Genomic DNA, 72089 nt, shown 5'->3' with positions numbered 1-72089 from the left:
TTATAGCTCAAAATAATTAGTAAATGCATGAAAAATAACAAATGAAGTCAGAAAGGATTGAAAAATGATGATGTGGCTTTGAATGGTGCATTTTGAACACACAAAAAGTCAGGAGTTCAAATAAGTTTTAAAAAATGAAATCCCTTTGTAACAGACGAGTTTCCGTATGAAATCCTGATACTTTGAAAGAGATTGTCCGTTTTGTACACGAAGTGCATCCAGTTTTTGCCGTAACCCTCTCAACTTTCTTGCACATGCTATGTGGATGAAATGATGATACCATGCCAACTTTCAACCTTTTCAGAGTTCATTTGAAATGCTTTTCAATTTTAGGGTCTTATAGCTCAAAATAATTAGTAAATGCATGAAAAATAACAAATGAAGTCAGAAAGGATTGAAAAATGATGATGTGGCTTTGAATGGTGCATTTTGAACACACAAAAAGACAGGAGTTCAAATAAGTTTTAAAAAATGAAATCCCTTTGTAACAGACGAGTTTCCGGATGAAATCTTGATACTTTGAAAGAGATTGTCCGTTTTGTACACGAAGTGCATCCAGTTTTTGCCGTAACCCTCTCAACTTTCTTGCACATGCTATGTGGATGAAATGATGATACCATGCCAACTTTCAACCTTTTCAGAGTTCATTTGAAATGCTTTTCAATTTTAGGGTCTTATAGCTCAAAATAATTAGTAAATGCATGAAAAATAACAAATGAAGTCAGAAAGGATTGAAAAATGATGATGTGGCTTTGAATGGTGCATTTTGAACACACAAAAAGTCAGGAGTTCAAATAAGTTTTAAAAAATGAAATCCCTTTGTAACAGACGAGTTTCCGTATGAAATCCTGATACTTTGAAAGAGATTGTCCGTTTTGTACACGAAGTGCATCCAGTTTTTGCCGTAACCCTCTCAACTTTCTTGCACATGCTATGTGGATGAAATGATGATACCATGCCAACTTTCAACCTTTTCAGAGTTCATTTGAAATGCTTTTCAATTTTAGGGTCTTATAGCTCAAAATAATTAGTAAATGCATGAAAAATAACAAATGAAGTCAGAAAGGATTGAAAAATGATGATGTGGCTTTGAATGGTGCATTTTGAACACACAAAAAGTCAGGAGTTCAAATAAGTTTAAAAAATGAAATCCCTTTGTAACAGACGAGTTTCCGGATGAAATCCTGATACTTTGAAAGAGATTGTCCGTTTTGTACACGAAGTGCATCCAGTTTTTGCCGTAACCCTCTCAACTTTCTTGCACATGCTATGTGGATGAAATGATGATACCATGCCAACTTTCAACCTTTTCAGAGTTCATTTGAAATGCTTTTCAATTTTAGGGTCTTATAGCTCAAAATAATTAGTAATGCATGAAAAATAACAAATGAAGTCAGAAAGGATTGAAAAATGATGATGTGGCTTTGAATGGTGCATTTTGAACACACAAAAAGTCAGGAGTTCAAATAAGTTTTAAAAAATGAAATCCCTTTGTAACAGACGAGTTTCCGGATGAAATCCTGATACTTTGAAAGAGATTGTCCGTTTTGTACACGAAGTGCATCCAGTTTTTGCCGTAACCCTCTCAACTTTCTTGCACATGCTATGTGGATGAAATGATGATACCATGCCAACTTTCAACCTTTTCAGAGTTCATTTGAAATGCTTTTCAATTTTAGGGTCTTATAGCTCAAAATAATTAGTAAATGCATGAAAAATAACAAATGAAGTCAGAAAGGATTGAAAAATGATGATGTGGCTTTGAATGGTGCATTTTGAACACACAAAAAGTCAGGAGTTCAAATAAGTTTTAAAAAATGAAATCCCTTTGTAACAGACGAGTTTCCGTATGAAATCCTGATACTTTGAAAGAGATTGTCCGTTTTGTACACGAAGTGCATCCAGTTTTTGCCGTAACCCTCTCAACTTTCTTGCACATGCTATGTGGATGAAATGATGATACCATGCCAACTTTCAACCTTTTCAGAGTTCATTTGAAATGCTTTTCAATTTTAGGGTCTTATAGCTCAAAATAATTAGTAAATGCATGAAAAATAACAAATGAAGTCAGAAAGGATTGAAAAATGATGATGTGGCTTTGAATGGTGCATTTTGAACACACAAAAAGTCAGGAGTTCAAATAAGTTTTAAAAAATGAAATCCCTTTGTAACAGACGAGTTTCCGGATGAAATCCTGATACTTTGAAAGAGATTGTCCGTTTTGTACACGAAGTGCATCCAGTTTTTGCCGTAACCCTCTCAACTTTCTTGCACATGCTATGTGGATGAAATGATGATACCATGCCAACTTTCAACCTTTTCAGAGTTCATTTGAAATGCTTTTCAATTTTAGGGTCTTATAGCTCAAAATAATTAGTAAATGCATGAAAAATAACAAATGAAGTCAGAAAGGATTGAAAAATGATGATGTGGCTTTGAATGGTGCATTTTGAACACACAAAAAGTCAGGAGTTCAAATAAGTTTTAAAAAATGAAATCCCTTTGTAACAGACGAGTTTCCGTATGAAATCCTGATACTTTGAAAGAGATTGTCCGTTTTGTACACGAAGTGCATCCAGTTTTTGCCGTAACCCTCTCAACTTTCTTGCACATGCTATGTGGATGAAATGATGATACCATGCCAACTTTCAACCTTTTCAGAGTTCATTTGAAATGCTTTTCAATTTTAGGGTCTTATAGCTCAAAATAATTAGTAAATGCATGAAAAATAACAAATGAAGTCAGAAAGGATTGAAAAATGATGATGTGGCTTTGAATGGTGCATTTTGAACACACAAAAAGTCAGGAGTTCAAATAAGTTTTAAAAAATGAAATCCCTTTGTAACAGACGAGTTTCCGGATGAAATCCTGATACTTTGAAAGAGATTGTCCGTTTTGTACACGAAGTGCATCCAGTTTTTGCCGTAACCCTCTCAACTTTCTTGCACATGCTATGTGGATGAAATGATGATACCATGCCAACTTTCAACCTTTTCAGAGTTCATTTGAAATGCTTTTCAATTTTAGGGTCTTATAGCTCAAAATAATTAGTAAATGCATGAAAAATAACAAATGAAGTCAGAAAGGATTGAAAAATGATGATGTGGCTTTGAATGGTGCATTTTGAACACACAAAAAGTCAGGAGTTCAAATAAGTTTTAAAAAATGAAATCCCTTTGTAACAGACGAGTTTCCGGATGAAATCCTGATACTTTGAAAGAGATTGTCCGTTTTGTACACGAAGTGCATCCAGTTTTTGCCGTAACCCTCTCAACTTTCTTGCACATGCTATGTGGATGAAATGATGATACCATGCCAACTTTCAACCTTTTCAGAGTTCATTTGAAATGCTTTTCAATTTTAGGGTCTTATAGCTCAAAATAATTAGTAAATGCATGAAAAATAACAAATGAAGTCAGAAAGGATTGAAAAATGATGATGTGGCTTTGAATGGTGCATTTTGAACACACAAAAAGTCAGGAGTTCAAATAAGTTTTAAAAAATGAAATCCCTTTGTAACAGACGAGTTTCCGGATGAAATCCTGATACTTTGAAAGAGATTGTCCGTTTTGTACACGAAGTGCATCCAGTTTTTGCCGTAACCCTCTCAACTTTCTTGCACATGCTATGTGGATGAAATGATGATACCATGCCAACTTTCAACCTTTTCAGAGTTCATTTGAAATGCTTTTCAATTTTAGGGTCTTATAGCTCAAAATAATTAGTAAATGCATGAAAAATAACAAATGAAGTCAGAAAGGATTGAAAAATGATGATGTGGCTTTGAATGGTGCATTTGAACACACAAAAAGTCAGGAGTTCAAATAAGTTTTAAAAAATGAAATCCCTTTGTAACAGACGAGTTTCCGGATGAAATCCTGATACTTTGAAAGAGATTGTCCGTTTTGTACACGAAGTGCATCCAGTTTTTGCGGTAACCCTCTCAACTTTCTTGCACATGCTATGTGGATGAAATGACGATACCATGCCAACTTTCAACCTTTTCAGAGTTCATTTGAAATGCTTTTCAATTTTAGGGTCTTATAGCTCAAAATAATTAGTAAATGCATGAAAAATAACAAATGAAGTCAGAAAGGATTGAAAAATGATGATGTGGCTTTGAATGGTGCATTTTGAAACACACAAAAAGTCAGGAGTTCAAATAAGTTTTAAAAAATGAAATCCCTTTGTAACAGACGAGTTTCCGTATGAAATCCTGATACTTTGAAAGAGATTGTCCGTTTTGTACACGAAGTGCATCCAGTTTTTGCCGTAACCCTCTCAACTTTCTTGCACATGCTATGTGGATGAAATGATGATACCATGCCAACTTTCAACCTTTTCAGAGTTCATTTGAAATGCTTTTCAATTTTAGGGTCTTATAGCTCAAAATAATTAGTAAATGCATGAAAAATAACAAATGAAGTCAGAAAGGATTGAAAAATGATGATGTGGCTTTGAATGGTGCATTTTGAACACACAAAAAGTCAGGAGTTCAAATAAGTTTAAAAAATGAAATCCCTTTGTAACAGACGAGTTTCCGGATGAAATCCTGATACTTTGAAAGAGATTGTCCGTTTTGTACACGAAGTGCATCCAGTTTTTGCCGTAACCCTCTCAACTTTCTTGCACATGCTATGTGGATGAAATGATGATACCATGCCAACTTTCAACCTTTTCAGAGTTCATTTGAAATGCTTTTCAATTTTAGGGTCTTATAGCTCAAAATAATTAGTAAATGCATGAAAAATAACAAATGAAGTCAGAAAGGATTGAAAAATGATGATGTGGCTTTGAATGGTGCATTTTGAACACACAAAAAGTCAGGAGTTCAAATAAGTTTAAAAAATGAAATCCCTTTGTAACAGACGAGTTTCCGGATGAAATCCTGATACTTTGAAAGAGATTGTCCGTTTTGTACACGAAGTGCATCCAGTTTTTGCCGTAACCCTCTCAACTTTCTTGCACATGCTATGTGGATGAAATGATGATACCATGCCAACTTTCAACCTTTTCAGAGTTCATTTGAAATGCTTTTCAATTTTAGGGTCTTATAGCTCAAAATAATTAGTAAATGCATGAAAAATAACAAATGAAGTCAGAAAGGATTGAAAAATGATGATGTGGCTTTGAATGGTGCATTTTGAACACACAAAAAGTCAGGAGTTCAAATAAGTTTTAAAAAATGAAATCCCTTTGTAACAGACGAGTTTCCGTATGAAATCCTGATACTTTGAAAGAGATTGTCCGTTTTGTACACGAAGTGCATCCAGTTTTTGCCGTAACCCTCTCAACTTTCTTGCACATGCTATGTGGATGAAATGATGATACCATGCCAACTTTCAACCTTTTCAGAGTTCATTTGAAATGCTTTTCAATTTTAGGGTCTTATAGCTCAAAATAATTAGTAAATGCATGAAAAATAACAAATGAAGTCAGAAAGGATTGAAAAATGATGATGTGGCTTTGAATGGTGCATTTTGAACACACAAAAAGTCAGGAGTTCAAATAAGTTTTAAAAAATGAAATCCCTTTGTAACAGACGAGTTTCCGTATGAAATCCTGATACTTTGAAAGAGATTGTCCGTTTTGTACACGAAGTGCATCCAGTTTTTGCCGTAACCCTCTCAACTTTCTTGCACATGCTATGTGGATGAAATGATGATACCATGCCAACTTTCAACCTTTTCAGAGTTCATTTGAAATGCTTTTCAATTTTAGGGTCTTATAGCTCAAAATAATTAGTAAATGCATGAAAAATAACAAATGAAGTCAGAAAGGATTGAAAAATGATGATGTGGCTTTGAATGGTGCATTTTGAACACACAAAAAGTCAGGAGTTCAAATAAGTTTTAAAAAATGAAATCCCTTTGTAACAGACGAGTTTCCGTATGAAATCCTGATACTTTGAAAGAGATTGTCCGTTTTGTACACGAAGTGCATCCAGTTTTTGCCGTAACCCTCTCAACTTTCTTGCACATGCTATGTGGATGAAATGATGATACCATGCCAACTTTCAACCTTTTCAGAGTTCATTTGAAATGCTTTTCAATTTTAGGGTCTTATAGCTCAAAATAATTAGTAAATGCATGAAAAATAACAAATGAAGTCAGAAAGGATTGAAAAATGATGATGTGGCTTTGAATGGTGCATTTTGAACACACAAAAAGTCAGGAGTTCAAATAAGTTTTAAAAAATGAAATCCCTTTGTAACAGACGAGTTTCCGTATGAAATCCTGATACTTTGAAAGAGATTGTCCGTTTTGTACACGAAGTGCATCCAGTTTTTGCCGTAACCCTCTCAACTTTCTTGCACATGCTATGTGGATGAAATGATGATACCATGCCAACTTTCAACCTTTTCAGAGTTCATTTGAAATGCTTTTCAATTTTAGGGTCTTATAGCTCAAAATAATTAGTAAATGCATGAAAAATAACAAATGAAGTCAGAAAGGATTGAAAAATGATGATGTGGCTTTGAATGGTGCATTTTGAACACACAAAAAGTCAGGAGTTCAAATAAGTTTTAAAAATGAAATCCCTTTGTAACAGACGAGTTTCCGGATGAAATCCTGATACTTTGAAAGAGATTGTCCGTTTTGTACACGAAGTGCATCCAGTTTTTGCCGTAACCCTCTCAACTTTCTTGCACATGCTATGTGGATGAAATGATGATACCATGCCAACTTTCAACCTTTTCAGAGTTCATTTGAAATGCTTTTCAATTTTAGGGTCTTATAGCTCAAAATAATTAGTAAATGCATGAAAAATAACAAATGAAGTCAGAAAGGATTGAAAAATGATGATGTGGCTTTGAATGGTGCATTTTGAACACACAAAAAGTCAGGAGTTCAAATAAGTTTTAAAAAATGAGATCTCTTTGTAACAGACGAGTTTCCGTATGAAATCCTGATACTTTGAAAGAGATTGTACGTTTTGTACACGAAGTGTATCCAGTTTTTGCCGTAACCCTCTCAACTTTCTTGAACATGCTATGTGGATGAAATGATGATACCATGCCAACTTTCAACCTTTTCAGAGTTCATTTGAAATGCTTTTATAAACTCTAATAGCAAAACGAATCAACTAAAAAGCTTTTATAAACCTCTAGTATTTTTGTAAAGAATTAAAATTTAAACTATTCAAATTTGGAAACTAATGGAGTAACAGAAAGTTTATAATTATTCTGAGCTAAAAGCAAAAAGAATAAAAAAATAAAGCAAAAACAAAAGAAAATAAATAATTCAAAAAACAAAAAAATACTGGAAAAAATAAAAAATGCCGCCTAATGGGCCACACGGCCTGCATACGACTAGAAACCCATCTGCACATGGGCCAGGATGCAGGCCCGCAGGCCCAATAGGCCCAACATGGCAGTGACAAGGGTAGGCATGTAATGCCTGCATATTAGAGAGGAGCTCAGCACCTGAGCTGCAACGCAGCTTATAAACAGGTGCTGAGCTCTCTCAGCTAGCGAGGTGGGACTAAACTTCCCACCGCACCGCGCCAGCACATTAGTCCCGGTTGGTGGCTCCAACCGGAACCAATGCTCCCCTTTGGTCCCGGTTGGTGGCACCAACCGGAACCAATGCCCACCCTTTAGTCCCGGTTGGTGCCACCAACCGGGACCAAAGCCCTCTGCTTCCCGCCCTTTGGGCTGGTGAAAAGAGGCCTTTGGTCCCGGTTGGTGCCACCAACCGGGACTAAAGGTGGCATTGGTTCCGATTTGTGCGTTGAACCGGGACCAAAGCCTTTGCTATATAAGCCAGCACTTAGGAAATTTTCAGATTTCCATCGCCAGTTTCCCCCCGCCCGACGACGCCGCGAGCTCGATCTACGCCGCCAGGCTGCCCCGCCGCCGTCGCCGTCGCCCGTGCCCCCGAGCCACGCCATCGCCCGTCGCCGTCGTCCTCCGCCCCCCGCCGCCGTCGCCGTCGGCCTCCGCCGCGCGCCCCCGAGCCGTCGCCCGTACTTCACCGTCGCCCTCCGCCCCCGGCCCGCCGCGGTCGCCGTCGCCCTCCGCCACCCACGCCGTCGCCCTCCGTCGCCCGATGTGAGCCGCCGCCACGCCACGGCTCTGTTTATTTTTTTCATATAATTTGTATTATTTTTTTGTTCATTGCATTTTTCATATATATAATTATATATATATGTATGTGGTAGCTATATGATGAATGGATGTGGCTATGTATGTATGAATATAATGTTCATACAATTTTTTTGTTTATATACGTTTTTTCATATATGTATTAATTTTTTATTGAGGTTAATTATTAGTACATATCGATTTTAGGTTAGTGCTTAGTAGTTGAACTAGTTGATTTAATAAAACTATTTTATTAAATTTTACTATATATAGAAGTAGTTTATTTTTAGTAAGAACTACTTTATTTTATATATTTATAGTAAGTGCTTAGTAGTTGAACTAGTTGATTAATTAATAGAACTATTTTATTAAATTTTACTATATATAGAAGTAGTTTATTTTTAGTAAGAACTACTTTATTTTATTTATTTATAGTAAGTGCTTAGTAGTTGAACTAGTTGATTAATTAATAAAACTACTTTATTTTATTTATAGTAAGTGCTTAATTAGTAGTTGAACTAGTTGATTTAACAAAACTAGTTTATTTTACTATAGAAGTAGTTTATTTTTAGCAAGGAAATTAATAGAACTAGTTTGTTTTTTTAGTTAAAGCAATTATTCCCGCATCGACGTCGACGATGCCTATCCCGCATCCTCGTCGTCGACTCGGCGGAGGAGGCCGGCTTGATCAGAGGGGCCATGTCCGGGACTGGGCTCCGCCGGGCTGGTTTTGGGAGGTGCTACCTTCCGGTGGGCGTAGGTTGGTGAGGAACCAGCCCGTCGTTGACCCGATCCTTGTTTGGTGGCGCTCGCGTGGGCCAGTGACGGTGCCGAGGCTTCCGGACACCGCGGAGGTGGTACGTCACCGTGTCAGCGAGGAGGACCAGCACGTCCGTCGCTACATGGTTGCGTTGGAGGGCAGGTTCGACAATACCTGGCAGGTTCTTCAGGGATCTCACTGGAGCTATGATCCTGTGATGGTTCCGTCCCTTTGGGTGTCCACCGCCCGCGCCGATACCCGTCGGGCGCTACTGTTCTAGCTGTACTAGCGATGCTATATGTATGATAGTATTCGAGGTGTATTAGTGATAATATTCGACGATGTACGGACGCATGGAGATGATGTAGTTTTGCTTATAATTGAATGCATCCTAATTTGAATACTACTTTATTTTGTGATTTGATTTTGCTTATTGAATGCTCAAAGTGGAAAACTACTCCGATCCTACTTTGAATGCTAAAATTGGAGAGCACTATGATTAGTTGATAGCTTATAGGGTTTTTGTTTTCGCAGAAATCTAGGAGCCCCCGGCCCCTCCATCATCCCCGCCGTCGTCCCCGTCACCGCCCCCTCCGACATCGAGGTGAGACCAGCCAAATCCTCTTTTAGAAAGATAATTAAACGATATTTCGGGTTGACTGTAAGTCTGTCGAGTCTCCACCATATATGAGAGGACGAAGAATCCCGACTGTTGTCGTGGGGGTAGCTTCTCCTTCGTTCCCGTGTGCTAGACAATTTGGTGTAATGCACTCGAGAACGAAAGGAGGAGCTACCATCACCGACGGTCGCAAATGTCAGAGAGGAATCAGTGAGGGAGAGTTCCACCATATATATATGAGAGGACGAAGAATCCCGACTGTTGTCGTGGGGGTCGCTTCTCCTTTGTTCCCGTGTGCTAGACATTTTGGTGTAATGCACACGGGGACAAATGGAGGAGCGACCATCACCAACGGTCGAATGTATACACCACGTGAGCTGAGAGTTTTCAAGAAAAGACTCGACAAACCGATAGTCAACCCGTGATGAATAATAATGATCTAACTTAGGTTTTTTAGTACATATATTTAATTGTAGATGTTTAATATTTGAATTATGAACATAGGAAATGTCGTACTCGGACGACGAAAGTCTCCCGGGGGAGTGCGACTGGTGCCACGACGACCGAGGTCAGTGCGACAGGCCTCACCTGGACGAAGATCGGCGCTTCAGTATTAAGCTGGAGGAGACCTTCGATGTTGAAACGGTACGCAACGACGACAAGTGTTATTTTTTCGTAATTAAGCACGACTTCAACTATTTCAACGTGTACTTTTCATCTTTTACAATTCGGCTAGCTTATCCCATGCCATGCAAGACGCTACGTCTTGGAGAGGATGGGTTTTGAAGACCATGAAAGTATGGAAACAAAGAAAATTCACCTAAGGACCCATCATGATATAGATTTTGAAGTAAAGCTGTATAATTCTGAGAGCGTAACCCATTTTGGTTGCAAAAATTGGGAAGCATTTTGCAAGATGTATGGTTTTGATGAGGGTATGCTTGTCACCATGGATCTTGGTGATCCTGACATCGAGCAAGACAATATGGACATTTGGGTCCTTGTTGATACGCCTCCAATTCTACCGCTATGTGAGTTTCTCAAACATAGTTATTAGCTAATTTATATTGTTCATTTCAAAATAGTTGACAGCTTATTTTCATTGACAGCTTATTTTGATTGTTCAAACAATGTGCGGAACATGGTAGACAGAACCTACTACACCGATGGCTCTGAGTTAACTTATAAGGAGAAAACTCATCTGGTCGGATTTTGTACTGATCTTGAGAATTACAATATCTAATTGTAAAACTCCTCCGCATTATGGTCAATACGTGCCACTAGTGCACGTGTTGAACTACGGTAACTACTATGGAGATACCCTGGTAAGATTTCTTACTATTACGACATCCGTGCATATTTTGCATAGTTCTAAAACTAGTACATCATTGCTAACTATGAAGTTATTACTATGTTTTTCAACAGATAATCCCAGAGGATTGTGTGCCTCATTTGATGTATCAGAATGGTAGGCTTGATGTTTTGAATATACAACCAGGTCATCCTACGAATCTCAACTGTCCATACCGGATTTCTAAAAGAAGTGGAGACATGCAAATCAAAGAATGGAAAAAATGTATGGACAGTCGCAAGGAGGTTCTTGGAAGCAAAAGGAAGCGAAGCGCAAGAATTGGAGACAGGATGATCTCCATTCTCCATAATGGAGAGTCAGGGTCTATATTGTTTTATGCTATTTTACCTTAAAGAGGGTATTTCGGTCCTACCTAATACTGATGATCATGTGCTAAGAACAATTAAGTAGGGTTGGTTCGATGACTGTGAGGATGATGATCGTATGACTTGTTATTAATAACGAGTAGAAGTTGTATGATGATGATTAGTAGGACTTGTTATTATATATGATGATGCATGATGCGCGCATGAAGAGTTATTATATATCAGCGGGTGAAATGAACATGGATTGGATTGAAGTGAAGGCAACATGCATGTGGTGCGTGTCGAAAGTAGTACAATCCAAACTTGATCAAGTTAGGATTAGTATTACTTTCGACATGCACCACATGTTGCCTTCACTTCAATCTAAGCCATGTTTACGCATAGCAGTACGTAGCGTTGGTAAACCAAGCACGGAGATATAAGAGAGGACACTTCTCTCTAATAGCTACCTAATAACAACCTAAATTAACCCCCAAAACCCCTAAATCAGCCCCTTCAAAAAAATAGAAAAACCTCAGCTCCAGCCAGATGCTGACGCGTGGATGCCTATTGGTCCCGGTTGGTGTCACCAACCGGGACCAAAGACCCTCCGTCCTGGACTGGCCGCAGCGGCCACGTGGAGGACCTTCTGTCCCGGTTCGTGTAAGAACCGGAACTAAACGCCAAGGGCATTAGTAACGACCTTTTAGTCCCAGTTCACAAATCGGGACAGAAGGCCCTTACGAACCAGGACAATAGGCCCTTTTTCTACTAGTGTGGTACCCCACATGTCTCATATACTACCCGGTGGTAGTTACCCCACATGTCTCATATACTACCATATTATACTATATATACTATTTTATTATTTTAAATATGTTCGTATACTATATCTAAGATATTTCAAAGCAAGTTACATGAAAAATTTGCATATGAGCCCATAGTTTTTATTATATTTGTGAAATACGTACATATTTGTACTAAAAAAGAGCATACTCAAAAAATGGTACATACTACCTAAAAATTAATATATATACTACATAATCATTGTTATATACTACATACTACACATACATACTCTCGGTTTCGACTGATACTACATACAGCATACAAAACGCAAGTGGTGGTAACTACCACTGCTTGTAGGTTTCGACTGATACTACATACAGCATACAAAACACAAGTGGTGGTAACTACCACTGCTTGTAGCAAACATTTGTCATATATATATACAAGCAATGGTAGTTACCACCACTTGCGTTTTGTATGCTGTATGTAGTATCAGTCGAAACCGAGAGTATGTATGTGTAGTATGTAGTATATAACAATGATTATGTAGTATATATATAACAATGAGTATGTAGTATACAAAACACAAGTGGTAGTATGTAGTATATATATATATATATATATATATATATATATATATATATATATATATATATATATATACCTAGGTGCCTGGGCACCTTGCCTCTCCATCGTTGGATCGTGTTTAGCGATTGATTTGGAAACCAATAAAAATGCATCAATTGCTAGTTAATTTGGCAGGTTTTAATTCGTGGACCGTCCCATGCATGCATGGCGCGTGATAAAAAGGCAAGGTATTAATATGAGAATGCATATAATTTTGGTTATAGGTATTGCATACCCGTATTAGATAGTTAAAAATAAAATAAAACGTAAATAGTTCTAAAAATAAATTATTTGGAATATGCGTACCCGCATGTGTACATAATTACATGAGTAGGTATTAGATACCTGTATTTGTACATAATATCGTTAATAGGTTTTTTTGTGGTATCGTTAGTAGGTATTAAATACCCATATATTTACATAAATTATTGGGTATATATGTACCTGATATGTACATAATTTCGTTAATAGGTATTAGATACTCATATTAAATAGTTAATAAAATAGAACGTAATAGTTCAGAGAATAATTTACTGGTTATATATACCCGCGTATGCAGATAATTTTATTAGTAAGTATTAGATACCCGTATTAGATAGTTAAGAAACAAAAATACGCGTATTAGATACCCATAGTAGTTCAGAAGAAAATAAAATATTACTATGATTTATTGTATGGCAAGTCTTGCATGCCTAATAGTTAAAAACAAAAATAAAATGTAAACATGGAAAGTCTTGCACGAAGAATAATTAGGAAACAAATCAAACATTCATTATGCGCGGTACATACCTAAAACAATCAAAGTGCCTGGGCACCTATATATATTTATATATATACATAACGTATACAATATGTATCGTAAAATACCAGCAAACAAGAAAGAATTAAATGGAAAACATAAAATTAAAAAATCATGAATCCAAAACCCCCAAACATTTTAGTACCGGTTGGTGTTACCAACCGGTACTAAAGTACTCCCCACCCCGGCGCTGGCTCGTGCCACGTGGTGGCCCTTTAGTGGCGGTTCGTGCAGAACCGGTACTAAAGGGGGATCTTTAGTCTCCACTCTTTAGTGCCGGTTCTGCACTAAAGGCCCTTACGAACCGGTACTACAGCCCAGTTTTACACTAGTGGAAACGGCCATGGTGACTGGTTGCAGCGTATCCGGCAAGGAGGACCCTTCCACGGTTCCACCATGCGGATCGGTAGTAAGGAGATGGATTCCTTTGTGGCCGTCGCGGCGATTACCCGGGCAGACCCATTCCATCATGGTGAATGTTCTGGCATATGCATGCCGCCGTGGCCGCCGTCGGGATATAGGTTGCAGGCTTGATTTCAGATTGCAAGGAAAACGATTGGAGAGTGGCGACCTGAGAGCATCTCCAGCCGGCCCCCCAGGATGCCCCCCACGAGCACTTTTTGGACGCCGGCGCCTAATTTTTCTCCCAGTCGGGATCCCAAGACCTGAAATAGCGCCGGATTTGGCCGAAATTACGCCCGGCGGTACCAACCCAAACCCAAAAAGCCCGGGCGCAGCTGGGGACGCCGGCGCTCTTTTTTGCATGCAAAGCCCCCACATGTCAGCCTCTCTCCTCGCTCTCTCTCTCCTCTTTTTCCTGCTAGGCCCACCCGTGCATGTGGGAATCTTTCCCTCGCCCAGCCCCGCCTTCTCCGTCCCGCCCCGCCGAGCTCGCCGCCCCGCCTGCTCCGCCCGCGCGCTCGCCTCCGCCCCCGCCGCCTCCCCCGCCGGCTCTCGCTCGCGCCCTCCTCTGCTCGCCGGAGCTGGGGCACGGGCGAGGGCGGGCGTCCACGGCGAGCGGGCGCCAGTCATGGCGGGCGAGCGCGGGCTGTCACGGTGGCCGCGTGAGCTTGCGGGGAGCTCGTCCATGGCGTTCTGCGGGGAGCTCGTCCACGGTGGGGAGCTCGTCCATGGCGGGGAGCTCATCCGTTGGCCTCGTCCACCGCCCGCTCGAGCGCGCGCCGCAGGCCGTCGTTGTCGTTGTCGACCGCGAGGTGCATCTCGGCGAGCTCGACGGCGTCCTCCTCGGCCGCGCGCCCGTGTGCGAGCAGCGCATCTCCCTGGCGCGCCAAGCGGCCGCGGCCATGAGAGCTGTGAGGACGCCTGGAAGGGCGCCGAGGAGGGATCCCTGCCCGTGGCTGCCCACGCTCGTCCGTGCTCCCCACCTCGCGCGTTGCCCTGACCAGCGGCTGCGCGTCCCCTCGCCGGCCGCTCCTCACGCTCGTGCCCGGCCCTGCCAGCCTCGACCCGGCCACGCGCCGCGCCCGCGAGCGCCGCCTCTCCTGCGCCGGGACTCGGCCCGGGCGGCCGCTTGCCGCGACTGGAACACCGGGCACACGGGACACGAGGACGGGGCCTCGGTGGTCGAGCTCGGAGACCGCGGCGATGGACAGCACGGAGATTCGCAGCAGCGCCGAGGCCGCGGACGGCGTGGCTGTATTGGCTGGCGATCCCGGCAGCGAGGGGGGCTTGGTCGGGGACGTTGGTGACTCCGCGGTCTGCCTGGGCTGGGAGGGCAACGGCTGGAAGAAATCTGAGCCCCGGAGTAAAATTCTCGCCGGCAGCCCCCAGGCGGCGAAAAAAATGCCTCCTGGGGAGGCCAACGGCTGGAGATGCTCTGAGAAAGCTGCCCTCGCTGTTTTTTTTTTTTTTTTTTTTTTTTTTGCAAATTTTACATCGCAAACTTGCCTGGTGTGTTTGTGCAAAAAGAGGGCCAACGAACAGCATGCACAAGATCTTGATCGAACGACCAACAATTAGGGGATTCAGGGATGCATGAGGGTAAGTGAGGTCTGCTCCCAAAAGGTTTTCAGTCCGACTACGAGTCTCAGAGGAAGATGGCCGCCTGACTGCTGGCCGGGCGGAATCTATATTAACCCACACCAATCAGTCCAGGCACCGTCAAACCCCTAGGCCGGCCTTGCTCTTAGAGAAAGGAAAGTCGAGGGCAGAGCAGATCACCGAGGTTGAGATGGCAGGTCTCATCGCTGACGAGGCTCCGGCGGAGACGAGCCAAGTCAAGAAACGCGGATTGAAGGAACTGGGCGCCGACGTGACCTGCCAGCAAGAAGAGAAGAAGATGAAGACGACGAGGAGAAGGTACCCGCAGGAGTACGTCGACTTCATACTCTCCTGGAACACGGACTGGAAGATCCCGGATGCGCCCAAGGACGACGAAGAGATGTCTGAGGAGATCCGCAGCATGTGCCTCCATGCCAACTCGTACTTCACGGACCTCCGTGCCAGGAAGCGCGCGCTGCAGGAGTTCGTCAAGGCCCAGGTCGCCGTCCGTGGCTATGCCGAGATGCCTGAGGAGGCCACCGAACCTCGAAAGATATACGACGACGAGGACGGGGAGGAATTGGTTTATCTGGGGTTCGGTATCTATGATGGATAGCTTAGTTCTGTTTGGCGGTTTGGAGCCGTGGTTAGTTGATACTCCAGTGAATGAAATCAGATGTCTCTGGTCAATTTTTTCAGTCATATCTTGTACTATGATGATTGCAATTCTGTCTGTTGTGTTTGACGGCAACCATGCAATATAATTTGTTGTTGAGAAATTCGTGGAGGGGGACGAGAAAGTAGACACTTTCAAGTGCACATCTATGAATGAGTACTAGACTAATTGTAAGCAGGCAACTGAAACCTGCCAGTGATGTTGTGAAGAGTGTAAAGTGATCTTGTAAGGCTGTTAGCAGAACCAGATACCACAACCTGGAACATGCTGATGAATTCAATGACCAGCTAGCACCAACCAAGACACCCTCGTGCAGATGAGGTTGCCACTAACAACTAAGACACGGCGGTAGCATGCCAACAGCAAAGCATGAAGAGAGTTCATCATGCACATGATCATGCACATCATCTAACACATACAAGAAACCGATCCTCGTGTGTGAGTTGCCTGGGATATTAAGACACTTTCGACAGGCCCATATACTCATTCATAGATGAACGAAACGATAAGATGACAGCAGAGCAACATAAACTTGCCTTGAAGATGACAAAATTCCAATAAATGATAGCTTGAGCATGCAACTATGTGAACATCCACCACCAAACTGTACCATTCTTAATTAGTCCTTGCTGCCAATAAGTCGAACATGATAATGTGATGGTTCATCTCAATGACAGCAGACACAATAAAAAAATGTACTAAACATGAGATGACATTAGTGTTGGGATCTCTATACGGCTGCCAGATCTCAAGGAACATATGCTGGAGCAGATGGATCTGTTTTGTCTGTATTGGCAATATTTGTTGCAGAGGCCAGCAAGAACCGAGTGGGGTGCTGACTCCCTCTTGTGCAATGCCGACTTATCCATCCCTTGATGTTATCAAGCATGACACCGGGAACATTCAAAGCCCTCTTCCACACACTGGACTGCCACTGGATGTTTGATCCCAATTTGTCTGATTATGTTGCGCCTATGTTCTTGTTTACATTTCAATCTTTGTTGTATCTGTTAAGAGCTAGTGTACCTTTTTGTTTACATCTAATAAAGGGTGGATTTTATTCACTTAAATGAAGCATCAAGTGGATACAAACACAATGAACACACACCCGGCCTCTGCATAGGTAGGATGCATACATCCAACACAAACACACACACACAGAAACACGCCGACAAATAGCAAAGTCATACAAGACCAAAGCTATGCCTTTTTTGTTTACATAAACTGCACTTTGTCGTATTCTGGGTGTGCGATGGTGCCCCCTGTTTGTTATGTTTTGGTTTGAACCATGTACTACAACACTAGACCTGCTGTATCAACATTCTTTCTTGGTAATGGAGCCGGATAGCTTTCTGCCTGTTGATATGAAAAAAATGTGAATAAGGATATCCTTTCGAGCTGAATTCTTGCAAAACTCCTATAAAAACTATTGCCACATGTTAGGGCAATTTCTACTTGGGAAAGTAATAGGAGATGTTCCCTTAGCCTTTGGAACATGCATAGCATATGGAACTAGCAGATGAGAGTACCAACTCTGTAAGTTTATTTAACCGCCATTTTGCTTGTCGCTACAGGTCAAATTAATGCGTTTTAGTACCACAGGCATTCAACACAGCACCTGCGGGAAGCATGGCTGCCGGAAATTCCTGTTAGGATAAAACCACTATATGTACTTGTACGTTCCAACGTGATGGTGTGTGCTAGCTCCCAATCAACAAGGTTCCCTTCGTGCTGGCTAGTAAGCCTGCGAGAGAAAGATAATCAGGCCAGGTTCAGATAGCTTGCAGTGACTTTGCAAATGAAGGGAGTGGCGCCAAGCTTTCCAATATGCACTTCATGGGAAAGTACTCAAATGGGTTGGGCTTGATCCCTGTATGCCTCTACCGGCGCTCGGCCTCAACATGACAGTTCACCCGTGAGGACTCGCTTCAGATAGAAAGGGAAATCTTGATGCTATTCGAGGTGCTACTATAGAAGGATTCAGGGAACCAAGTGCCCGGACGTGCTTGATGGAACCAAGACTATGATTTTAGTAGCGTGAGCTTGGGTAGATGGTGCCCAAGATGTTCCCAATGCCTTCCATTTCTATGAGTAGTTTTTATCAGACCCATACTTATAAATACAGTGTGTGGCATTCTCTGTTAGGATGGTAAGATGAAATTCTAGGTTAGGGGCATGTGAGAAGGGGAAGATATATATGAGAACTATTGATACAGACATCTTTCATTATGATGAGGTAGAACAATAAATGTAGGTGGGTGCGTAATCTATCTCAAACGATGTATGCTCGCATTCCAAAATTTTATTAATTTGCAGAATATACCAAATTAATTATTGTTTGTTAGAACTATTATTGTGTGTGTGTATGTCAGAGATGGAACAAATGATTCCATAAATCATAATGGCGGAGCAAACTCGTTGGTCCACTGAATGCTTACATCTGCAGGCAGGTCCTCAAACCACAAGTTTAGGTTTACCATGCACCATTTCAGCTTCCTTTTTCCTTGGTCCTGAGCCATAGCCGCTGGTCTTTCGCACGTCATCCGCCACTCCTCGCTGCTGCCATCGCCAGCAAGTGCGGCGGCGGCGGGGCCTGTTATCTAAGTCGCGGCCGTGGGGGCGTGTTCTCATGTGCGTCCTGACCACAACAAGCGATATTAGTGGCGCTCGTCACAAGCGGGTTGTCCGTGACACGACTCTTTGTTCCTCGCGAGTTTTGCTGCCATGGCTAGCTCAAATATGGAGGGAGCCATAGATCCCTCCGAAGCGGCGGCTCCTTGTCTGCATTGGATCCAGGGTGTGGCGACCTACTTCTTGCGGTGGCATTTGTTGGTTGTTGTTCGGCGCTGCTCCACGGCGGCCTTCGGGCACGACAAATCACTACATGGCGGCAGCCCCATGGCTGCGTGGTGTAGCTCACGAATCGAGGGCATGGCAAATTTAGTGCGCCAGGTAGGCCCACCAAAGATTCTTCGTGGCGGTATCCTCTCTCCTTATTCGGTGGGTGTTGTCAGCGACTCTCACTCTGGCCAGTTTGCCTTCGGCGATGAAATGCAATCTCTATGAGACGCAGAGGGTATGGTTGCGCAGCGGTGGTAATGGGATTGCTAGTCTGACGTATGTAGCTGCTGGGATAGCGGAAAAGTGATGGTAACAAAACATGACATTGATTTGGTGGTGCTTCTCGAGTAACGAGTCTCAAGCTCCCAGGTGAAAATCCTATGTTTGTGCCAAGTTGGTACTGTCAGGCAATGATGACGTTTTTGCGTTGCTACTATGTTGAAGGCGTTGGTTGGATATGCTCGAACTTGTTCTTTTGGGTGAAATCTTAAATTCTGGCCTCTGGCAGTTGGATCCGGTGAAGGTAGCGCTTGAGTGCCATTTCCTTCAGGAAGGCGTTGCTATTCAAAAACCTCGTTGTCCTTGTGGTATCAAGGTAATATTTGAATAGTTGCCGGGTTTTTTTATGTGAATAGATGCCGGGTGTGTGCTCATTTTATTTTGTACCCACTTGGTGCTTCATTTTGAGTTAATAAAATCCATCCTTTATCAAAAGAAGACATGTTGTTCATGTTGGTTTGCATGCTCTACAAGGTAATGTTTGAATGTGTCTGCCAAATTTTGGCATGCATTCTGAGAAATGCAAAGACAGAGAACTATTGAATGTAAAGAAACCTCTAGTGCTAGCAATTGCAGGTCAGATTGCACTTGAATACCAGTGTCATTCAACTCGGCACCTGTGGGAAGCATGGCTGTGGGAAATGCCCGTTAAGAGTTAAACAACCATATCTACTTGTACTGTTGTACGTTACAGCGTGCTGGTGTGTGCTAAACCACCATATCGACCTGGTTTGCTCCATGCTAGCAACTAAGCCGGCGAGAGAAGGAGGTTCAGCTAGCTTGCAGTGACTTGGATTCTAGATTCTTGGGGGAGTGGAGCCAGCTTTCCTATATACACTTCGCAGGAAAGTACTCAGACTGCTTGTGCCTGAACCCTGGACGCCGCCGCTGGCACATGGTGGTAACTTGGTAGATCGCCGGTGACAACTTCCTTCAGCTGGAAACAAAACTCTTGAGGCTAGTCGAGGTGCCATAGTGGAAAGAGTAACCGAACCAGTGGTCGTGATGTGCTTGATGAAAAACCGATAGCATGATTTTCATAGCGTGAGCGTGTCTGGATGTTGTCCAAGAAGTTCCCAATGTTGGAATTGATCTCGGCTAACAACCGAGAGAAAAGTTGGGGTATGGCCCACCATACCTCTCTCACGCACGCACTGTGATCGGGGGTGCAAACAACCTATTGGTTTCGGTCCCTGTTCCCTAGCCCCACGTATAAAAGAGAGGTACTTCCTCTCCTGTATGGGTGATCCATCACATACAGATAAGTTTTACCATGACCTCAACTACCGATCCTAAAAAGGGGGAGCTAAGGGGATCAGAAGGCCGTTTCCACCTCTGGCCGCCGCAAGGCTGTGCCGGCGGCTTCCTGCTGCCACCGGCGAAGCTCCTGGATGAGCTGCTGCCTCTCCACGACTACATCACCGCGGTGCCACTGCTGTTGCTCATCCTCGCCACTGGAGTTCATGGGCTATGTTGTGCCTGCAACGAGAAAGCCTGTAAGATCTCACGAACCTCTCTGTTAATCATATGTGGGTGATCTAATGCTAGGCAAATGATCCTATTACAATAATCTTAAAGTATTATTTATAACATTGGTATCATGAGCAAGCTAATGCCTAGATTAGATCCCTAATCAAGTTCAATGAGAATCTGTTTAAGGTGATAATTATAATTAAGTCCTAATGATCTCGGGTTATGGTTAATGGTTATTGTCTATAGATTAATGCCCTCTGTTGAGTAAATGATTTGTGTTTAGGGCTAATTGCTTTTGATTAAGGCTGGATTCGCTGGTTACTGCTGATTGAATAATGATGTTGCTTAATCTTCTCTGTTAAGAGTGATTATACCACGCTTCCGCATTATGTTGATGTGTAACCACCACTGTTAACCCTTGTTTAGCAATAAGCAGGGGAATTGCATGATTAAAGAAACCCCTTTTTCCCCAAATTCAGGCAAAATCCCTAACCCTAGAAAACTTCGAAATTTTGAAACCCTATAAGTGATATTTTCCCCAAATCGGAGCCCAAATGTTGAAAATGGCGAAAAGAAGAATCCGGGCTCACCTAAGAAGCCACGCGGTGCTATCCTTTTCTGGATCCCGACGCCGCCGTCTCTCGGGACGACGCGCGGGAAGATTGTGGCCGCAGCTGCTGTGCTCATGGACACGCGCGTCGGCCGGCCTCTGTGCCTTGCACGTTGACGCCACCGTCGCTGCGGAATGCTTGCGTTGGCAGCCGCCGACGAGATGCCTCCCGCATCCCAGGCGCTGAAGGACTCCGGGTCTCGCCATGAGCTCGACATGGCTGGCGCCGTTCGGCGGAGGAGCGCACAGCCTTGAGCCAGACACGCTGCTCCGACGAACGGAGCTGCCACACCGCCATGGCCGGAGTACCTCGGATCGCAGTTTTGGTCGCCTCTGTGTCGCTGCTCCGTGAAAATCGGGGGAGATGAGGGGAGATGCCGCTAGGGTTTTGACCTCTTGCTCTGGCCCGGGAGGATCGGGGCCGTCGGCTTGATCCAACGGCTGAGGCCGTTGCGCAGCTCCGAACGGGCCTTCGGGCGCTTAAAACGCCGCTTCTGCAGCTGGGTTGCGGCCCAGCTTGTCTTATCCTGGCAGGAAACGTTTTTCCCCCTAATGTTATTGTCTTTTGAGCTGGGCCGAATGAATTAAGGGTAGCCGTGGGCTGTATTGGGCCAACAAATTTATGTTCTGCGCATATTTTCTTTTATTCAGTGCAATTCTGTAATTAAGATTATTCTAAGAAAGTCTGTTGCATTGTTATAGATAGAAAATTGCCAGAAAAATTAAGTTCTAAATTGTGTTTTAGTTTTCTTAGTACAATGGAACCAACGAGAAGTTTTGCTTAGAAAACTAATGCACAAATAATGTTTATGTAATTTCATGGCAATCCTTTAATGATGACTAAGATTTATTAATAAAAGTCCATGGATGGTTATAGGTCAAATTATGTTCTTTAGGCATTTTGTGCAGTTTTAGTGCATTCATTAAGTTTCAAATAACGTTTTTGCACTGATGAGTTTTAAAGTGCCTATAATTATGTTTAAATCTTCTAAATAAAATGGAACCAACGGGAAATTTTATTCTAGAAAATTTAATATAGCGTGAATGTTGATGTCATTTAAAGGCACATTTTATGGTCATCACTCTTCAAGTATTATTTCAATGATGAAATCTTAATGTTAAAATATTGAGCATTTTTTTCAGTCACTCATTTAAGTTTCTAAACATTAATATTTTATTTGGAAACTTTATTTGAGTGTGAAGTTTGTGGTGATGCCATCCTAATGTCATTTCTTAATGATGTGATCATTTCGAATGGGTTGAGGCCACCTCAAGGAGAATGTGATGGTCACATGGTTCAATTTTCCGCATCATAATAATATTGCGGCGATACACCTATTGGGCAAAACTGAAATTTTTATTTGGTGCATTTCATGTCATTTTATTATGATATGCATTATTGGAATATGCATAAAGACTCAAAAATAATGTTCATGGGGTTATGATCAATCCCCTAAAGAAAGGGATTTTGTTTAGGGGTTTTTGTTTTGCAAAGTACATGTTGCTACCAAATATTGTTATTTTGTGAATCCTTATGAAAATTTGTGTCCAAATTTATTACCTAGAAAATGTTATGATATCCTGACGATAATATTAATGTCTTTTTTTTGGACTGACTGTAACTTTGAAGTCTACTCTCTCGCAATGACATTTATATTTATATGTTAATTCTAATGTCACATTCATTGTATGTCGTTCAGAATTTTAATGATAATTTTGACACTTATGTTTAATGTTATTTTCAATGTTCATTAAGTGTCAAAATTTAACTTCAAGATGACTACAACACGTTATGAATCCTTGTGTCCTATGACACAATGGATTACACTTTAATGTTGCTTTATGTTAATGATGGTTATTAATTTAGTTAATATTCTTGTTGGTCTTTATGTGATTTTATGTTTCTCTAATCAAAATGGAACCAACGAGAAGTTTTTATTAGAGATTTAGTGAGCCAAATTCATAATGGCGATTGATGATATTCTGACCAATGTTGATTACTTTCATGTGTCATTATTGAATGAATAAGATTTTTTCCCCATTATCTGCCCAATGATAATACAGATTAGAATAAATTAATCATGTTTTCATTCATCTCATTGCATGGTTAATTCATGCTTGATGTTTTGCTGTGATGTTCATAACGATGTCTTCTGTTCTCATAGCAATGAACATTAATAATGATGCCAACTTCCATTTTGGCATAGACAAACCTTATGTAAATAACTTTTCCGTGTGGAGAGTGGAGATCATTTTCTCATGTAAGGAATCTCGCAATGTTTCTCTGCCACTAAGGTTTACAGATTTAATCATGATGTTAAGGCAGACATTGGGAGAGGTCTCAAAATACATGTGCTATCATGCACATTACTAATGCAATGGAGTTTAAAGTGAAAACTATTGGATTTATTCCACTAGGATTTGGAGATACTTAATTCTTCATCTAATTGATGATGTTTGTTCTTGCTCCCAGTTACTGGAGAAACTTATTTCTAGTTTCTCGAACAAATGACATGATTTTGCATGTTATTACGTCAACTTCAATTATGTAACATTAGTTTCGCCCCAGTGTGAGACAAGTTATGTTTTTCGTCTGAATGGATCATTTGTAAAGATAGTTGGGAATCGTAGCATAATTTAAAATTTTCCTACGCTCACCAAGATGCATCTATGGAGTCTACTAGCAACGAGGGGAAAGGAGTGGATCTACATACCCTTGTAGATCGCGAGCGGAAGCGTTCCAATGAACGTGGATGACGGAGTCGTACTCGCCGTGATCCAAATCACCGATGACCGAGTGCCGAACGGACGGCACCTCCGCGTTCAACACACGTACGGTGCAGCGACGTCTCCTCCTTTCTTGATCCAGCAAGGGGGGAGGAGAGGTTGATGGAGATCCAACAGCACGACGGCGTGGTGGTGGATGTAGCGGCTCTCCGGCAGGCCTTCGCCGAGCTTCTGCGCGCGAGAGAGGTGTTGCAGGGGAGGAGGGAGGCGCCAAAGGCTGTAGTGTGCTGCCCTCCCTCCCCCCCCCCTTTATATAGGCCCCCAAGGGGGGTGCGCAGCCCTTGGAGATGGGATCTCCAAGGGGGGGGCGGCGGCCAAGGGGGAAGGGGTTGCCTTGCCCCCCAAGGCAAGGGGAAACTCCCCCCCCCCCTAGGGTTCCCAACCCTAGGCGCATTGGGGGGAGGCCCGAAGTGGCGCCCCAGCCCATTAGGGGCTGGTTCCCCTCCACTTTCAGCCCACGGGGCCCTCCGGGACAGGTGGCCCCACCCGGTGGACCCCCGGGACCCTTCCGGTGGTCCCGGTACAATACCGATAACCCCCGAAACTTTCCCGGTGGCCAAAACTGGACTTCCTATATATAATTCTTCACCTCCGGACCATTCCGGAACCTCTCGTGACGTCCGGGATCTCATCCGGGACTCCGAACAACTTTCGGGTTTCCGCATACATATATCTCTACAACCCTAGCGTCACCGGACCTTAAGTGTGTAGACCCTACGGGTTCGGGAGACATGCAGACATGACCGAGACGCCTCTCCGGTCAATAACCAACAGCGGGATCTGGATACCCATGTTGGCTCCCACATGTTCCACGATGATATCATCGGGTGAACCACGGTGTCGAGGATTCAATCAATCCGTATGCAATTCCCTTTGTCAATCGGTATGTTACTTGCCCGAGATTCGATCGTCGGTATCCCAATACCTTGTTCAATCTCGTTACCGGCAAGTCTCTTTACTCGTACCGCAATGCATGATCCCGTGACTAACGCCTTAGTCACATTGAGCTCATTATGATGATGCATTACCGAGTGGGCCCAGAGATACCTCTCCGTTTACACGGAGTGACAAATCCCAGTCTCGATCCGTGCCAACCCAACAGACACTTTCGGAGATACCCGTAATGCACCTTTATAGTCACCCAGTTACGTTGTGACGTTTGGCACACCCAAAGCACTCCTACGGTATCCGGGAGTTGCACGATCTCATGGTCTAAGGAAAAGATACTTGACATTGGAAAAGCTCTAGCAAACGAAACTACACGATCTTTTATGCTATGCTTAAGTTGGGTCTTGTCCATCACATCATTCTCCTAATGATGTGATCCCGTTATCAATGACATCCTATGTCCATAGTCAGGAAACCATGACTATCTGTTGATCAACGAGCTAGTCAACTAGAGGCTTACTAGGGACAGGTTGTGGTCTATGTATTCACACATGTATTACGATTTCCGGACAATACAATTATAGCATGAATAAAAGACTATTATCATGAACACAGAAATATAATAATAACCATTTATTATTGCCTCTAGGGCATATTTCCAACAGTCTCCCACTTGCACTAGAGTCAATAATCTAGTTACATTGTGATGAATCGAACACCCATTGCGTCCTGGTGTTGATCATGTTTTGCCCTAGGGAGAGGTTTAGTCAACGGATCTGCTACATTCAGGTCCGTGTGTACTTTACAAATATCTATGTCTCCATTTTGAACACTTTCACGAATGGAGTTGAAGCGACGCTTGATATGCCTGGTCTTCCTGTGAAACCTGGGCTCCTTCGCAAGGGCAATAGCTCCAGTGTTGTCACATAAGAGAGTCATTGGGCCCGACGCATTGGGAATCACCCCTAGGTCGGTAATGAACTCCTTCATCCAGACTGCTTCCTGTGCTGCCTCCGAGGCTGCCATGTATTCCGCTTCACATGTAGATCCCGCCACGACGCTTTGCTTGCAACTGCACCAGCTTACTGCTCCTCTATTCAAAATATACACGTATCCGGTCTGTGACTTCGAGTCATCCGGATCTGTGTCGAAGCTAGCGTCGACGTAACCCTTTACGACGAGCTCTTCGTCACCTCCATAGACGAGAAACATATCCTTAGTCCTCTTCAGGTACTTCAGGATATTCTTGACCGCTGTCCAGTGTTCCTTGCCGGGATTACTTTGGTACCTTCCTACCAAACTTACGGCAAGGTTTACATCAGGTCTGGTACACAGCATGGCATACATAATAGACCCTATGGCCGAGGCATAGGGGATGACACTCATCTCTTCTATATCTTCTGCCGTGGTCGGGCATTGAGCCGTGCTCAATTGCACACCTTGCAATACAGGCAAGAACCCCTTCTTGGACTGATCCATACTGAACTTCTTCAATATCTTGTCAAGGTATGTACTCTGTGAAAGACCAATGAGGCGTCTTGATCTATCTCTATAGATCTTGATGCCTAATATATAAGCAGCTTCTCCAAGGTCCTTCATTGAAAAACACTTATTCAAATAGGCCTTTATACTTTCCAAGAATTCTATATCATTTCCCATCAATAATATGTCATCCACATATAATATGAGAAATGCTACAGAGCTCCCACTCACTTTCTTGTAAACACAGGCTTCTCCATAAGTCTGTGTAAACCCAAACGCTTTGATCATCTCATCAAAGCGAATGTTCCAACTCCGAGATGCTTGCACCAGCCCATAGATTGAGCGCTGGAGCTTGCATACTTTGTTAGCATTCTTAGGATCGACAAAACCTTCCGGCTGCATCATATACAACTCTTCCTTAAGGAAGCCGTTAAGGAATGCCGTTTTGACGTCCATCTGCCATATCTCATAATCATAGTATGCGGCAATTGCTAACATGATTCGGACGGACTTCAGCTTCGCTACGGGTGAGAAAGTCTCATCGTAGTCAACCCCTTGAACTTGTCGATAACCCTTAGCGACAAGTCGAGCTTTGTAGATGGTCACATTACCATCTGCGTCCGTCTTCTTCTTAAAGATCCATTTGTTTTCTATGGCTCGCCGCTCATCGGGCAAGTCAGTCAAAGTCCATACTTTGTTTTCATACATGGATTCTATCTCGGATTTCATGGCTTCTAGCCATTTGTCGGAATCCGGGCCCGCCATCGCTTCTTCATAGTTCGAAGGTTCACCGTTGTCTAACAACATGATTTCCAGGACAGGGTTGCCGTACCACTCTGGTGCGGAACGTGTCCTTGTGGACCTACGAAGTTCAGTGGCAACTTGATCCGAAGCTTCATGATCATCATCATTAACTTCCTCCCCCGTCGGTGTAGGCACCACAGGAACATTTTCCCGCGCTGCGCTATTTTCCGACTCGGAAGGGGTGACTATCACCTCATCAAGTTCCACTTTCCTCCCACTCAATTCTTTCGAGAGAAACTCCTTCTCTAGAAAGGACCCGTTCTTGGCAACGAAGATCTTGCCTTCGGATCTGAGGTAGAAGGTGTACCCAATAGTTTCCTTAGGGTATCCTATGAAGACGCATTTTTCCGATTTGGGTTCGAGCTTTTCAGGTTGAAGTTTCTTGACATAAGCATCGCATCCCCAAACTTTTAGAAACGACAGCTTAGGTTTCTTCCCAAACCATAATTCATACGGTGTCGTCTCAACGGATTTAGACGGTGCCCTATTTAAAGTGAATGCGGCAGTCTCTAAAGCATAACCCCAAAATGAGAGCGGTAAATCGGTAAGAGACATCATAGATCGCACCATATCCAATAGAGTGCGATTACGACGTTCGGACACACCATTTCTCTGAGGTGTTCCAGGCGGCGTGAGTTGTGAAACTATTCCACATTTCCTTAAGTGTGTACCAAATTCGTGACTTAAATATTCTCCACCACGATCTGATCGTAAGAATTTTATTTTCCTGTCACGTTGATTCTCAACCTCACTCTGAAATTCCTTGAACTTTTCAAAGGTTTCAGACTTGTGTTTCATTAGGTAGACATACCCATATCTACTTAAATCATCAGTGAGAGTGAGAACATAACGATATCCTCCGCGAGCCTCAACACTCATTGGACCGCACACATCGGTATGTATGATTTCCAATAAGTTGGTTGCTCGCTCCATTGTTCCGGAGAACGGAGTCTTGGTCATCTTACCCATGAGGCATGGTTCGCACGTGTCAAATGATTCGTAATCAAGAGACTCCAAAAGTCCATCTGCATGGAGCTTCTTCATGCGCTTGACACCAATGTGACCAAGGCGGCAGTGCCACAAGTATGTGGGACTATCGTTATCAACTTTACATCTTTTGGTATTCACACTATGAACATGTGTAGCATCACGTTCGAGATTCATCAAGAATAAACCATTGACCAGCGGGGCATGACCATAAAACATATCTCTCAAATAAATAGAACAACCATTATTCTCAGATTTAAATGAGTAGCCATCTCGAATTAAACGAGATCCAGATACAATGTTCATGCTCAAAGCTGGCACTAAATAACAATTATTGAGGTTTATAACTAATCCCGTGGGTAGATGCAGAGGTAGCGTGCCGACGGCGATCACATCGACCTTGGAACCATTCCCGACGCGCATCGTCACCTCGTCTTTTGCCAGTCTCCGTTTATTCCGTAGTTCCTGATTTGAGTTACAAATATGAGCAACCGCACCGGTATCAAATACCCAGGAGCTACTACGAGTACTGGTAAGGTACACATCAATTACTTGTATATCACATATACCTTGGGTGTTGCCGGCCTTCTTCTTGTCCGCTAAATATTTGGGGCAGTTCCGCTTCCAGTGACCACTTCCCTTGCAATAAAAGCACTCAGTCTCGGGCTTGGGTCCATTCTTTGACTTCTTCCCGGTAACTGGCTTACCGGGCGCGGCAACTCCCTTGCCGTCCTTCTTGAAGTTCTTCTTACCCTTGCCCTTCTTGAACTTAGTGGTTTTATTCACCATCAACACTTGATGTTCTTTTCTGATCTCTACCTCAGCTGATTTCAGCATTGAATACACCTCGGGAATGGTCTTTTCCATCCCCTGCATATTGTAGTTCATCACAAAGCTCTTGTAGCTTGGTGGAAGCGACTGGAGGATTCTGTCAATGACCGCGTCATCCGGGAGATTAACTCCCAGCTGAGACAAGCGGTTGTGCAACCCAGACATTCTGAGTATGTGCTCACTAACAGAACTGTTCTCCTCCATTTTACAGCTGAAGAACTTGTCGGAGACATCATATCTCTCGACCCGGGCATGAGCTTGAAAAACCAGTTTCAGCTCCTCGAACATCTCATATGCTCCATGTTTCTCAAAACGCTTTTGGAGACCCGGTTCTAAGCTGTAAAGCATGCCGCACTGAACGAGGGAGTAATCATCAGCACGCTGCTGCCAAGCGTTCATAACGTCTTGGTTCTCAGGGATTGGTGCTTCACCTAGCGGTGCTTCTAAGACATAATCTTTCTTGGCTGCTATGAGGATGATCCTCAGGTTCCGGACCCAGTCCGTATAGTTGCTGCCATCATCTTTCAGCTTGGTTTTCTCTAGGAACGCGTTGAAATTGAGGACAACGTGGGCCATTTGATCTACAATACATAGTGTAAAGATTTTTAGACTAAGTTCATGATAATTAAGTTCATATAATCAAATTATTTAATGAACTCCCACTCAGATAGACATCCCTCTAGTTATCTAAGTGAAACATGATCCGAACTCAACTAGGCCGTGTCCGATCATCACGTGAGACGGACTAGTCAAGATCGGTGAACATCTCCATGTTGATCGTATCTTCTATACGACTCATGCTCGACCTTTCGGTCCTCCGTGTTCCGAGGCCATGTCTGTACATGCTAGGCTCGTCAAGTCAACCTAAGTGTATTGCGTGTGTTCCGAGGCCATGTCTGTACATGCTAGGCTCGTCAACACCCGTTGTATGCGAACGTAAGAATCTATCACACCCGATCATCACGTGGTGCTTCGAAACGACGAACCTTCGCAACGGTGCACAGTTAGGGTGAACACTTTCTTGAAATTATTATAAGGGATCATCCTACTTGCTACCGTCGTTCTAAGCAAATAAGATGCAAAAACATGATAAACATCACATGCAATCAAATAGTGACATGATATGGCCAATATCATCATGCTCCTTTGATCTCCATCTTCGGGGCACCATGATCATCTTCGTCACCGGCATGACACCATGATCTCCATCATCATGATCTCCATCATTGTGTCTTCATGAAGTTGTCACGCCAACGATTACTTCTACTTCTATGGCTAACCGTTTAGCAACAAAGTAAAGTAAATTACATGGCGTTATTCAATGACACGCAGGTCATGCAAAATAATAAAGACAACTCCTATGGCTCCTGCCGGTTGTCATACTCATCGACATGCAAGTCGTGATTCCTATTACAAGAATATGATCAATCTCATACATCACATATATCATTCATCACATCTTCTGGCCATATCATATCACATATATCACTTGCTGCAAAAACAAGTTAGACGTCCTCTAATTGTTGTTGCAAGTTTTTACGTGGTTTGTAGGTTTCTAGCAAGAACGATTTCTTACCTACGTATGACCACAACGTGATTTGCCAATTTCTATTTACCCTTCATAAGGACCCTTTTCATCGAATCCGTTCCGACTAAAGTAGGAGAGACAGACACCCGCTAGCCACCTTATGCAACTAGTGCATGTCAGTCGGTGGAACCTGTCTCACGTAAGCGTACGTGTAAGGTCGGTCCGGGCCGCTTCATCCTACAATGCCGCCGAAACAAGAAACGACTAGTAGCGGCAAGAAGAATTGGCAACATCAACGCCCACAACTTCTTTGTGTTCTACTCGTGCATAGTAACTACGCATAGGCCTGGCTCATGATGCCACTGTTGGGAATCGTAGCATAATTTAAAATTTTCCTACGCTCACCAAGATGCATCTATGGAGTCTACTAGCAACGAGGGGAAAGGAGTGGATCTACATACCCTTGTAGATCGCGAGCGGAAGCGTTCCAATGAACGTGGATGACGGAGTCGTACTCGCCGTGATCCAAATCACCGATGACCGAGTGCCGAACGGACGGCACCTCCGCGTTCAACACACGTACGGTGCAGCGACGTCTCCTCCTTTCTTGATCCAGCAAGGGGGGAGGAGAGGTTGATGGAGATCCAACAGCACGACGGCGTGGTGGTGGATGTAGCGGCTCTCCGGCAGGCCTTCGCCGAGCTTCTGCGCGCGAGAGAGAGGTGTTGCAGGGGAGGAGGGAGGCGCCAAAGGCTGTAGTGTGCTGCCCTCCCTCCCCCCCCTTTATATAGGCCCCCAAGGGGGGTGCGCAGCCCTTGGAGATGGGATCTCCAAGGGGGGGGCGGCGGCCAAGGGGGAAGGGGTTGCCTTGCCCCCCAAGGCAAGGGGAAACTCCCCCCCCCTAGGGTTCCCAACCCTAGGCGCATGGGGGGGAGGCCCAAAGTGGCGCCCCAGCCCATTAGGGGCTGGTTCCCCTCCACTTTCAGCCCACGGGGCCCTCCGGGACAGGTGGCCCCACCCGGTGGACCCCCGGGACCCTTCCGGTGGTCCCGGTACAATACCGATAACCCCCGAAACTTTCCCGGTGGCCAAAACTGGACTTCCTATATATAATTCTTCACCTCCGGACCATTCCGGAACCTCTCGTGACGTCCGGGATCTCATCCGGGACTCCGAACAACTTTCGGGTTTCCGCATACATATATCTCTACAACCCTAGCGTCACCGGACCTTAAGTGTGTAGACCCTACGGGTTCGGGAGACATGCAGACATGACCGAGACGCCTCTCCGGTCAATAACCAACAGCGGGATCTGGATACCCATGTTGGCTCCCACATGTTCCACGATGATATCATCGGGTGAACCACGGTGTCGAGGATTCAATCAATCCGTATGCAATTCCCTTTGTCAATCGGTATGTTACTTGCCCGAGATTCGATCGTCGGTATCCCAATACCTTGTTCAATCTCGTTACCGGCAAGTCTCTTTACTCGTACCGCAATGCATGATCCCGTGACTAACGCCTTAGTCACATTGAGCTCATTATGATGATGCATTACCGAGTGGGCCCAGAGATACCTCTCCGTTTACACGGAGTGACAAATCCCAGTCTCGATCCGTGCCAACCCAACAGACACTTTCGGAGATACCCGTAATGCACCTTTATAGTCACCCAGTTACGTTGTGACGTTTGGCACACCCAAAGCACTCCTACGGTATCCGGGAGTTGCACGATCTCATGGTCTAAGGAAAAGATACTTGACATTGGAAAAGCTCTAGCAAACGAAACTACACGATCTTTTATGCTATGCTTAAGTTGGGTCTTGTCCATCACATCATTCTCCTAATGATGTGATCCCGTTATCAATGACATCCTATGTCCATAGTCAGGAAACCATGACTATCTGTTGATCAACGAGCTAGTCAACTAGAGGCTTACTAGGGACAGGTTGTGGTCTATGTATTCACACATGTATTACGATTTCCGGACAATACAATTATAGCATGAATAAAAGACTATTATCATGAACACAGAAATATAATAATAACCATTTATTATTGCCTCTAGGGCATATTTCCAACAAAGATTATGTGTAATGTTACAATTAAAGATGTAAGAGAAGTGTAAATAATAAGACCTCGTCGAAATTGTGGTTTTAGACCATATTTCGAGGGGGGGAATGGAAGTCTCATTTAATATGAGATATCACGTTCACTTCTCCTACTTAGCTCAAAATATGTATGTTAATTCTCCAATTAAAGATAGAACCAACAAGAAGTCTTGGTTGGAGAATGTATGAAAATCATATACTAATGCCAATTATCTAATTAAGATGCAACAAGTCTTATTTAGAAGAATGGATAAAAAAATACTCCTTTTATTACGTTAATGTATACTTAATCCCTTATGAGCATTATGAAGCACACATGAATGTTAAAGTGAAGCTTGCTTGTCTAATGACCATCATGATGTAACATGTTGATTACATATATGACCAACGTCATTTATAATCATATGTCGCACTTCACTCAAATGGCAAGTTTGTCAGTATCACGGCTCGTGGTTATATTTTTGACTATCGTCATTTATAATCATTTGTCACAATTCATTAGGTTCTTTTCCATCTTCAGCCCAACGGTGTTGTGGTTTAGAACTTAAATGATTATTATCAAGATATTGGATATGTTTTCCATTTTTCAAATAAAGTGATCATCATGGACTCGAGCATATGAACATGAATCTTAAGGATAACTCCAGTAGATCTTTGTTCATACGCATCAGGTAAGTTGTGAAGAAATGCATATTGCAATACTCAATGTTGAGACTTAACGATTTCCGTGTGATTCATAATGTGTGTGAATGATCATCTTAGAGGCTTGTGTGATAATGAGCTCTAATGATGTATGGAACTCAATGGAGTTTCCTCAGTGAGTCGTTTTGACGCTTGTGTTATTATTATAACATACTCTTGTGTTGACTAAGTTAAGAATGTAAGTATGACTTAACCGTAAGGTTTCGTCAAATAGGTGAAGTTAACACAAGGCATGTTGCCCCAAGAAATTCAATTATGAAATAAGAAGAGCGTTGGGACACTCATACCATAAAACCAGGGGGAGTAAGTATACTATCTTGAGAAGATGAATATTTTTGGTGGGCCAAGATTTTCTATCTTCTATTTATGACATAAAGAATCTTGGTCATGCCCTCTACTTTGTTTGTATCGAGTTTAGCCAAGATGTAGGTCCAAAAGGGGTATAAGTTTTATTTATGACGACATACATCGATAGAGTACGAAAGAAAATATTATATGGTAGTACTCTTATCGCACCTGCTACTAAAGTCAAGGGCAATAAAGATGGACATTTTAGTGTCCAAGGAACCATTATGAAATGATCAGATAATGCCGGTTCCTTATGCTTCAGCTGTCAGAAGCAATATGTGTATTCAAGTATGAACATGCCCTTGTTTGTGATCGGGATAATTGCTAAATATACAAGTCCAGAAATGGACCACTGGAAAAGCCACCAAATGTCCTGCAGATATGCAAGACAATAAAGTTTACATGCTCACTAATAAGAAGTCTAATAACTTCGATATCCTGAGATATTCAGACATTGTTTCTGCGAGATGTGTGGATCTTAAAGTTTCCACGCTATGTTACATCCTCACTCTCGCACATGGAGCTATATTGTGGAAAAGCTCTATAATGACACTGATGGCATTGGAAATAATGCACTTACTTATGTGGTTGTTAAGAGGCTATTGGGCAGGTTGTATGTGAAGAAGTTTTATTCCCGGAATTATGGTTGTAGACAGCATTTGTAACCACCTACTGCAATATGAACACGCAGTTTTCTATGCGAGTAACAACAAGTTAAATGGTTTTGCCAAGACCATAGACAATATGTTTCATGTTGTGAAAGATAGAATCCAGGACCAAACATATGATGTTTGATTTATATAAGTTTTGCGGTTCCGCATATTAAAGGCTTACCACCCATTTTATGATTATGTTGCCGGCATCGGTTCAGAAAGCCTTTTGATCCTGGAAAATAGGACCGTCGAATAAACCAACTCCCATAAAGTAAAATGTTATCCATTTGAGATAGAATGATATAGTATAAGTATTGAGGTTTAATGGCACATCATTGGCCATTGCAACACCTTACTTTGCCATATTATTTCTATTAAGAGTGGGCTTATGATGTCTGTTAGCCTTACGATCAAGGGGGAGAATGTTGGAATTGATCTCGGCTAACAACCGAGAGAAAAGTTGGGGTATGGCCCACCATACCTCTCTCACGCACGCACTGTGATCGAGGGTGCAAACAACTTATTGGTTTCGGTCCCTGTTCCCTAGCCCCACGTATAAAAGAGAGGTACTTCCTCTCCTGTATGGGTGATCCATCACGTACAGGTAAGTTTTACCATGACCTCAACTACCGATCCTAAAAAAGGGGAGCTAAGGGGATCAGAAGGCCGTTTCCTCCTCTGGCCGCCGCAAGGCTGTGCCGGCGGCTTCCTGCTGCCACCGGCGAAGCTCCTGGATGAGCTGCTGCCTCTCCACGACTACATCACCGCGGTGCCACTGCTGTTGCTCATCGTCGCCACTGGAGTTCATGGGCTATGTTGTGCCTGCAACGAGAAAGCCTGTAAGATCTCACGAACCTCTCTGTTAATCATATGTTGGTGATCTAATGCTAGGCAAATGATCCTATTACAATAATCTTAAAGTATTATTTATAACACCCAATGCTTTCCATTTCCATGAATTGTTTATCGGAACTAGACAAAAATACAGTGAGTGGCATTCTCTATTAGGGTAGTAAGACGAAAAATTAGGCTAGTCCACTAGTGGCAAGTGAGAAGGAGGAAGATACTATATACGAGAATTATTGATACGGACATCTTTCTTTCTTTTTTTCACGGGTGATACGGACATCTTTCATTATGTGGTAGCAATGTGACGTAGGTGAGCAGGCACACTTTCTCGAAAAGAAAAGTATGGCCGAATTCTGAAGTTTTTGTCATTGCAGAAGATATTGAATAATTATTTGTTGGACAAAGTATTTTAGTTACTCCAGTAGTACACACAAATACAAATAAAATTAGTTCTCCAAATATTTAAAATATTTAGGTCACAATATTGCAGAAACAATTACCACTAATGGGCCAAAAATGCATACAACTGAGGAGCAGGCCGCCCGTCACCAGCCACTGGCAACAGCTACCATGGGCACATTATTTTGCATGCCAATGAGGGACACCTATGCTCGACATCTCACTGGTATTTTGTTTCAAGATATAGGGGAAAAAATCTGAATTCCAACACATTCGTAGAAATCACCTCGGCACATTACTTAAACCACCTTAGCACATGTAAAAGAAAAACCCCAGCACAACATCAAAACGTGAGGTTGATTTGACCGACTTTTAATCAAATTGGCAAGACGGTAGCACCATCCAGTTGATCACCTGTCGTTAGCACAATTTCGACGGAAGCCCTGTCCTCGTTGCATATCCAGTGACCACAGAGGGCTAGGCAATTGATTTTTTTTCCTTCCCAAAAAACAGGGCAAAGGGTCAGTCACTTGTTGCGTTGGTTCACACCGTGGGCTTGATTGGACCAAACAATGCACATGTGCCTTTTTAGCATTTTCTTTTGTGAGGCAATCGGTTTTTTAACCATTTGTGTTACTTTTTTTACCTCGGCATTTGTGTTGCTAAATTTACCAACTGACTTTTTTTAGATCAATCGACGAACATTTGGTTTTGGGCTCTTCCCCACCTCCTATTTGGCGCGTCAGGAACCGTTTAAGGAAAATTCGTACAACGCACACACACCCCTTCCTTTCCAGGTTTTGGGAAGCTCCCAGAAGTTTCCTGGCCCGGTTTTGGGAAGCTTTTGTCTGATTTTTCTTTTTCGGACTGGTTGCGTTTGGTTTTATTCAGTTTTTTCTTATTTCTTTCCCATTTGTTTTTCCATTTTCTTCCTTTTCACTCAAATGAGTGAAACTTTTTTCAATTCGAGAACTTTTATCAAATTAGTGTACTTTTTCAAATTCATCAACTTTTTCGCAAAACACCGTGAAGTCTTTTTCAAATCCATGATTTTTTTAAGACGTGAACTTTTTTCAAATTTTACGAACTATTATTCAAATCTATTAACTTTTAAAAAATGATGAATTTCTTAAATCCATTAAGGCAAGGAAATTCAACTTATGCTCCTAAGAACTGATGTGTAGCTAACTCACAAAGGTCTCTGCTATTAAAAAAATGCTTACGTCCTAGATGCATGCATATGTAAAATATCGGGTACCAAACCAATATAGGATATTGTGGAGGATTCTAGATTTCATGTACTTAGTTACTCCCTCTAATCCAAATAATAAGTGTCGCAATTTTACATCAAAATTTGAACTAAAACCACGACACTTATTTTGGATCAGAGGGAGTATATGTCTTCTTGTAAGTAAGAGGAGATTGTAAAAGAAGAAAAACCCGTTTGTAGGGTGTGAAGATTCTATGAATATATATAATTTTGGGTTGATGTGGGTAATAGAGAACTAGAGATATGATATTGCCGACTCATGAATGAACGGTAGACACACCACATGGAAGTAACATGTACTATATTATTTCTCGCAGAAAAACATGTACTGTATTATGATCATGAACGGATGATATTCAACAATAATAAAATGTAAAAGAAGCTTGGTGCCACACTATTGTAGATGTCTTCACTGAGCTAGCTCAGCGATCTCTAAAATCTCAATATTTCAAAACTAAATTTTCGTGTCTGTCTATATGTCAGAGATGGAACACATGATTCCATAAATCACATCGGCGCAGAAAACTTGCTAGCCCACTGAATTTTTACATCTGCAGGAAGGTACTCAAACCATAGCTTACGAAGAACCGATTTACGGAGATGAAACACCTGATGCTCGGCTATGGCTGTTTGGGTTGAGTGAGACATTATCTAGTGAGGAAGTTTGTCAAGGTGCTGGTAACTTTATGGGCAATATGGTATGCAAGGAGGCGCGCAATTCATGAACATGAATTTCAATGTCCTATGTCCTATCTCTACTCACCTCTCTATCCACTGCTATACTGAGGAGATTACTGCGCTCCAGGTGCAGCGGAAAGCTAAGTGGACAGTGGATGCCTCCATGTGTTGATCACCTGAAGATAAATGTCGATGGGGTAGTGGCAAAAGCACAGAGCAAGGGAGCACTTGCAGTTGTCTGCCGTGATGCACTCGGGAAGTTCCGGGGGCTTTGGCAGTAGCTTTCGAGGGCATCGTCGATGCAGAGACTTTGGAACCTTTTGCTTGCAGATAAGCTCTAGGTTCGGGAGAGGACCTGGGCCTGGAGAAGATACACGTCGCATCTGACTGTTTGAGAGTTGTCTGGGAACTGGACGCACCGCAAAACCTTGGAGGACATTGCATGGTGTTCAACGAGATCCGAGCGAAGCAATGCTTTTATAGACTGCAAGTTCTTTTTTGAACAATGCGAATGCAATGGGGAAGCACATAGGCTAGCTCGTATGGCTACATCTTTGGATATAGGCCGTCATGTGTGATTTGATTTGCCACCTGAACATCTGTGTATCCCTGTAAACATTGAATCTATGTAATAAAGAGGCGTTGTGATTCTCAAAAAAAAATGACGAATAGCTTGACTAACCTTTCCAACCCAATCATGGTTTTGCTCGGGGATTGTGATGATGCGGGTACAAGTTCAGTGTTCAAAACTAGACATGTGTTTTTCATGTTGTTTTGCATGCTCTACTAGGGAATATATGAATGTATTTGCAAAAGTCTGGCCTGCATGTACAGATGGCTAAGAAATGCAAAGACAGAGAACTATTGAATGTAGAGAAACCTCTAGTGCCAGCATTTGCAGGTCAAATTAGTACATTTGAATACCACTGACATTTCAACTGGCACTTGTGGGATGTATGGCTATGGGAAATGCCCGTTAGAATCAAACCACCGTATGTACTTGTACCGTTGTATGTTACAGTGTGCTGGTGTGTGATAATTAAGATACCAATCGACCGGGTTCGTTTCATGCTAGCTACTAAGCCAGCCATAGGAGGATAATCAGGCCAGGTTCAGCTAGCTTGCAGTGACTTAGATTCTGAATTCTGGAGGGATTGTAACCCTGGACTCCCTTCAGATACAAAGGGGAGTATTGATGCTATTCAAGTTGGTATAATAGAAGGATTCACCGAACCAAGTGACGCGAAGTGCGAGATGGTACCCAAGAAGTTCCCAATACCTTCCATTTCTATGAGTAGTTTTTATCAGAACCAAGCGTATAAATACAGTGTGTGGCATTCTCTATTAGGATGGTAAGACGAAACACTGGGTTAAGGGCATGTGAGGAGGAGGAGGATATATATGAGAACTATTGACAGGTACAGGTAGTAGGTACTCTATCTCAAACAATATATATATATATATGTATATGCCTGAATTCCAAAATTTCAGTCCAAACTAATTGTTTGTTGATCAAAGTATTTCCAGTTAATTTTTTGCACCTATTTTTAGTTATATTATTGTAGTAATACACACAAATACAAATAAAATTTAAAGTTTTTAGGGACATTCAAAATATTTCGGTAATACCATTACAAATGCAGTTAGAAGTGACGGGCCCAAAACGCCTACCAACGACGAGCATGGCGCCCATCACTCGCCAGTGGCAACGCCAAATCATTTACGGGCACATTAATTTACGTGCCATGAAGGGGCACATATACTCAGCCTCTCACTAGTATTTTCTCCAAGTTATATTGTTTTGAACTCATATTTTGCACATTTACAAAAATCACTAAAACCACCTCTACACACTTACAAAAAACATCTTAGCACAATGTCATTGAATTGACAATAGGACAATCAAGTTGAATTGATCGTGACTAGCATGATTTCAACAGAAGCCCTGTCATTACCGCATATACAGTGAGTCAGTGACCATAGAAGACTAGCCTACCATTTTTTTCCTTCCCAGAAAACAACAGGGCAATACGCATGCATTATTAATATTATTGACTTTTTTTAGGGGAGCATTTGTCTTTTTACGGCGAGCGCTTTTTACCATTTGGTTACATTTTTTTTCCGTACCCTGCACTTGGTTTGGGCTTAGGAGTTTTTGACAATTGGTTTGGGCTTTCGGTGGAGTCAATTTTTTTTCCTCGCAACCTCCTGATGTTTTTTTTTTTGAGAAACTCGCAGCCTCCTGATGGAAACAAAAGAAACGCCCACACCCGGCCCAGAAGTAGCCTGTTCCGGAGGGCTCCCGTACCTCCACGACCAGAACGTTTTGGAAACGTGGAATTCCAGACATCTCGGGTCCCTGTCTGACGCCCGTGTGCGTCAAGAAGCATTGGCTTCGCACAGGGTCCATCCAACTGGGCCAGCCCATTTGCAGTCAAATAGAAAAACGTAATGCTGGAACACTGTAGCGGAATGGTACTGTACCATTCGGTTCACTGTAGCACCGTGTCTCGTTTTTTATTTTCGATTTTTTTGAACATATGAATATATATGCGGAAAAAACTTCAAATACACATTGAACTTTTTTAATGTATGTTGAACAATTTTCAAATATGTCTTGAACATTTTGTAATGTACGGTGAACAATTTTTAAATACGCATTGAACACTTGTGTAATGTACATTGAACAATTTTCGAATATACACTGATAATTTTGTGTAATATGTGCTGAAAAAAATACACAATGGAAATTTGTATTATTCATTGAACAAATTCTTAATATACGATGAACATTTTATAATGCACGGTGAACCTTTTTGTCATATACCATGAACATTTTCTTAGTACTTGATGAACCTTTGTAATAGAAAATAAATTTTAGTGTAATGCACGAAAAAATAAAAAAGAAAAGAAAAGAAAAAAGGATAAGCAAAGAAAATAAACAGTAACAGGAAAAGAAAAAAAATAAAAAGAAAAGAAACATACAAGAGAATGAAACAGTGAAGGCGACCATGGGCCGGCCCAAGGGCGTCGGGTGGGATTCCTTCAGCGAAGCCTCGCCTCTATGACGCCTGCGGGCGTCATATAGGATTCGCCCCTCGCGCCCCAGCCACATCCCTCCACGTCTCGCCCCCAATTCCCACACCAACCCCAGCCAAGAGTTATAGCGTCGTCCCGGCAAGCAAATCTGGCGACCCTAGAGCACTAGTGCAGAACCGGGCTTTAGCGCCGGTTCGTAAGGGCCTTTAGTGCCAAGAGTGGGGACTAAAGGTCCCCCCCTTTAGTACCGGTTCATCACAAACCGGCGCTAAAGTGCCACCACGTGGCACGAGCCAGGCCCGGGTGCGTGCAGGACATTAGTACCGGTTGGTAACACCAACCGGTACTAAATGTTTGGGGTGTTTTGGTATTATTTTTTATTTTTCCTTTAATTTGTGTTTTCAATTTAATTTAGTGATTATTTTAGTTGTTAAATCATTAGGTGAAAGTACCGCAGATTAGTTTCGACTGGATGCATGTGGATCCTAGCTAAGTGATCAAGTATATGCCATATCCATATTATACTTGATCACCTATAATTAAGTGATCAAGTATAATATGGATATGGCATATACTTGATCACTTAGCTAGAATCCATCCAGCTGAAACTAATCTGCAGTTTCTTTTATAAATGATATAATAACTCATCATCATATTAATATAAAAACTCTTGCATCATATCATCAACAACAGTAAATTAGCTAGCTAAAAATCATCATAGTCGTCATTACCACTGTTTAATCATCATAGTCATTACCGCTATCTAATCAGCACCAACACTAGCTTAAAGAAAAAACATTCACTTGTACCAGAAGCAAAGATATCATCGAGTTCAACATGGTCATCATATTATAAGCATTCATAACACCACAAAAGCAAATCACCCTTTGAGATTAAGTTCAGGATGAAGAACACGGACATGAGAGGACAAAAGTACTAAGAGCATGAACTAGCTAAATCACTCCTGCTGCTCTCTCTCAGGTAAAATAGCATAGAACATGTATAGCTCTCCTGACTCATCATACTGGAGCATGCAGATGAACCTGTATCCTAATCGTGTGCTGCGCTTCTCATTGCTGCCCCCTAATACTTCTCTGGGATCGTTAACAATTTTGCTCCAATCTTTCACTATTAAGCATTCATCGCTTTTAGAAATCCTGAATGCACTCATGTGCAATGTAGGATATCTTGGCCGTAAGCTAACCATTGACATGTGACCTTTAGTCTCGATCCATTGAGGCACAACTGTCATCGGGAGTCCCTGTTGAAGAACATCGTATAGTAATTAATATACTTAGCAATGAAAGTTTAGCAAAAAAATAATGTATGCAAAAGATGCACTGAGGACAAATAGTAAAAATCTTACCATCTTTCTTAAATAGATGTGACCGTAGTTTAATACGATCACTATTGGTCGCACGTTTTGAGTACTAACATTTCTAAGTGCAAGAAGAAAATTTGTCTTAACAGTATGAAGATCCTCAAGCCATGAAATATAATGACTTATCTCCTTGCAGTTTAGTTCAGCTCCGGGACAGTAGTAGGTCCTGTCTACCAAGCGCCGGACATGTTTGCTTGAATGGAAATAAGCTGTCAATAGAAATTAGTTATCAACTATTTTTGAATAAACAATATCAAAGACATAAATATGGTTGAGAAACTCACATAATGGTAGAACTGGAGGCGTCTGCACATCGACCCAAATGTCTCTATTAACTTCAATATCATCTTCCGAACGAATATCAAAGGTGATAAACATATCAGGCTCAAATGCATAAGCCTTGCATAGTGCTTGCCAAGTTTTGCATTCAAAATAGGTGTACGTGTCTGCATTGTATAATTTGACGTTAAAAGTATAACCATGCTCGGTCTTCAGGTAAACTCTCTTTACCTCCATAGTTTACATAGCACTGAAACCTATCTTATCCAAGACAAAAATTCTTGCATGGCAGGGGATGCGCTAGTAGAATAGTAAAAATTTAAAATTATAAGTTGAAGCAAATGAAGCATATATAAGTCATGCTTAATTACGAAAAAGACTTGTCGTTGTGACTTACTGTATCCACTTCGAAGGTCTCATCCAGCTTGATTCTGAAGCGCCTATCATCAACAAGGAAATTTTTGTCGCACAGGCCGCGCTGGTCTTCACAGTATTCGCACTTAATGAAATCTTTTTCGTCGTCAGACGACATTTCCTATGTTCATATAGGTAAACCTTAAACACTTACTAGTTCTATTAATTCAACTAATTCAACTACTTCTATTAGTTCAACTAATTCTATTAATTCAACTAAGCATTTAATAAAAATAAACTTGTTCTATTAATTTTCTTAAAATAAAGTAGCTAGTTCTATATAGTAATATTTTAATTAGATCATCAAATCTCAGATATCTAAATTTTCTTACTAAAAATAAACTAGTTCTATTAATTCAACTAATTCAACTAAAAATAAACTAGTTCTATTAATTATAATACTAAAAAATATATATAAAGTAGCTATATATAGTAATATTTTAATTAGATCATCAAATCTCATATACCCAAATTTTCTTACTAAAAATAAACTAGTTCTACTAATTCAACTAGTTCAACTAAGCATTTACTAAAAATAAACTAGTTATATTAATTCAACTATTTCAAATAATCTCATATACCTAAATTTTCTTACTAAAAATAAACTTGTTCTATTAATTTTCATACTAAAAATAAACTAGTTATATTAATTCAACTAGTTCAACTAAGCATTTACTAAAAATAAACTAGTTATATTAATTCAACTAGTTCAAATAATCTCATATACCTATATTTTCTTACTAAAAATAAACTTTTTCTATTAACTTTCATACTAAAAATAAACTAGTTATATTAATTCAACTAGTTCCAATCTCATATATATACCTAATTAATATCTAGCTAATTCATCTAAAATTGACATTAATATTTAACATCTTTTCCATATAATTCATCTAACATTAACATTCTAACATTCTTATCTACGTAATTCATGTAACATTAATATAAACAACAGAAAACAGAAAATAGGTAAAAAAATGTGTGTGTGCGTGTGTGTATGTGTGTGTGTACGAGCGGGGGGCGGCGGCGTACGGGCGGCGGCGCGAGACGGCGATGCGACGGGGACGGCGCGACGACGGGCGGCGGGCCGGGGGCGACGGCGCGATCGATACGGCAACGTAGTATGGGGCGGCGGCGACGGCGGTGACGACGTACGACGGGCGGCGGGGGCGACGGCGCGCGGCGGGGGCGGCGGGGCCGGCGAGGGTGGCGCGCGATGGGCGACGGCGCGGCGGCGGCGGCGATGTCGCGCGAAGAATTTGGAGAAGAAGTGGGTCGATGAAACTGATTTTTTTCGTAAGTGTCATATATATAGGAGGGGCCTTTAGTACCGGTTGGAGCCATCAACCGGTACTAAAGGCCAATTTTCGTCAGGTCAAGCGGCGGGAAACAGTCCCCTTCACGAACCGGTACTAAAGGCCCACGCATTAGTACCGGTTGGAGCCACCAACCGGTACTAATGGTTGTGCGCTGCCACCAGCGGTGCACAATGTTTAGTCCCACCTCGCCGAGCGAAGGGCAGCCGCACTGGTTTATAAACCCAGTCGCGGCTGCTCCTTCGAACTTCTCTATATAGCAGGCTTCTGGGCCTAACTTCGGCGCGCTGCCCTGTGAGCCTGCTGGCCCTTCTGGGCCTGTATTTGCAAACCCTAGGTCTGGCAGGCCCACTGGACAGCGCCCCAATAATTTTTATATAATTTTCTTCTATTTACTTCTGAGTAGTTTTTTTTGCTGTATTTAGTTTCTTTTTGAATATAATAATTTTTTATATAGTTTTTCTTTTCTGCATTATTTATTTTCTGCTATTTATTTTTGAATAATTTTTCATATAGTTTTTGTCTTTTCTGTTTTATTATGATGCATACTGAACGCAAAAATAGGTTGGAGTTCAAATAAGTTTAAAAAACATTGAAGTGCCCATGTAACAGATGAGTTCTCGTCCGAAACCCTGATACTCCGAAAGAGATTGTCCAGTTTGTACACGAGGTGCGTCCAGTTTTCGCCGTGACCCTCTCTACTCTTTTGCACATGCTATGCGGGTGAAATGATGATACCATGCCAAGTTCCAACATTTTCAGTGTTCATTTTGTAGTGATTTTCAATTTCACCGTCATTTAGATCTCTAAACAAATCGGTAAATGACTGAAAAACAGCAAATGATGTCAGAACATGTTTGAAAGATCGTGGATGTCGCCTAGAGGGGGGGTGAATAGGCGCTTTAAAATAATTACGGTTTAGGCTTGAACAAATGCGGAATAAACCTAGCGGTTAATTTGACAAGCACAAAACCTACAACAACTAGGCTCACCTATGTGCACCAACAACTTATGCTAAGCAAGATAAACAACTAAGTGATAGCAAGATATATGACAAGAAACAATATGGCTATCACAAAGTAAAGTGCATAAGTAAAGGGTTCGGGTAAGAGATAACCGAGGCACGCAGAGACGACGATGTATCCCGAAGTTCACACCCTTGCGGATGCTAATCTCCGTTTGAAGCGGTGTGGAGGCACAATGCTCCTCAAGAAGCCACTAGGGCCACCGTAATCTCCTCACGCCCTCGCACAATGCAAGATGCCGTGATTCCACTAAGGGACCCTTGAGGGCGGTCACCGAACCCGTACAAATGGCAACCCTTGGGGGCGGTCACCGAACCCGTACACTTTGGCAACCCTTGGGGGCGGTCACCGGTACCCGTCAAATTGCTCGGGGCGATCTCCACAACCTAATTGGAGACCCCGACGCTTGCCCGGAGCTTTACACCACAATGATTGAGCTCCGAACACCACGAACCGTCTAGGGCGCCCAAGCACCCAAGAGTAATAAGCTTCTCAACTTGTAACTTCCACGTATCACCGTGGAGAACTCAAACCGATGCACCAAATGCAATAGCAAGGGCACACGGAGTGCCCGAGTCCTTGTCTCTCAAATCCCACCGAAGCAACTAATGCTAGGGAGGAAAATGAGAGGAAGAACAAGAAGGAGAACACCAAGAACTCCAAGATCTAGATCCAAGGGGTTCCCCTCACATAGAGGAGAAAGTGATTGGTGGAAATGTGGATCTAGATCTCCTCTCTCTTTTCCCTCAAAAACTAGCAAGAATCCATGGAGGGATTGAGAGTTAGCAAGCTCGAAGAAGGTCAACAATGGAGGAAGAACACGAGCTCAAAGGATAAGGTTCAATGGGGAAGAAGACCCCTTTTATAGAAGGGAAAAAATCCAACCGTTATGTGCTCAGCCCGCACACGAGCGGTACTACCGCTCCACGAGCGGTACTACCGCTCTGGCGGAAGAAACAGGGAAAAGGAGCAACCAAACATGAACCTTGGGGCGGTAGTACCGCTTATAAGCGGTACTACCGCGCACCCCAGCGGTACTACCGCTGGAGGAGCAGAACACGGGACCAAAAAAAACAGTAGCAGTACTACCGCCCATCAGGGCGGTACTACCGCTTATAGGTGGAACTGTCGTGCCCTACTGCCGTGCAACTACTGCAAAACTCGACACGAAAAATGCAAGACCCAAAATCGAGGCGGTACCAGCGCGGAACCGTAGCCGTACTATCGCTTATGGCCATAGGCGGTACTACCGCTTTGGACAGCGGTACTACCGCTTGGGGTGATAAGCGGTACTGCCGCTCTGGCCGCGGTACTACCGCTAGGAAACCAAAACTGCCATAACTTCTGCATATGAGCTCCGAATTGATGCATACTGAACGCAAAAATAGGCTGGAGTTCAAATAAGTTTAAAAAACATTGAAGTGCCCGTGGAACAAATGAGTTCTCGTCCGAAACCCTGATACTCCGAAAGAGATTGTTCAGTTTGTACACGAGGTGCGTCCAGTTTTCGTCGTGACCCTCTCTACTATTTTGCACATGCTATGCGGGTGAAATGATGATACCATGCCAAGTTCCAACATTTTCAGAGTTCAATTTGTAGTGATTTTCAATTTCACCGTCATTTAGCTCTCTAAACAAATCGGTAAATGATTGAAAAACAGCAAATGATGTCAGAACGTGTTGGAAATTGATGACGTCGCTTTGAATGATGCATACTGAACGCAAAAATAGACTGGAGTTCAAATAAGTTTAAAAAACATTGAAGTGCCCGTGTAACAGATGAGTTTCTCGTCTGAAACCCTGATACTCCGAAATAGATTGTCCAGTTTGTACACGAGGTGCGTCCAGTTTTTGCCATGACCCTCTCTACTCTTTTGCACATGCTATGCGGGTGAAATGATGATAGCATGCCAAGTTCCAACATTTTCAGAGTTCATTTTGTAGTGATTTTCAATTTCACCGTCATTTAGCTCTCTAAACAAATCGGTAAATGACTGAAAAACAGCAAATGATGTCAGAACGTGTTGGAAATTGATGACGTCGCTTTGAATGATGCATATTGAACGCAAAAATAGGCTGGAGTTCAAATAAGTTTAAAAAACATTGATTATCATAAAAAATACATTGATTATCAATGATCCTTTTGTGTACAATCTGAATTGTCAATATGAGTCCTCAACGGTTTAGAAACCGGTGAAGACTCATATTGCGACCACAAATTCTATACATAGAGTTCAGTGAAGACCAAGTGCTTGTGATAGTTTGAGAAGTAACATATTTACGGTGGTAAAAATCTTGCTAGGGGAGCGAGGTGGGACTAAAAACAGCCTGCCACAACCTCTTTACTACCGGTTCGTGCCACGAACTAGTACTACGAACCGGTACTAAAGATCTTCTCCCGCCTAGCCGTTTGAACCGGCACTAATGAACACATTAGTGCCGGCTCAAATGCAAACCGGCACTAATGTGTCTCACATTTGACCCTTTTTCTACTAGTGGAGACACCTCCTCGCGGCCCTAGCATCCATCTTCTCCGGATGTGGGTGGCAGAGAACTAGAGATATGATATGGTGGACTCCTCAACGAACAGTGACACACCACATGGAAGTAACATGTACTATAATGCTCATGAACTGATGGTATGCGGCAATAATAAGATGTAAAAGAAGTTTGGTGCCACACTAGATCTCTTCATTAGGCTAACTTGGCGGTCTCTAAAATCTCAATATTTCACAGCTTTTTTTTTAGTGTGCGCGTATATGTGATATCTGGTGCACGTGATTCCATAAATCACACCGAGGGAACAAACTCACTGGCCACCTGAAACTGTACATCTGCACGCGGGCAGGTCTCTCAGACCACGGTTCACGAAGAGCTTGAATCTGAATTTTCCAACCCAACCATGGTCTGGCTTGGGGATTGTGATGCCGATACGCATACAAGTTCAGTGTGTGAAACTTGACATGTTTTTCACGGTGTTCTGCATGCCCTACTAGGGAATATTTAAATGTGTTTGCAGTAGCTTGGCCTGCATGGGGCATTTTTCACCAACGTACAAATGGCAGAGAAATGCAAAGACGGAGACGTATTGGAGGTACAGAAATCTCTAATGCCAGCCACTGCAAGTCAAATTAAATGTGTCTGTGTGCCTCAGCCATTGTGCTAGCTACTAAGCCGTCCAGAGGAGGAGGATCTGGCCTGGTTCAGCTAGGTTGCAGTGACTTGGATTCTGAATTTTGGATGGACTGGAGCCTGCTTTCCAATATGCACTTCGCCGGAAAGTACTCACACCGGTGACAACTCCCTTCAGATGGATACGGAATTCTAGAGGCTAGCTGTGGCGCCATAGTGGAACGACGGACCGATCCAGTAGTCGGGATGTGGTCGATGAAGCCAATAGCATGATTTTCGTAGCTATAGTGTGACTAGATGATGTCCAAGAAGTTCTCAATGCCTCCCATTTCTATGAGTAGCTTACCGAAACTAGACATAAATACAATGAGTGGCATTCTGTATTAGGGTGGTAAGACGGAACACTAGGCAAGTGGCATGTAAGAAGGAGGTAGATTCTATATATGAGAATTATTGATACGGACGTCTTTCATTATGAGGTAGCACGTTGCGGTAGGTGAGCAGGCACTGCCTCTCAAAGAAAAAGAAAAATGTCCAAATTCTGAAGCTCTTGACGTTGCACAAGATACCAAAATTATTATTTGTTGGCAAAAGTATCTTAGTTATTATAGTAGTACACACATGTATAAGTAAATATAGGTTTACATTAACATTCAAAATATTTAGTTCAACTTTCTTCCCCCTCCCCCCTCCCTCCCTCCCCGTACCCCCGCGCCCCCCCCCCGAGCGGGGCGACCGGGGCGGCCCTCCCTCCCCTCGCCGCCCAGCCCCCACCTCCCACCCCTCCTCCCGCCGCTGCCGCCGGCTGGCGTGGCCGGGCGTTGCCCGCGCGGCGCCGTGGCGAGGCCGGCGGTGGCGGCCCTCTTCCTCTCCCCCTCGCGGTTCCCCGGCTTGGGCGGCGGTTTCCGGCGACGGTGCGCCTCGGCGGGCGGTGCTCCGGTGTAGATCGGGCGCAGATTCGGCGGCGGCGCGGCCCTTTGGCGACGGTGGCGGCTGGCGGCGGGGGTTGGCCGGCGGAGCCCTGCAGGCCCAGATCTGGGCCCTTTTGGGCCCGATCTGGGTCAGGGCGGGTTGGTCTGGCCTCCGGCAGCTCTCCTCCGGCTGGGCTGGCGGGATGCTGTCGTTGGGATCGGCGGCTCTGCACTGCGTCGGCTGCAGCGCGGCATCAGGAGCTTAACGAGCCCAATCTGGGCCCGGCTGGGCAGGGGGTCCGGCGTGCTCCCGCGCCGTCCGGTCTGCTACGGCTTGTTCCAGTGGAGGTTGTCCCCTCCCACGTGGCTGTGGTGCTCCTGGTCCCTATCGGCGGTGGTCTCGTTTGGTTCGGTTGGCCTCGCAGCGTCTGCGGTGGAGAAACGACGGTAGTGTCCTCGTGACTGTGGTGGCGCAGGTTGGTGGGCGGTTGGCGTGGTGGAGCCGCCGGTTGGTCCTGGGTTGTGGGTATGAGGGATAGGGCGAAATCCCTCTCGGGTCTGCCCGGCACCGACGCGATGATGCCTGCGGGCGCCATCAACCTTCTTGAAGGGCGTCGGAAGTACCTCTAGCCCGCTTCCCTCCGTGTACCGGGAGAAATCCTAGGATTCGTCCGGGCAGCAGCAGCATCGTCGTCGTCGTCGCAGTCCTTCTTGAAGGTGTTGCTTGGTTCGCGGCGACTCAATGGCATTGGAGCGTGGTGGATGTTTCCGGTGGGCGCAGCGGTTGCGGGATGCTTCAACTTTCGTTCATCCGGTGCTGCCGGCATTTCTTTCTCTTGCTTTTCTCTTGTTTTTCTTTTGGGCATGATTGTGCTGTTTGCCCCAGCATCGAACTTCTGGCTGTATCGGGTGGTTGCTATATTAATATAGCGGGGCGCAAGCCTTTTTGGGTAAATATTTAGGTCACATTATTACAGAACAATTACCATTAATGGGGCCAAAACGCATACAAGTGACGAGCAGGCCGGCTATCACTCGCCACTGGCATTCCACAAAAAGGCGAGCACCAGTGCCAATTCTAAGACTTGAACTCTGGTGGACTGATTCCACCACAAGGAATCTAACCATCTGAATTACGCTCAGTTCGTTCTACCTCAACATTTGTGTTACTAATCATTTTAACGACATATATTGGGTAGGGCTCATCAGGGCGCGACTATGTGTCATTAATGTCTTGCCTGAAGCCGACAACAATGTGTCGGCCTGACGTGCTGGAGCTTCATAGGCCTTAGGTGCTTGTTTATTCACAATCTTTCAGAATTATATATACAAAAAAATGTACAACATTAGACCTCAAAACATATATATTTAAAAAATTGTTAAATGTGTATAAAAGTGTTTTTATGTATAGAAAAATGTAAATGATGTATGGAAAAAGTAGACATCAAAACATATGTTTGAAAAAAGTTGACATCAAAACATATGTTTGAAAAAATATTAATCGTGTATATTAAAAATGTTAAAAGTGTATAATAAAAATGTTTTTATGTATACACAAATATACAATCTGTATGATAAAATGAACATTAAAACATAATTCTGAAAAAAAATTAATCATGTACTTGAAAAATGTTAAACGTGTCTTACGTACACAAAAAATGTACAATCTATATGGAAAAAGTAGACATCAAAACATATATCTCAAAAATGTTAAACGCGTTTTATATGTATAAAAAAAAGTTAAAATATAAACCATGTATTTTAAAATTGATAAAGGTATATACCTTTTTTTATATGTATAACAAAAATGCGTAATTTTGATGAAAAAAAATGAAATAGGCAACAAAATATATATTTGAAAAATATAAATTGAAATTTATTTGATGCATACGAAAAATGTAGACTTGTGTTAATAAAAGAAAACCGAGAAACAAACGAAGAAAGCCAAAACAAGAAAAAAGGAAATCATGGAAAACCGGGAGAGAAACCAGAGAAAACTGAAAATAAAAGAAAGAAAACCGAAAGAGATACTAAAACTCAAAGAAAACAGAAAGAAGTGAGGAAATCACTGCAAGACCGCCGAGAGTAATCGTGCTACATTACTGGGCCGTGCCACTGTAGGGAGAGGCTGCGGGCTTCCGTCTGCCTGCACTAGGTTTGGGCTTTGGGTGCAGGCGAGTTTTCCTCGTACGCCCACCCCGGCCCAGGGGTCCAGCCTTGTCTGTCTAGAGGCTTCCCGACCCGAACGTTCGGGAAACGTGCGATTCCAGAGGCCTCGCGCCCCAGCCACATCCCTCCACGTCCCGCCCACAATTCCCCACACCAACCCCGGCGGAGAATTAAAGCGCCGTCCCCGCCAAGCAACTTCGGCGACCCCAGCACCCACCTCCTCCTCCTCCCCCCGCCTCCGGAGATCCAGGTAGCCTCGCCTGACACGCCCGCGCGGTCGATTCCTGTATTGTATCTCGGCACGCGCGCGGGATTCGCTCCTGCCTGCAGACCCCGCCGTAGAGATGGAGCGCGGGCGGGGCGGGAGGGACGGCCCCTTCGGCGCGGGCGACCCGTTCGCCGGATTCGGCCGCCTGGGGGGCGCCCCGATGCCCGGCCTCTTCGGCGGGGGCAGGGACCCCTTCGACGACCCCTTCTTCACGCAGCCCTTCGGGGCCAGGATGGGCGGCCCCGGCATGTTCGGCCCCGGCCTGTTCGGCCCGATGGGCGGCCCCGGCGCGTTCGGGCCTATGGGGGGCCCGGGCATGTTCGGCGCGTTCGGGCCCGGGGATGGGTTCCTCGAGCAAGCTCCTCCGCGAAGCAATAATAATGATGGAGGGGGGCCTGTCATCACGGAGATTGATGAGGACGAAGAAGGGGGCGATGGGGACGGGCAGGCGAACCGCGGGGCCTATGTTCAGGAGCCGGATGATGGGAATGATGGTAGGGCTGGGCTGGGATTGGTTCAATTTCTTCATTCATGTGGGGCTGAATTTCTGATGTGAAATTGCATCTTGTGTTGTGTATGTGTGTTTGTAGGGATGCAAGGGGGTCAGGTCCAGATGAGGCGAGATCCCAACAGGGCGAATGGTGGCGGCCAGCCGCACTCGCGTTCGTTCACGTATCAGAGCTCCACCGTGACTTATGGTGGGATTAATGGAGCCTACTACACGGCTTCGAATACCCGGAGGAGCGGCAGCGATGGGGTAGGCAAATTACTGATGAGGGACTAATTCACTTGATTCAGTTTTATCTTTTTGTGGTAACCAGAAGTGATACTGAGTATGTTTCATGCAGATTACTGTCGAAGAAAGCAAGGAAGCAGATACTACGACTAAAGAGGCCACTCATAGGATCTCCAGAGGAATTCATGATAAGGTACCCAGATGACCCCTTGATATGTTCATTGACCTGCTAAATGATTGAAGTCATATTGAGTAACTCTGTGCACACTGGATTGAACCATAAGTCATTGATAATTTTAGAGCCCAATCCCTTTATGGGACAGAGTAAATGAACCAGCAGTGACATGCTATATGACTTCTCTGTAAAGCTAGGGTTATATATCCGGTGAATTTGAGTTTGTAGCTCATTTCCATTGCATTAATTTGTTTTAGGGACATTCTGTAACGAGGAAGCTGAAATCAGACGGGAAGGTGGACAGTACACAGATACTGCACAATCTCAATGAAGGTTTGTTTTATATTTCTAGCTTTGCCCCCAGTACACTTCTTATATGTCATTCATAATATTTTTCTATACAGATGAATTACCTGGATTTGAAGAATCATGGAAGGGCAATGCGGGACAGCACTTACCAGGCTGGAACCAAAATGCTGGTATATCTAATGGTGACAACTCTGGTAAGCAATATCTATCTCTTGTCTTGTCGTTACATGCACAGGTTTCATGCCACCATTGTTGACTTGCCCGTTCAACTAGAATGGTACCAACTGCACATAGATGTTGCAGCATTTCTTTCTCTGGCAGAAAATTTATCTCCTGCATCTTAAAATTGGCTGGAAATGACAAAACAAAATGCATTCAAGTAGCTAAAGTAGAAAGGGATCAGATTGGACATTTCCATGTGAACAGCTTCCTTGTGGGGCATGAATTACAATTGCAGTGTTGGAGAACAATTGTTGGACATATTGATTACTCAAATATGAAGTTGGACTGAGAAATGGAACATGTGAAATGTTTTTGGTGCCTGTTCAGCAAATATTAACATGATCAGACTTGAAACTGAAACTAGTTACTCCCTGGAGGCTGGATGGTCCTCTACAGGGTGATTATTTGGTTCTGTGAGGTCTGTCTTGATGAGATGTAAAGACTAGGTTCAGTTCCAATTCTTTCCTTAGCTTAGACTTTGGTTTTACTTGGTTTTACCGCGGACTTGAAAGATCAAATGAAGTGCCAGATAACCTGTTCACAACTGTTGATGTCGCTGTTGTCATTTTCATGAAGTATGACGAACTGACTGATGGAAAATTATGCATTGATGGGAGTGATTACTGTATGTTATGGTCGAATGCAGCAAGATAATTAGATGAATGTACAGTTGCCGGCCTGATAACAAACAGGGCATTGTTGCACAAATTTGCTGCTCTGCCTAGCATTACAACTACAATTTGTGATTAAACGGACACCATGTGGTTCTTTAACATGTTGATTGGCTTGTACTCGCTGAGATGATTTGTCTAATACATCATGGCAGCAGCATTTATATATTTGTGAGCATACTCATTTGCATGGCGCTGCCTTATCTAACCATCAAGTCTGTACTGATCGATTCACAACAGGTAACCTTGGTGCCAACGGTGCCAGGCAGCCTGCACAGAACTGGGCGCTCCCCGGAATGCAGCAACAGCGCGATCCAAGAATGCAGCAACAGCGCGATCCAAGGAGGCACGACAACGGGCAGCCAAAGCCAAAGTCATCGCGGATCATCCCAATCTCCTGAAGGGTGTAGAGAGGCCCGAGGAGGTGTGATGGGCGGGTCCAAATCACGATTCATCCCGCGATCTCGTGCAGAGGGAATGGCCGAATCCACGGAGCAGATGAATAAACCGCTGCTTGTTTGCGCAAGCAGTTCAGCTCCTGGTGTACGTTCCTCTAGCTAGATACGAGTAGAAAGCTAAACTGAAAGTGATGAGGCCTGGAGGTCCGGATGCGATCTGCTATGTGCTACCGCCCGCGTCGCGCCCTGTACCGTTAATACATTCTGTGATTTGAGTCTATTGTGTTACTGTCTGATCTGCCTGTAAAGATACGCTATTAACTCTACTATCTGTAATGTCCCTTGGTGTCGGGTTACACAAATAACCCTAGAAGATTAGAAGCTATGTTCCGGACCTCTGGGTGCTTAATAAAACTGGTATTTTCTAAGATTGTGCAAACGGGCTTGGCTGAGGGTGTCGAAATAGGATGTTCTGATGATTCGGTGGTTCTTCTGCTAGCTTTGTCTTGCAGAACTATTTTCTTTCTGCTGCAGTGGCACGGTGCTGGGTTTTTTCTTTAAGACAAGGGGTTTCCCCTGCCCCATTTTATTAGAACTGAGGCAACAAACCCCTTCATCACCTGTAGTTGTTGTCCCTCTGAGCACATAATTATCCAGTGGTGAAGTAGTCTACCTATCATCCCCAAACACAATCCGGGTATCTCCACTTTGCTCCCTGAAAACAATGACATTACGAGTTGTCCATAAGCACCACACCGTTGCTACAGCAGAAACACCAACGATACTCTTCTTTTTATCACAATTCCACAGGAAGTGGGAGATCCGATATGTGTGTAGGGGCAGTAAAGCAAAAAAGAAAAGAAAAACACCAGTGACAGTTTGCCAAAAAAGACTTGCAACAATGCATTCACACACTAGATGATTCACTGTTTCTGCTTCGCTACAGAACAAACAAGAAATATCTTCAACTGTGTCTTTTACTCAAGTTATCATGAGTCAAAATTTTGTTATGTGTAACCAATCAAACAAATACCAAATATCTATGAGGCACTCTAATCTGCCGAAATTTCTCCCAAATGGGGGTAGCAACACCTCCCCAATGGATGTATGTGTAGAAAGATTTGGAGGTGTAGGAACCAGAACAGTCCAACCTCTAAACACGGGTATTAGCACAGTCAGTGATCTGGATTCCCAGCATTAGAAACACCATGGAGTTCCATTTGTTGTTTCTCAGTTGTGTCCTTGAAAATAATGTCGAGTCTGTTTTATCAGGCACATTTGCTATTTCTCGGTTGCTTGATAAATCTGTAGGTTTCAATCTATTTTCATGGGAAGGAAATGTGTTGCCGACGGAAGCGAGTCTGATGGCTGATGGCTAATGGTGGGCCGGTTCGGCTGTGTGGGGATAGAAGGTCCGCGGAAGAGACTGCTATGTTGAGGGGTTTGGACGACAACAGTCGGCGGTAACGACGGTTTGGCCGATGGTAGAGAATGAGTCGGTGGGGAGCGGGAGTGAGGGCCGGATGGCTGGGGCGACGAAAAAGACTACTTGGTTGGGGGGCTTGGGTGATGACAACCGGTCACAGGTAGCGAGGGACACTGGTTAGGCAGTGGATCAATCAATGGGGATGAAATTCAGGGGGAGGTGGGATAGAGGGATGAGTAGCAATGGCGGAGTTATGTGCATTTCGGGGGCGCGGGGGGGGGGGGGGGGGGGGGGGGGGGGGCATGCCCCCCATGATCAGAGAAAACACTGAAGACTTTTTTTTTTCTAGGGGCTATGATTGAAGAAAGAAATAGTCATTAGCCCCCCCCCCCGCCTCCCCCCCAAACAATCATATTTTCTGCTCTGCCCCTCCCCTGCCGTTCTCTACTAGCTCCACCACTGATGAGTAGGTCCGCGAGATAGAGTGCTTGACTGAGGGATTAGGACGGCAATGACCGATTGCAGGCAACGAGGGACAGTGGTTCGGCCGATTGTAGAGAATGAGTCAGTAGGGGGCATGGGGGAGGGGGAGTGAGGGATGGCTGGGTTAGTGGAAAATATTTTTTAGTTGGGAGGCTTGGGGCGATGATAGCCGGTCGCAGGTAGCGAGGGACGATGGTTAGGTAGTAGATAAATCTATGGGGATGAAGGGCCAAGGGGAGGGATGGGGCATAGAGCGATGACTAGGTCGACGAAAGATTGCTTAGTTGAGGGGTTGGGATGGCAACAACCGGCCTCGAGTAGCGGATGACAACAGTTTGGCTAATTGTAGCTAACGAGTCAGTGGGGAGCGACAAGGAGAGGGCAAAGTGAGGAATGGGTTTGGCGATGACACCCAGTCACAGATAGCGAGGGACGATGTCCAGTTAGCGGATAAATCAATGGGGATAAACATTTGTGTATGGGGGTGGTGGTGGTAGAGGGATGACTAGTTCCGCAAAAGAAAATGCTTGGTTTTTGCGAGGGACAATGAACGGCCGTAGGTAGGAGGGATGACGGTTTGGCCGATTGTAGCGATGAGCCAACTGGAACGTGAGGGCAAGTGCATGTGCATGTATGTATATGTACTGCGTTAAGAAAAAAAATACTTCCTCTATAAACTAATATAAGATCGTTTAGATTAGATGTGAACATTAGTTTAGAAGGAGTACTCACAAGTATTCTAACCGTGCCCATCAGCCCACCAGGGTTTAAATCGCGGTGCTCGCATTTATCCTGGATTTATTTCAGAATTTTCGATAATACACTTTCAGTGGGAGAAGACGTTTCCGTCGACGACGGGGCGCCTACGGTAACTTTATAAGATAATATGTCGGCTCAGTCCGTCGGAGATGCTCATATGGTTAGGACGTGCGGGTGTGCTCATAGGGCGAGTGTGTGCGCGTCTGTATGAGCCCTTGTCTCTTTACTAATGTTTAATTTTTTTTATTTTAACCGTGCCGGCCACACGAGTCACCGCAGAGGTAACCACACGACACCCCTCGTCTACACATCTCCACGGCCCACGCGACCCGAGCACACGCACGCACCGGCTCGCGCTCCCGCCACGTCCCTCCCCACGCGTCCCCCCCACCCCACCTCCACCGCCGCCGCCGCTTCCACCCCCCGGAAAACGCCGTGACCCGACCTCCCCATCCCCACCCCAGATTCGCCCCAAACCCCGACCGCAAAACCCCCGTCCCCGTCTCCAGCTCCTCCCTCCCCATGCTGCCGCTCGCCCGCCGCCTGGCGCGCTACGGTCCGGGCGCCCGCCGCCTGCTCCACACGGGCCCGCCGGCGGACCCGGGCGTGCTGGCGAGCCGCCTGGCGTCGCGCGCCGTGGTCCGCTTCCGGGGCCCCGAGGCGGCGCGCTTCCTCAACTCGCTCCTCACCAACGACGTCCTCCTCTCCCACGCCTCGTCGTCCCAGCCGCAGAGGTACGCGCCCACGCCCAACCTGCCCGCGCGGGCGCCGCCGCCGCAGTACGCCGCGCTGCTCACGCCGCAGGGCCGGTTCCTCTACGACCTCTTCCTCTACCGCCCCGCCCCGCGCTCCCAGATGCTCGACCGCACCGGGGCCGCGCCCCAGACCGGGGAGCGGCCCGGCGGGGAGGATGGGGAGGGTGATGGCGGGGAGGTGCTCGCGGATGTGGACGCCGCCGAGGTCGACGAGCTGCTCGCCTGCTTCAAGAGGTGAGGATTCGCGCGGCTGACTTGTTAACGGGGTTTGCAGTTGCAGTCATTACTCTGTCTGTGGTTGAACTGCGACCGGAAAAGCAAGATTAGTTTCGGGAAGTGAACAGTGCTGTACGAGCTAATTAACCCATGGGGGAAACCGTTAACCAACCACTTTAGGAGATGGAGCTTCCGTAATCAAAGCAGTTGCTGGTTGATTAGCTGTTTCCTTGGGTAGTCAGGTTACAATTTGCAGATGATCGATTGTGTGCCCATTACGGTTGGACATTTTAGTGCCATAACTGAGAGTCATAAATTTTGAAGTTTCATTGCCGATAACCTTAAATTTGGATCAGTTGGCTCGCAATTGGGAAGTTGGAGCATGTTTTGGTCTCAACTAGGGATCGTAATCGGTCTGCGATGGAAAGCAGCGTTAATTTGGGAAGAAATTTACGAGCTAATCAACTGATGGGGCAATCACTGTGAGGAATGGAGTTTCTGGAGTCAAGGCAGGGCTGAGTGATTTTCGCCTGTTTGCTTGGGTAGTTAATGACTTGACGAGCAGATGGCTATTTTCTCAGTTCTGCTGGACACTTCAGTGCAGTATGTTTGGAGTTCTGACTCTTACAGGAGTTTGGAAATTTCAGGTGCTAAGACTGAAAATTGCAACTGAAGAACGTCATTGGCCCACTGTTGTGAATGCTTTAGTGTCAAGTAGGATTGTGGACCTACTGGGAATGTCTAGTCTCAAGTAGGAAATCATCGTATGGGCTATGGAGTAGCTTTCCTTGCACGAATTATAGGTAGCTGCTAGGTTGTTGTTGTGTTGAGCTCTAGTAGTCTAGTAGGAGTATATGAGAATTTTAATGATTTTTGTATCGTTTTGTTATTGCTTTCCGCATGCGTAAACTTTCTCCAGTTCAAATGTCTTGAGTCCTGGCAATCCATTTTGTAGATATCGGCTGCGGAGCAAGGTTGAGATAGATAATGTAAGTGAGGAGTTTTTGTGCTGGCAAAGATTTGGAAACGATGTGGCACATGCTGGACCTTCCACTCAAGAACCCGAGGCTCAATCCATTGGATGGGGACAAGGTAGTGACCATGCTGCTGAGTCATCTGCACAAGGGAACGGTCATGGTTGGCAGTGGCTCAAAGATCCTCGGCTTGACATTCTTGGCTACAGAGGAATATTTCCAGCTGATACAATACGTAAGTCATTTGTTCTTGGTGCTTTCTAAAATTACATTTGATATGGTGCTCAATATCCACCGATGGTTATTTGAACATGCAAGTAACTCTTGGTTTTGCCCGCAGCACCACTTGTTGAGGCTGACAAAGAAGCAGATGAACGCCATTATTTGCTTTGGCGTATAGAAAATGGGGTTGCAGAAGGCTCAACTGAAATACCAAAAGGTAGGATTAATTTCCAGTTGATCTGTTAAGACACTGAAACATCAGCATACTTAGAGATTTGTATAGCTATTTGATGTTCCTTGGTTAAGGACATGGCTTCGGTTCTGGAATGATTCGTTTAGTCGCCATTTAAACTGCTACCCAGCAATGTAATTCAATGGTACAGGAAGAACTGTGCTACATCCTGTTAACAACAGTAAAACTATTGATGAAAACATCTGCATCTACTGAAGCAATTTTAAGGAATTAGATTGCGTACTCATGGTTTGTCAGGTCATTCTGGTTGGTTAGTGGTGGTGATGGATATTTTACAATGGCATATATTATCTATAAGGAAGAGCTTAGAAGCCTACAGTAGCGTAAATCGTATAGGCGATTTCATTTCTGTCTTGCGACTTGAGATAGTAATGCTAGGAGCCCAGAGATTCTGGTCGATTCGTGCTAGTGAATTGTTCAGTAGGGTGGCTGTAGGGGCATAGCTTAGAAGCAGTCTCTTGTCTCTTGTAGGCTGTAGCAAATGGGCAAGTTGGTATGGGTACTCTGTCTATGCTTAACTAACATCTTTTCTCCTGCCCTTTCTTGCTTTCCTAATTATATCATTTTTGGCTGTTACACTATGTTTACCTACATTTCCAGCTTAAACATTAAAATGCTTGTTCTTTCCTCTTTTGCTAAAACTACTTTTATATCAGGTGAAGCAATTCCGCTCGAGTACAATCTTGCAGGCCTGAATGCTATTTCATTTGACAAGGGGTGCTATATTGGTCAGGAGCTGATCGCGCGCACACACCACCGTGGTGTCATCAGGAAGCGCCTGATACCCTTGAAGTTTGTAGATGAAAATGACAAAGGTATTTATTCTGTGCTAAATGATGCAATCATCCAGTCTCTGTCAACCGGATATTGATTCTGCAACCTCTGTTATCAGAACTTGAGCAGGCTGTTGCTCCGGGCTCAGATGTCGTGGACGACGCCTCTGGTAAGAAAGTGGGTACGGTAAGCACCGCTCTCGGCAGCCGTGGGATGGGCCTGTTGCGGCTCGATGCAGCACTGAAGGAAAACGCAACCCTCGCCATCAGCGACAAGAGAGATGTGAGGGTCAAGGCAATCAAGCCAGACTGGTGGCCGGCTGAGTGGACACAGGTCCTAGAACAGCAGAGCGCAGTCGCTTGATCCAGGACCTGACCAAAACCTCCAGTGAAGTGAAGTAATGAAGTTCTTTTTGGAGTTTAGAGGGGCAAACGTGAAGGCTTTAGGCACCAGGTCTTTCATAGAGGCGCCGTTAGGGGAAGCCGTTCGAGACCGTTTAGCAAAGGTTATCTGACCGTTTTATGTGGTGTCATTTGCTGGACCTAATTTCTTATTTACTCTACTCCCTTGTACCAGTGATAGATCAAGAATAAGCTTCTGTGACACTGTACAAAGTATAAACAAAAATAAGTACCCCTGTTTAGGGTTTGCCACTTCCCAAATGCTTTCTGTTGAACCTTTCTGAAAGGGGTGCTCTAATTTTTCAGATATTTTAACTTGTCAGCAAGTCATGAGTAGGGCATTTTGGAGACCGAGCTCCATGGAGCCCTTTATTTTGAAAAATTCAAAATTCACAAATTCCAGTTCAAAAAATCTGAAAAAAATTACACATGTATGGAAGGATGTAAAGTGTATGTGTGAAAAATTTCAGGATGAAATACCTTGAATTGCGATGCACAAAAAAAATTTCATGGACTTTAAAGATGAACAGTACATATGCTAAAAGGCCTCAGATTTGTCTTTTTTGTGTAGCTCACACTTGAATTCATTTCGACCTGAAAATTTGCACACATGTACATTATGCATCTAGGTATATGTATGTTTATTTTCAGAATTTTTTGAAACTGATAAGTTTGAATTTTAAAATTTTCAAATGAAACTTGGTCACCGTTTGGCATTTTCGGCAAGTCATGCACAAAGTTGCTAGTTTGTGTTCGGAATGAAGTATCGTCCCATGCTTAATTAGCTGAAATTGTATGGAAAATACCCTTTGGTTCCTGGGTGTACATACAATATACACCTAGTCCTGGCCATCTCAGGCCCGGCCCTGTCGGCCCACTCAGACCCGGCCCTAAAATCCAGGGCCTAGGCCCGATGGGCTTGCCCATGGGCTGAGCTTGGGCCTGAGTTTTGAGCCCACCGGCAGGGCCTGGACGGGTTTGGGCTTGGCATATTGGCATTTAAGGAAGAGGCCATGGCCCTAAGCCCTAAGGGCTTTCCAGGGCTTTTTACCAGATGGGCCGGGCTTGGGCTTGAAAAGTAGGCCCAATGGTAGAGCCTGGGCCTTAGTTTTTCTGCCGTGGGCTTTTTTAGCCCGGCCCGGCCTGGCCCAAGGCCAGTTATATATACACCTGACATGGGATTTATTTTATAATTTTAAAAAATTCAAAAAAGTTTAGAATTATTTTTTAAATAAACTTGACTTTTTTTGCTCCACTATATAAATTTTCACGAATAAAAAACAAGCATTGACTTGAAGAAAAAAACAATATTTATTTGCTGACTTGAAGAAAAAAGCAATATTTATTTTTAATTTTTATTTAATTACTAATTTTCTCCATACATATACACCCATAGGCCAAATGTTCCTGTTTGAAAAAATTGTATGTACTACATTGAAACAACACTATAGGTGTGTTTGATAGGGTGTATGAAGGTAAAAATTTCTCATCTAACCTACTTTTCCTTGTTGGTAAGGTGCATGGGTTCACGTGGGCTAATGCCCATCTGATGCAAAAACGGCCCTGAGCCATGTTCATCTCATACAATCCAGAGAGGGTGCTTGGAGGCAGCTAGGTTGGGCCCGACACCCACTAAACCACGTCCAGATATGTTTAAAACTTTCAAAAAATATTCATAATTTCAAACTTTGTTTAAATTTTAATAAAATATTTAGAATTTCAAAATTTGTTTAAATTTTTGAAAAAGTTCAGAATTTCAAATTTTATTTAAATTTTCGAAATTTTTCAGGATTTCAAAATTGTTTTAATTTTCATAAAATGTTCAGAATTTCAAATTTTACCTAAATTTCGAAAAATGTTTACAATTTGAAAGAAACTTAAATTTTTAAAAAATGTTCAGAATTTCAAAATGTGTTTAAATATTTTAAAAAATCTAAAATCAAAATTTTGTTTAAGTTTGTTTAAAAAATTCAGAGTTTCAAAATATGTTTAAATTTCCAAAAAATGTTCAGAATTTTAAATTTTATTTAAATTTTCTAAAAATGTTTGTAATTGAAAATTTTGTTTAAATTTTCAATAAAAGTTCAGAATTTCAAAACATGTTTAAATTTTTGTTCATAATTTCTCAATTTTTTCACCATTAAAAAAATTATTCAAAATTCAAAATTGTTCAGCATGTCTGAACACATGCAAGCTGTCAAACAATGTTTCAGGTCAGCATGTCTCAGCGCATACACCGTTGCGAAACAACAACAAATGCATGGACTCAACATGTCTACAATCAACATGTATCAATGGAGAACAATTAGGCTAGGTCCACCAAACACACCCTACTAGTTGTCGCCTCTGTTCTGTTTTGGGTGCCTTTTACTGCCGACTTTTCTAAGCGCTTAATTCTCACTGCGTGCTCACGTCTATAGGATATTTTTTTCGAATACAAATATTTATTTTCTAAAATGAGAGATGCTGAATGTGTATAAATAACTTCAGAAATATAAGACCTTTTAGAGATTTCACTATGAACTACATACGGTTATATGTAGACATGCTTTGCATGTAGATTCACTCATTTTGCTCCGTATGTAGTCTATAGTGAAATCTCTAAAAGGTTTTTATTTAGAGACGGATGGAGTATAATTTACCCAATTGAGAGAATGGGGCTTAGGTGACTATGGAATTCTTGTCCTCTTGTAACCGAATAAAAATAGTATGTAACTTGGGACGCGGATTTTTACAGCTCAGATTTCTGGACACCCCTTATCCTTACCCTCCAACATTGCTTTAAGATCCGTGCTAGACAACTAACTTTGTACATCAAATTTTCTCTTTTTTGTTTCTTCAAAATAAAACAACATATGAACTTCAAACTTTGCAAGACACCAAAACGTTCTAACTAGAATGTGAGAAAAAACTTTCAGATTTTTTCGTTAAACATAAATATACGAAATTAGATTTTTTGTATTAAAAATTATACTTTTTAGTATTTATATTGCACGAAAAATTCTAAAAGTTTTTCCCACATTCTAGTAAGAATGTTTTGTTGAGCTGCCAAGTTTGAAGTTCATATGTTGTTCTATATGGGAGAAACAAAAAAGACAAATGTACTCGCACGAATCGCGATGCAAAAATGAGTGGCTAGATAAGGGGGTGTAGGAAAGCCTATGCTTTCTCAAATGTTAACCATGTAACTTGCAACGCGACTGAAGGTGAATCCTCTGAATTTCTTGGTCGTGCATTTCGCTCCCGTCGTTCGCTGTAAATCGTCCGAAGCAAGACAACTCCAGCGGGCAATCACACTAACGTTGTTACCTCATGTGCACAAGTCTAGACTGGCATGATCACAAATCCTGATGCTTCCTAGTCCTACGATGTCACCAGGTTTTGCTGGCCTGACAAGTGTTGTTCCAATTCTAACTAAGCGCAGAACTTGTGCACATTATTTCCGCAAAAAATAAATAAATGTGCACATTACACTTCGGGTATTACAAGCAACCGAGCTCTACTCCTTGCCAGCGCAGGTATACAAATGGTTTGATGGCTTCTTCGCAAACTATATATGAGCATGTTCCACCTAGCAACGGCCGAGCTGTACTCCTTGCCCACATAGGTTGCAGACTATATATATGAGCATGCTTTATCTCTCCTCTGACCCTTAGATAATAAGGAACACCATTACATTAATGTCTTGTTATGTATGGTGCAACAACCATGACATTTATGCTTTGGAGCTATTCAACATTGTCATAAAGAGCACATGGTACAACTTCCTGATAGAAGTTCTAATAAGTTAATTCGAGCTCATAGTGTAGTTCCTAAGATGACCACATTCTGAGATAGCCTTCGCGTTCACCATATCAAGTCGCGTCGTTGAATTAGTCATGTGAGTGTCATGGATGAAGAGGACGTCATCACAGAGTTGCAATACACTTTCCGATTCACTTAATAACAGTATGGCTATAAGGACAGTTTTAGTAATTCTCGCCAAAATAAATATAGTATTTATTTTTTGTATTTATTCAACCACAAACGATTTATATTTACTCATCACAATTACAATGGATAATCTGGCCCCAATCTTACTGGAACCTAGAAGCACGTGTGGTGAGAAGTCCTTGCCACTAGGCTATCGACCATGGTGCCATGGTGCCAGAACAAATCTGAATTCGATTAGAGCAGGAGCAATTCCAATGTGTGCCTGAATGTTATTCATGTCAGGGGATTGTCTCACGGACGCACTACTTTGGTGTCATAGGGAAGTGTCTAATGCCGGTATTGCGTAATGAAAATGGTGAAGACATCAATTTTGTGCTAAATTATGCAATTATCCGTGTGCGTTAGGCGGAAACGTCTTGCCCCGACCTGAGGCGACGTGCTACGTGTTTATAGGCAGGGGCGCACCTCCCTGAAGCGCATACATTGTTGAGATCTTACAGGAGGTTTACAACTTGCAGAACAAGAGATAGAATTGATTACAAGAGATAAGAGGAGATTACATGTTACTTAAACTAACCATCTATCCTAGATCCTGCGCCTTGGACGCCTTGGAGTCTTTCTGTCATGCGTGACATGTACGTGACATGATATGGCTCAACACATTGTGTTTAACAATCCGTTCTAACTGCCAGACTAGACTGTCACCATTCTTGGCAGCCGCGGAATGTGTTTGCTGCGGCTTGAAGAAGCATGGAGGCAAAGCTCTTCGTATTGCCCCATCAGCGAAAGGGATGTGATGGTGAAGGTGATTAAGCCGGGCCGGTGGTCGGTTGAGTGGACACAGGTCTTAGAACAGGAGAAGGTTGTGGTTTGATCCTTTGAACTTTCAAAACCTGGTCCAAAACATCCATTGTAGTGAAATTCAGTTCAACTTATAGAGGCAAAACTCAACGGATTCGTGTGTAAAGTCTTTCAGGAAGGTGCCGTTAGTAGGAGAGGTATTTCAGAGAGTTTAGCAAAGATATCGTGTTCTATGATGTATCAGTTGCTGGGTCTAATTTCTTGTTTACTACCTTCACTTGTGCTCGTATATGTGATTTGTCAAGAATAAATCATGGTGCACAAAGTTCACACTCATATTAGTTACCCTATTTACTGTTTGCCACTTACAAAATGTATTTTTTGTATTGAATTGTCAAAACAGATGCTTCAATTAATGCCATATCATGTACTCCCTCCGCCCCCAACATCCATTTCTGCCATAAGTAATTCCGAACGAAGGGAGTATGATATTCTTTCCTGTGAGGAAGTCATGCAGAAAGTCGCGTTCAGAGTTAAGTTAATCATATCTTCTTTTCTCATCCTTATTTAGCTGAAATTGCACTTCACCGAAACAACACAACAACTTGATTTATTAGTGCTTGATATTTATTGTGCTTGGCTGCACATCCAAGGTAAGAGAGGCACGTGCCGTCCTGTGGTGCTACTCGTTAGCTTCAGATTGTAGTTGGATTAAACAAATATACAAGTTTGCGCCTTTTGCCATGGCGAGTGACCACAGACATGGGAACTTTATCAACAACCCAACCACTACACCTCAAGCCGGGGATCACAGTGATGTCCCTTCTTCCGGTCCAGCGCTTCTCGTGTATACTTCTTTATTTATGCGTGCCCTTCCGCATGAGCTCCCCGCACCATTAGTGGTCGGTTATCCTCTTAATACTTCATTAGAGGGTAGCATGGACTTCTCCATTTTTTAGCACCGAAACCGGAAACTAGATAGGTATAATCGCAAATCCCGATGCTTCATAATCCTATGATGCCAATGGGTTTTACTGGCATTAAAAAAGCAGTTTCAATTCTAAATAAGTGCATAAGTTCTGTATATTACGTGTGGGGCATGCTGATGTGAACCTAGAACGACTGATATATACTCCTAGCTCGGCTAAGGTACAGAAGCTGACTTCCTTCTTTGAGAAAGGTGAGCATGACCTCTCTTCTATTGAATAAATAAGATCACTATTACATTAATGTTTCACACCACATGGTGCAACAACCATGACCTGGATGATTCATGCAGTTTGGCATTGTGACAGTGGACACCTGTTCCAAGGATCTTGACGGCTGGAGCATTAACGCCATGGAGATTTGAGCACCCCCATGTAGGCACCATATGTATTTAGTAGAAGCACGTGCAAGCGGGACGCCAGGACCAATGTTGGGGGAATGGGCAGATATTTCACTGACATATATTTTCAGAATATATTTCAACCTACAAGTTGTGTATACAACATATGTATTTAGCATAAATCAAGTTATGTTGCATTGGGGGAGAGGACATATATTTCAACCGACGGGTTACAAATCATAGAACAAGTTAGTTAATTACAAAAAACAACTACATTGAAGGCGTCGTTTGCAGCAAAACACCAAGTCTCGTTTTGGTTGCACACACCACCATGGTGTGTCATCAGGAAGCGCTTGATACCCTTGAAGTTTGTAGATGAAAATGACAAAGCTGTGCTAAATTATGCAACAATCCAGTCTCCGTCAAACGGATATTGATTCTGCAACCTCTGTTATCAGAACTCGAGCAGGCTGTTGCTCCTGGCTCAGATGTCGTGGACGACGCCTCTGGAAAGAAAGTGGGTACGGTAAGCACCGCTCTCGGCAGCCGTGGGATGGGTCTGTTGCGGCTCGAAGCAACACTGAAGGAAAACGCTGTCCTTGCCATCAGCGACAACAGAGATGTGAGGGTCAAGGCGATTAAGCCAGACTGGTGGCCAGCTGAGTGGACAGAGGTCTTAGGACAGCAGAGCGCAGTCGCTTGATCTTTTAAAGTTCCAATACCTGACCAAAACTTCGCAAATACTTTGCGTGAAATGAAGTAATGAAGTTCTTCGTAGTTCATAGAGGCAAATCTGAAGGATCTGGGCGCCAATTCTTTCATAGAGGCGCTGTGAGCAGGGGTGGAGTTTCAGACAGTTTAGCAAAGGTTACCTGACCGTGGTCCGTGGTCTCTCAGTTTCTGGACCTAGTTTCTTGGTCTATTGTCTAGTAATTTCTGCACCTAGTTTCTTCCTTACTGTACTCCCTTGTGTCAATGATAGATCAAGAATAAGCTACTGTGTACAAAGTATACACTAAAAATAAGTCCCCTGTTTTAGGGTTTGCCAGTTCCCAAATGTTTTCTTTCGAACGCTTCTGAAACAGATGGTCTAATTTTGCAGACATTTTAACCCATCAGTAAGTCTTGTTCACAGCTGTTAATTTGTGTTCATGCCTTTTTCTGTCGACTTTCTTTGAATCTCTTTGGCAGCACCTAAAAAGACATGTCTTCTAAATTAGGAGATACTGAACTATAGATAGTAATCATGGTTCCTGTAATTCAGCGTATTGTGAGAGAATGAATAAACTCTGTGAATCCTCTGAGTTGCTTCGTCTGTGAATCCTCTGAGTTGCTTCGTCTGCTTCCATCGTTTCCTGTAAATGCTCTCATGAAGCAATACACCTCTGATGAAGCAATACACCTCCAGCCGGAAATCATACTGATGTTACCTCACAAATCCTGATGCTTCCTAGTCCTAGGATGTTAGTGGGTGTTAGTGGCATTTGCAAGTGCAATTCCAGTTCTAGCTAAGTATAGAACTTGTGTACATTACGTTTGTGGTTCATACATCATTGGTATGAACCAAGCGAAGACTGAGCTCTGCTCCTTGCCCGCACAGGTATGCACATGGCTTGATGGCTTCTTCACAAACTATATATGAGCATGCTTCACCTAGCAACGGCCGAGCTCTACTCTTTGCCCGCACAAGTTGCAAGAGCATGTTCTATATGTCTTCTCACCCTTAAATTATTAGGACCGTAGTTACATCAATGTCAGAAATGTATGGTGCAACAACCATGAGCTATTCAACATTGTCATAGAGGGCACATGTTTACTAGTTCCATCAGTTAATTCAAGCTCACGATGTCTCGCGTAAGCACGGCTCTTGGGAGCCGTGGAATGAGCGTCTTGCGGCTCGAAGCAGCACTGAAGCAAAGCGCAACCCTCGCCATGAGCAACAACATAAATGTGAGCCAGCTGAGTGGACACACGTCCTAGGACAGCAGAGCGCAGCCGCTTGAGTATGTTCCAGTACCTGACCAAAACATTTCTCGAACGGCTAGTTTTGCAGATATTTTATCTTGTCATCAAGTCACATCCAAAGTTGTTAGTTTGTGTTCCGAATGAAGAAATATCTTCTCATGCTTTATTTCTTTTGCGAGAAAAATATCTTCTCATGATTAATTAGCTGAAATTCCACGCACTACGTACACTGAAACAACACTACAGGCGCCTCTGTTCTGTTTTGAGCGCGCCTTTTGCTGTTCACTTTTTTCTGAGTGCTTAATTCTCACTATTTGGGTGCACCTAAAAAACCATCTTACTATTTGGGCGCACCTAAAAAAATCATCTTATAAAATGAGAGATGTTGAATGAATAGATAGAGAACTTTGACACAGCTTTAGTACAACTTTGTACTAAAGTTATACTAAATTTGTGTCAATTAATTTGGATCGGAGGGAGTATTTCTTTTGTTTCAGACAATATTAATCATGGCCCCTATAATTAAGTCAACTGGGAGAAAAATAAATACTCCTTTTCAAGGAGTGATCCGTGATTTCCAAACATGGCAAGCTAGAATGCTGCACTCTATGAATCATGAATGGGACTGAAGTGAGTATCGACTTCTTTGCCCTCTTGTGACCAAATAAGAATAACATGGTACTTGGAAGACTGCCCGGGGAGAATCCTCTAGATTGGCTGGTCGTCAGTACTTCTCAGATTGTTCACTGTGAATCATCTGAAGCAATACACCTCTAGCCGGCAACCACACTAATGTTGTTACCTCGTGTGTAGAAATCTAGTTAGGCGTAACCACAAATCCTGATGCTTCCTAGTCCTAGGATGTGATTGGGATTTAGTGGCATTGCAAGTGTGATTCCAGTTCTAAGCAAGTGCAGAACTTATGTGCATTACGTTTGTGGTATAATTGGTCTGAACCAAGCAAAGACTGAGCTCTACTCCTTCCCCGCACAGCTCTTTCAGCTAGGTGCGGCTCTACTCCTTACCAGCACAAGTTGCAAGAGCATGTTTTATCTCTCGTCTCACCCTTAAATTATTTGGACCGCAATTACATTAATGTCAGAAATGTATGGTGCAACAACCATGATATTGATGATTTTGAGGTATTCAACATTGTCATAGAGAGCACATGTTTACCACTTCCTGATTTAAGTTCTGATAAGTCAATTCAAGCTCACGATGTTGCCGGTAAGAAAGTCCGAATGGTAAGCACCGCTCTCGGGAGCCATGGAATGGGCATCTTGTGGCTCGAAGCAGCACGCTCGCCATCAGCGACAATGGAGATGCATGTGAGCCAGCTGAGTAGGTACAGGTCCTAGAACAGCAGAGCGCAGTCGCTTGATCCTTGTAGTTATGTTTGAGTGCCTGAGCAAAACTTCCACTGAAGTGAAGTGATAAAGTTCTTCGGAGTTCATAGAGGCAAACCTGAAGGATTTGTGTGCCAAGTCTTTCAGAAAGGCGCCGTCAGGGAAGCAGTTTGAGACAATTTAGCAAAGATTACCTCACCGTGTTTCATCGTCTTATCAGTTTCTGGGCCTAATTTATTCGTTACTCCACCCCTTGTATCACTGATAGATCAAGAATAAGATACAGTGCCACTGTACAAAGTATACACTCAAATAAGTATCCTAATTTTAGGATTTTCCACTTCCCAAATGTTTTCTTTCAAACGTTTGCAGATATTTTATCTTGTCAGCAAGTCATGTCCAAAGTTGTTAGGGCATTTTTAACCTATCCCCTATAACCGGTTAGAGAAGCAAAAGTTCGGTTTTACTACTCTAACCGGCACCTAGCCGATCTCCAATCCGCCGTAAGGAAGTAACAATTATACTCAGCCGTGGCGAATCTCCCTATATTTACTCCACCACTCGGCGGCTGAGTAAAAGCCGTGCCTCTCCTTCACTGCCTCCCCACTCCACTCCCGCGCTGCATCTACGCTATTCACTGGTTTCGGCGCAATTTCGGTTGCTCATTGTTTGCTTAAACTTGTGTGTACGATGGATGCAAGTTTTGGTATTGAGAAAAAGAATACATTGATCTATTGATAGCACGAAAATTGATAGATGTTCGTGCACTCGTTGCTAGCATAGAGGCTAGAGATGAGACAAGAAATGAGATTAGATGCGACGCAACATCTTCTTGTTTAGAATCAAAGAAGAAATAAGTGTGCAAGCTCGAGAAGCCGCATATCAACAATGAAGACATAGAGAATATATTAATCCAACTAGTGGGAGCAGTTATGGAAGTTGGATATTTTTTAAAATGTGTAATTGTGATTCTTGTTTTTTTTGGTCGTGCGGTCGTAGTAAAGAATTGATGAATTATGTAGTACAATGTATCAAAATGTAGTTGAACGAAATAAAGAAGCAAAGAAATGTTTTTTGGTGGCCTAAAATGAAGCGCAAATCGCAATTTTTCTTACTCCGTTAAATATAGGGAATCGGCTAGGTCTGGCCCAAACTTACTAGAGTAAATATACTCCATTAATGTTTTGCTCCACGGGATACTCCACTATTTATTGAGGATCGGTTAGAAATGCCCTTAGTTTGTGTTGTCAATGAAGAATTAGCATACTACAGCCGCATCGGTTCTGTTTTGAGCGCGCCTTTTGCTGTCCACTCTGAGAGATTAATTCTCACTATTTGGCCGCACCTACAAAAATCATCATATAAAATAAGAGATATTGAATGAAAAGAGTGTAACTTCAGAAATACCAGTATTTCTTTTGTTTCGGACAAGATTAATCACCATCCCTATAATTCAGTCAACTGGTAGAAAATAAATACTCTTTTAAGGAGCGATCCATGATTTCCAAACATGGCAGGCAAGAATGCTGCACTCTATGAATCACGAACTGGACTGAAGTGAGTATCTGACTTCTTTGCCCTCTTATAACCGGATAAAAATAATATGATACTTGGAAGACGGCCCAAGCTGACTCCTCTAGATTGTCTGGTCGTGAGTACCGCTTACATTATTCACTGTGAATCCCATCAAGCAATACACCTCTAGCCGGCAACCACACTGATGTTGTTACCTCGTTTGTAGAAATCTAGGCAGGCGTAATCACAAATCCTGATGTTTCCTACTCCTAGGATATCATTGGGATTTAGTGGCATTGCAAGTGCGATTCCAATTCTAACCAAGTGTAGAACTTATGCGGATTACATTTGTGGTATTGTTGATCTGAACCAAACAAAGGCTGAGCTCCATGTTGGAAATTCGCCCACTGGATCGATCACATAAAATCAGACGGTGAACACGCGCACAAAAACTGATAGCCAAGGGGCCCTTGTCCTGCCCTCTTTTCTTCCTCTTTATTTCTTTTTCTGGTTTTCTCTCTCGGTGTTACAAAACTCACGCAACGCTGCATATATATATGCATCAACCTGGACCCCGGACCAGGCTAGACTAGCCGACTCCAAACACCAATCCTCAACCTATTTTATCTAGGACACGGCCTAACACAACTTTATTGGAAACCGACTAGTACACAGACTAGCGCTTAACCTTGTACACGGAAAGGAACTAAATGTTGCCTAAACTAATCACCGGCGATTCTGATCACACTACTAATCCTAACCACAACTTGGACATGTTTGGATTATTCCAACATTCACCCCTTAATTCAAACATCGTACTCTTCACACGAACGAGACATACAGACGACCTTCTGATCATCTTGTCATGCCGATTGCCTCCGGTGACGCGACTTACCGGACAACAAATTCTCTTTTCTTCGCTACGATGGTCACCACTTCATCACCATCGTTTTCATGCCG

General features: G+C 43.3%; 2 protein-coding genes and 1 long non-coding RNA gene across 4 annotated transcripts; 2 read left to right on the top strand and 1 right to left on the bottom strand.

The window, feature by feature from the left end:
- Positions 1-20293: 20293 nt before the first annotated feature.
- Positions 20294-21944, bottom strand: LOC123166611 (uncharacterized). The gene is made up of 2 exons (XR_006483629.1): positions 21197-21944; positions 20294-20612 (listed from the first exon to the last, which is right to left on the bottom strand). It is a non-coding gene; the product is annotated as an uncharacterized lncRNA (long non-coding RNA).
- Positions 21945-51294: 29350 nt separating this feature from the next.
- On the top strand, positions 51295-54407 carry LOC123165618 (collagen alpha-1(III) chain). The gene is made up of 6 exons (XM_044583310.1): positions 51295-51962; positions 52059-52225; positions 52317-52397; positions 52637-52712; positions 52784-52882; positions 53822-54407. Exons 1-6 carry the CDS (start codon positions 51545-51547, stop codon positions 53980-53982), a joined length of 1002 nt encoding a protein of 333 aa, XP_044439245.1. The 5' UTR covers positions 51295-51544; the 3' UTR covers positions 53983-54407.
- A 2638-nt stretch (positions 54408-57045) lies between these two features.
- LOC123167415 (putative transferase At4g12130, mitochondrial) lies at positions 57046-67052 on the top strand. Of its 2 annotated transcripts, none has more exons than XM_044585251.1 (5): positions 57046-57636; positions 58574-58827; positions 58933-59031; positions 59724-59882; positions 59960-60503. In XM_044585251.1, exons 1-5 carry the CDS (start codon positions 57170-57172, stop codon positions 60202-60204), a joined length of 1224 nt encoding a protein of 407 aa, XP_044441186.1. In that variant the 5' UTR covers positions 57046-57169; the 3' UTR covers positions 60205-60503. The 2 variants fall into 2 exon arrangements, with proteins under 2 accessions (XP_044441186.1, XP_044441187.1); XM_044585252.1 differs by lacking the exon at positions 59960-60503 and adding an exon at positions 66762-67052 and having other exon boundaries at positions 57094-57636.
- The last annotated feature ends 5037 nt before the right edge of the window (positions 67053-72089 follow it).

Source organism: Triticum aestivum, chromosome 7D (assembly GCF_018294505.1).
Source record: "Triticum aestivum cultivar Chinese Spring chromosome 7D, IWGSC CS RefSeq v2.1, whole genome shotgun sequence".
In the NCBI taxonomy this organism is placed as follows: Eukaryota; Viridiplantae; Streptophyta; class Magnoliopsida; order Poales; family Poaceae; genus Triticum; species Triticum aestivum.
Note: the sequence above shows the minus strand (reverse complement) of the source record. Positions and strands in the feature narration are given on the sequence as shown.

Coding starts and splice junctions, on each gene's coding strand:
- LOC123167415 (XM_044585252.1), top strand. CDS start 57,170: ATGCTGCCGCTCGCCCGCCGCCTGGCGCGCTACGGTCCGGGCGCCCGC. Junction 57,637..58,573: donor CTGCTCGCCTGCTTCAAGAG/GTGAGGATTCGC, acceptor TCCATTTTGTAG/ATATCGGCTGCGGAGCAAGG. Junction 59,032..59,723: donor CTCAACTGAAATACCAAAAG/GTAGGATTAATT, acceptor CTTTTATATCAG/GTGAAGCAATTCCGCTCGAG.
- LOC123165618 (XM_044583310.1), top strand. CDS start 51,545: ATGGAGCGCGGGCGGGGCGGGAGGGACGGCCCCTTCGGCGCGGGCGAC. Junction 51,963..52,058: donor GCCGGATGATGGGAATGATG/GTAGGGCTGGGC, acceptor GTGTGTTTGTAG/GGATGCAAGGGGGTCAGGTC. Junction 52,713..52,783: donor ACTGCACAATCTCAATGAAG/GTTTGTTTTATA, acceptor TTTTCTATACAG/ATGAATTACCTGGATTTGAA.